The 61,259-nt window shown below is 42.5% G+C and overlaps 1 protein-coding gene across 14 annotated transcripts; it reads right to left on the reverse strand.

Annotated features, from left to right (window-relative positions):
• Positions 1-12,499: 12,499 nt before the first annotated feature.
• CTNND1 (catenin delta 1) lies at positions 12,500-60,431 on the reverse strand. 14 transcript variants are annotated; one of them, XM_046016370.1, is made up of 21 exons: positions 60,186-60,431; positions 36,074-36,191; positions 34,339-34,630; positions 32,328-32,399; positions 31,193-31,345; positions 29,651-30,186; positions 25,979-26,442; positions 24,683-24,866; positions 23,587-23,704; positions 22,961-23,114; positions 22,557-22,574; positions 22,021-22,089; positions 21,088-21,215; positions 20,834-20,984; positions 19,715-19,907; positions 19,246-19,360; positions 18,600-18,687; positions 16,321-16,383; positions 15,444-15,547; positions 14,955-15,041; positions 12,500-14,667 (listed from the first exon to the last, which is right to left on the reverse strand). In XM_046016370.1, exons 3-21 carry the CDS (start codon positions 34,531-34,533, stop codon positions 14,656-14,658), a joined length of 2,904 nt encoding a protein of 967 aa, XP_045872326.1. In that variant the 5' UTR covers positions 34,534-34,630; positions 36,074-36,191; positions 60,186-60,431; the 3' UTR covers positions 12,500-14,655. The 14 variants fall into 14 exon arrangements, with proteins under 14 accessions (XP_045872326.1, XP_045872330.1, XP_045872327.1 ...); XM_046016374.1 differs by having other exon boundaries at positions 12,500-14,664; positions 14,955-15,038; positions 34,339-34,633; XM_046016371.1 differs by having other exon boundaries at positions 14,955-15,038; positions 34,339-34,633.
• Between the last annotated feature and the right edge of the window lie 828 nt (positions 60,432-61,259).

Below are 61,259 nucleotides of genomic sequence, written 5' to 3' on the forward strand. Positions count from 1 at the left end.
TCACGGGATATTTTTACTTCCTGGACTAAATCTTCATTAGCTAAATTCCTCTAAACAAATTTTTCATTTATTTGTGACACCATAATAGTCTCGTAGCTAATATCCGTATCTCTGATTTTCTGCACTACAGCTCAAGTGACAGCCTTTAAAATATTCAATTGTTCCCCCAGTGGTTAGAGAAAACTCTAATGCTGCAGAATCTTGTTTTGAAATAATACCCAGAAGCCCAATTTAATAAAGCAGTTAGAAGCGAAGCTGTTAAAATGTGTAGGGGAACTGGCATGTCTTCTATTCAGCCACTCTCCCATCCTTGTGGCTGCTCAGGAGGCATCACCACAGAACCCTAGGTCTCCATGGTGGTTTGAACCCCTTTGCCCACGTAGGACAGGAAAAAAGCTTCATAATGCAAGCATCACTGCTGCCATCACCATCCACTTGGTAGTCCTATTTCTTGCTGTTATCTACATGGCCCTGTGTCTTGGCTACCTAGAACAATTAGCTCCCAAATTAGTGATCACCATTTAAAAACAAACAGGGATGCCAGGTGACTCAGTGGGTTAAAGCCTCTGCCTGTAGCTCAGGTCATGATCCCAGGGTCCTGGGATTGAGGTGTCCCCCCCCCCCCGCCCCCAATTGGGCTCTCTGCTCAGCAGGGAGCCTGCTTCCTCCTCTCTTTCTGCCTGTCGCTGCCTGCTTGTGATCTCCGTCTGTCAAATAAATAAAACTTTTTTTTTAAAGATGTTATTTATTTATTTGACAGACGGAGATCACAAGTAGGCAGAGAAGGTGGCGGGCAGGAGGGAGAAGGGAGCAGGTTCCCCGCCAAGCAGAGAGCCCGATGCAGGCTCAATCCCAGGACCCTGAGATCATGACCCAAGCCGAAGCAGAGGCTTTAACCCACTGAGCCACCCAGGTGTCCCTAAATAAATAAAATCTTTTTTTTTTTCAAAGACTTTATTTATTTATTTGACAGACAGAGATCACAAGTAGGCAGAGGGGCAGGCAGAGAGAGAGGAGGGGAAGCAGGCTCCCCGCTGAGCAGAGAGCCTGACGCGGGGCTCGATCCCAGGACCCCGGGATCAGGACCCCAGCCGAAGGCAGAGGCTTAACCCACCGAGCCACCCAGGTGCCCCAATGGGGAATTACAAATAAATGTAAAAATCAAATAGAATATTAATAAACCTCCATATACTCATAGCCCAGCTCCAGTGGTTATCACCTCACAGACAGTCTTCATTTATACGTCCCTCTACTCTTGCCTCATACTACTAGAAGCAAATTCCTCATAACATTTCCTCCATTAAAATTTCATCACATTGCTCAAAGTGACAAGAAATTAGGTATATGTAACCCACAGTACCACTGCCACATCTAAAAAATAGTAATAATCTCTTGGTAATATCAAGTGTCCAGTGTTTAAATTTCTTATTATGTCATAAAATATCATCCTTGTATCAGGATCCAAATTAAAACTCACGTATTGAGACAAAACAGTGACTTTCATCCGTAGGTATCGTTTCATCTTTTGTCCTCATTAAATCATTATATCACTTTATAATGATATCATTATAAAATGGGTCACCTATTCTGTCGTTCCCCCATTTTGCTAACTGCATCCCCATGGTATAGTTTAACATTTCCTCCATCCTCTATATTTCTTACAAAGTTGGGATTTGATCAGATTCAGGATTTTTTTTTTCCAGAACCACTCTGCAGATGGTGTCGGAGTGGCTCTCTTTGTGACGTTAGCAGCTGCTGATGCTCAGTGCCCAAGATCTAGTTATAAAGGATTGCAATGTGATGATATTGTACTTTGATCACTCTTGTCATTTATTAGATGAAATGTTTCCATAAAGAGGAATTTCCCCTCACCTAGGATATCCAGTGAACCATATTCCTTTTACACTTCTGTACTTTTGCACATTATTCCTGCTGACCTGCATGACTTCATACCTTCTCCAATTGGTGGAATCCTAGATATCCTTTGAAACCAACCTATATTACCACCACAGGGAAGCCTTGCCCTCCTTCCAAGCAGTTTACCCCTCTTACAATGCTAGCAAGTCATCTTTATAATAATGTTTATCTCCTTAACTCAAATTTAATGCCTCCATCCCTAGCACTGGAATTCCTCAAAGACAGGAACAGCTTTTGGTTATAAAATAGTTATTGAACAAATGTTAGCAGGATAAATGAAATACTAATGGAGTCAGGATTTCAGTTTAGAAAAGTACCATTTAAGTGACATTATATAGAATGAAAGTTACAAAGCAACTGACTGGCAATGAAGTACCCATCACTGGAATGAGAACTATCAGAATTCGAGACAACCTACAAGAAGTAAAGATGAACTCCGAACTGAGTGCCCAAGTGTCCACAGTCAGACATTATTAACCAGGCTGAAAGAGGAGAGCTAGAAGTCAGTCTTCTCAGAAGTATAGAGACATAATAAGAATCAAGTGGGCCCAAGGTCCTACGAATTCCACCAGTAGCAAGTCAGAAGCAGGCTGCAGCCTTCAAATGGCTAGCCAGGACTCAAAAAGACAACTACATCCCACTTCCTGTCTCGCACTCACATCATGCCTGGAGATGTCAGGAAGAGCAACTCCTGTCTTCAAATGAAATCAAAGTAAAAAAGTCAAACCCCTCCAGGTGTTCTGAGGGATGGAGAGGGTATGATGCTTAGCATCTCTGCCCAGGGGCACAGAGCAGTAGGAAGCTTATTTCCAAATCCTCTGGGGAGGTGGGGTGAGGTTGGTAGGTTGGACCACTGAGAGGGACCAATCTCCTGAAGGACTGGGCTTTTGAACTCCATGTTAGCCCAGAAGCACGAATGTGCCAGGGTCTAACATAACATTGTGGCAGACTTACAGAAGTAAACTGGCTAGGAAAGCAAGGGAGACCTAGATATAGTAGAAAGATGTCCATGACGTATTTTTATGGGAAAACAAAATTACAGAACAGTATTATAGCATGCGTACATTAATTCCATTAGAAAGAAGCATATATTGTATAACCACATACAGAAAGACATCTGGAAGAATATGTACCAATTGTCAGTAGTCATCCCTGAGGAGTGACATAAAAGGGAATGAAGAATTTTAGCTCAATAATCTTTTGTACTAAATTTTGGGAAGAAGAAAGCTATATAAGCTTTTATCACTTAAACCAAGGTTTAAAAGAAAAAAAAAATCAACATATGAGGCAGAATGGGAGGGGGTTTAAGGTACAGGGGTGAATGCACACGCCCTCTTGTAGAGGTGGAGATGCCTGGTGGTGACAGGCTCTGCCAGCAGAGGGCACCCATTCATTAGCTCGTCCATCACAGGCGGCTACCATGTACTCATACATCCAGTACCCGCTGTGCTCTGTGCTTGGTGTTTTATTTCTACTCATAGGGGGAGAACTGCTCTGGGAGGACGAGTCTCCAGCCTGCACTGGGCCCAACTGACCCTTGAAAGCATGGGGTGATGTGGCAGGAAGTCTGCTGTAATCAGTGGGAGCCACAGAGTAAGGGCCCTGGATGGAAAGAGTAAAGAGGATGGACATGCATTTCCAGGTCACGTCCTGCTGTTCCTTGAGGATCCCTATCTGGAGTGAGCTGGGAATCTCTGCTCTGCAAGGAAGACTTTGCTCCAGGGGGTACCTCCCATGAAGTGGCTTCCTTCTGTTAGCCACAGGATGGAAGATGGCCCTGCTCTACGGGCTACGCTGAGCAGGGCACCGGCAGAGAACTAGAGATTTGTGCTTCTTGACAGGCTACCAGGGAGTACAGGTCTGGAGTGGCAGCAACCAGAGATACAGTGGAAGAGAAATGAAGAGGAAAGCAAAGAAAGAGAGGGATCAAGGGGCAAGAGAGGAGTAGTGATAAGACAGGACAATTAGCTACATGGATGAAAGTAGGAAGAATCTGAGCTATTGCCCATTTTGTCCAACTGATAGTCGTCCTTCAGGATACTGAACCTTAAAGGGAGGAAGAGTTAAAAGACGGAATCCATGCCCTCTAGGGTTCCAAGACCCGAGACCCCAAACCTCAGACCAAGATCCAAACAAACACTAAAGGAAGATTAGAAGAAAAACAAACACAATATCCAAAGATGAAAGATCAAAGCAAACCCTACTGTTGGCTTGAGTTACTTCTCTTCACACCAGGAAGCCATACAGGTATTTTTTTTTTTAAGATTTATTTATTTATTTGAGAGAGAGAGTGCAGGGGGAGGGGCAGAGGGAGAATCCTCAAGCAGACTCCCCGCTGGGCACAGAGCCCAATGGGGCTCCATCTCACAACCCTGAGATCTTGACCTGAGCCCAAATCAAGAGTCAGATGCTCAACAGACTGAGCCGTGCAGGCACCCTGCAGGCTTCTTTTAAAAGTGAAGTGCTCCTAAACCAAACAGTTCTCTAGTTTTAAGCCCCTAGTGACATCAAACATTCTAGGAAACAGACTCTCCAGATCTTCTTTTAGCCCTTTTTTTCAGGATCTCCCTTCCCTTCCTAAACATTGATGTGACACCAGGGTTGGCATCTAAACCCTCTGCTGTTCTCACATGAACACTCCTTGATCCATAGCTTAGATGCTCCCATGGCTTAAAATCTGACCTATAGGTTAACCTATACATTGAAAATAATTCTCTATTGCATATTTGAAAGTTGCTAACATGGTGTTACAAGTCCTCATTACAAGAAAAAAAAATTTATAACTATGCATGGTGATGGGTATTAACTAGACTTATTGTGATGATCATTTCACGATATATACAAATATCAAATCATGATATTGTACATCTGAAACTAATGTTATGTGTCAACTATATCTCAATAAAAAAAGACAAAAAAAAAAAAACACCAAGGGATTTAGAATCCAACAAATCTGACTGAAGTCTGACTTTTGCCACTGAGTGTAACCAAAGGCAAGCTATTTAACTGCTCTATAGGGATAATGAGAGTTGTAGTAAATATTAAATAATAATGCATGTGAAGCCTTTAGCACAAAGGTTGGTCCCCAATATTTGCTATTACTATATATATTCATGTCATTTCCCTTATAAGGTTGATATGAAGACTGAATGTTAATATACTCAAGGAATTCAACATCTCAGAAATAATAAGCACTAAATATTAGCTATTATTACTATCACTGCTGAACAAACCTAAAATTGATAAACTTTTGTCTCTACACTATGGTCTAGTCTAAGTCAGCATCTCTTGCCTAGAAATCTTGTAGTTCCTTCTAACTGGTCATCTTGTCCTTTGCCTCCTATACTACTCTCTCTAGCTAGTGACCTGGTCACTTCACTGCTGAAACCTCTGCTCTCGGGTAGTTTACCACAAGTGTCTTGAGGACAAGGGTGTGTGGTCACTGCAACATCTCTATCACCAGCCTAGGGCCTAGCGTATAGCAACTACGTGTCGCTTTTTTCTGATTAAGCTTCATTATTCATTTTAATTTCATAAAATCTTTGCCTTGGAAAGTAACATTAAAAAAAACCAAAACACCTAGATAAAAGCACTGACATCCATCTAGTTACTGCACTAACTTTTCTGAATGCCTACGCTGCTTGAATCTTCTTTTTCTAATTCTAGTTAGTTAACATAGTGTCCTGTTAGTTGCAGGTGTACAACACACAGACTCCACACTTCCATACGGTACCCAGCACTCATCACGAGTCCACTCTCTGAGGCCCATCACCTATCTCACCCCTCCCTCCACACACATGTAGCTTTTTACTCATTCTTTCCTTTAAATCTCTTGGTATATCTCATGGGTTCTGTAAGAAAAGTATGTATCAAGGCTTCAGGCATAACGGAAAAACCTACATGTCACAAGCACTGCCAGCTTTAAAGGACATGCCCACCCGGACCTGTGGCAGAGCAGTCTCTCAGCAGTTACTGTAAATTCTGCAAGGCTCATTCCTAAATGTCCTCACATCTAGAATGGGGCTGGGACAGAAGAGTCCTAAGTACCCAGGGAGCGACCGACTACCACTAGCTCTTCCTCAGCCAGAGGCTAGACATGTACACCACTTGCTTCTTATCTGGGTTGCCCCTGAAATCATCCCTAAAGTAGCTGCACACAGACACTGAGCAGAGCACGAACACAGCTAAACATAGATTATACATACAAATATGTAGGAGAGGTACCTGGTGGCTGATAGACTGACAATACGGTTAACAGCCTGTGCCCACACTGTTCTAAGTGCGACTGCACCATCTCATTTAATCTTCATAGTTACCCTGTTGGTAAGTTATTATTATTCCCATGTTACCTATGATGAAAGGCACCAAAAGCTTAAGAAATTTGCCCAAAGTCTCACAGCCAAGTAGCAGAATAAGGACTTGAACTCAGGCAGTCTGGTTCCAGAGCCTGAGTTTAGTGCGGAGTTCTTTTATATGTATTATCATTCTGCAGTCAAATGCTCTGCCACTGAGCTATACCCCCAGTATTATCATTCTGAATCATCTCAAAAACCTATGAGTTAGATTTCAGAGGTATTAACTCCAACAAAGAGAAAATAAATAATGGAGTAAAGCGACAGGCACTTGAATAAGACATTAGACATACTGGTCCCATGGAAAATCTATGCGTTCAACTGCAGGTGCACATGCTTTAAAAGAGAAAGGAATGCATATTACAAATGTGTGTCACAGAGATCCATCAACAACCCAAAATTTGAAACGACATCCCTGAGTCCTAAGTCCCTCTTAGAGCCCAGGAAATGACTCAAGACCCAGAGCTGAGCTAAAAGAGCCCAGTGTGGAACGCCTGGATGGTTCAGTTGGTTAAGCATGCCTTTGGCTCAGGTCATGATCTAGGGTCCTGGGATCAAGCCCCATTGTCAGGCTCTCTGCTCAGTGGGGAGCCTACTTCTTCCCCTCCCTCTGACCCTCTCACCCTCTCACCCTCCTCATACTTTCTCAAAAAAAAAAAAAAAAAGAGAGTCCAGTGCTCCCCCTTGAACTCTTCTAATCTAGAACCAGTAGTTCTGGTTCATTTCCCAAAATGTACATCTCCCTCGTGTCAGAGAGACAGCTTCCAGCCTTAGCTCAGCCCTACTCTGAATCAAGCCCTATCAGGATATAGTGAGGCCACTCAGGCAGATAAGACTGTATCAAGGGATCAGCAACTATGTCAACAAAATAGGAAAATATTCTGTCTTGACCTTCTGTCTTTAGGTCAGGATGACCAACTCACATATCAGCCAACAAATAATCTTCATTTAAATTTTAACTTCACTTTAATGGAAATCGCTTGACTCTTCTCTTTCCCCGTTCTTACACTTCACTCACTGCTCTTTCCCTGCACACATCTACTTCGTTGACCACACACTTTGCCCCAGAGCTATGAAAGAGAGGTAGGCTCTTTACCTCCTAAGAATGGTTTGGAACTTGGGTGCCTGGGTGGCTCAGTTAAGTGTCTGCCTTCCTCTCAGGTCATGATCTCAGGGTCCTGGGATCAAGACCCGCATCGGGGCTCCCTGCTCAGCGGGGAGCCTGCTTCTCCCTCTCCCACTCCTCCTGCTTGTGTTCCCTGTCAAATAAATAAAATCTTTGGGGGGCGGGGGGGGGGGAGAATGGTTTGGAACTTATATGCTGTCTGTTCTTCAGCTATTTAGCTAATATGCATAGTTCCACACAAGTCTTGTTAGTATCTTTTACCCCAAATATAAGGAGATTAAATTAGCACTGTCATCACCCCAACTGACATGCTATTGTCCAGTATTTCATTCCAGTCCATATCCCCCCTCACAAACTGCATATTGCTCTACGTTAATGCTTTCTTTCTTTTACCAACATTTACCAGTCTTTGTTTAGTGTCCTTTCTTGAATCTCGTTTACCACTTGAGATCATTTTCCTTCTGCCTCAACATCCTGTAGATTTTACCTTTTCTGAAAGGCAAACCTTGCCTTGGTCCAAAAATATTGTTAGCCCCCTTTCTTTAAGTTCTGCTAATTGTCAATTTCCATGATAACAGTTCTTTTGTTCTCAACAGGATGAATGGTTAGAATTCCACGTTTCTGGCTTTCATTGTTAATGCTGAAAAGTTACCCATCTGGGCTGTTTTCCACAGGTAGTTTGTTTTTGCTCTAGCTGCTCAAGACTTTGTTTTCTGCATCTCACCCTGTCTGTAGAAGTAAGTTGCTTTTTTATCTTGTTTGGAATTCATTAGGATTCCTAAATCTGAGGTCTGGTGCCTTTCACCAAATCTGACAATTTATCTGCCATCCCTATCTTTGGGTATTGCCTCTTCCTATATTTCTTCCTGGAGCTTCAGATAACGTACATGAAATCTTATTCTCTTGCCCCAACCTCGACATCGTTGCTGTTTTCCATTCTTCCTTCTCTTTCTTCTTCTGGGGAATTCATTCTGGATAATTTGTTGAGAACTACCCTCCATTTCACTTGTAGCCCTTCAACTTCTCCAACCTGTTTCTTCTAAGTTTTTAATTCAACTTTGTCTTTCTCCTAATTGAAAATGGCTTTTTTCAAATCTGATTGCAATCCTCTCTTTCAAACTTGTTTTAGTTTATAATCAAAACGTTATCTCATTACAATCTGTGTGAAAATGCCAACATCTGAAGTATTTAAGGATTGGCCTCTGTGTCTTTCTGTCCATCTTCTTCACTTATGGGGCCTTATCTCTGTGCATCATCATTCTGGAGCAGGACTGCTCATCTGCCTTAGGAGTCTCTCTGTTGGAACTGAACCATTACCAGGACTGCATTTGCTTCTGGAAATCCCCTTGGGGCATAACCAACTAAGTACCACTTTAAATTCCCACTTACAATTTTTTGGACCACACAGACAGTGCACAAAAATTTGTACTGAAAACCCACAGAGGGCCATCTTGTGGTTATGAATTCTCAGGGAAGATACTGTACTTCTTCCTTCTGGCTAGCACCATGTGAGACAAGTGTTCCTTGCTACTCCCCTCTATAGAGTTCATTTCTTATTCACCTTGACACTGACGGTATTCCAGCTTTACCTGGAGTCACCTGCAAAACTCATTTCCTGTTTCCCACACCCTGTATAGTCACTAAAATAGATGCTTAAAGTCTGCTGAGTTTGGCAAAAACTCTGGGTAAAAGCTAGCTTTTAGCAATTGCTTACTTCTTAGGATTCCAGTTTTCACTTCATTTTGAAGATCTTTAGATTACTTATTTTTATGCTTGTTCGTCAATGTGTTCATAAGTATTATTTATAAATATATTTACCCAGCATCTTGCTTGTTTCTGCTGAAATGACATTTCAGATGATCTAATCTACCCAAAATGCCAACAGAAGCCTGAACTAGTCCCAGCTATAGGCACAATACTCTGCCCACCCTTGATTCTGAGAAGGGTAGGTTGTAAGAAGACCGAGAGCCCAAAGTTCACAAAAGACCAATGCTAACCTTGCCTTGCCTTAAAGGTGGAGGGAAAAAGGTGTCAAGACAAGAGCTGAGTAAGTGCCTCACACAATTTCACCACAAATAATCCGGATTTTCTTTTCCTCAGGGACAACCACCTTCGGGGCATTCAGACTGTGCCCATTAACACTAGAGTATCTGTGGAAAGACAGCAAGATTTATTCTCTTCTGCATCCTCACTGGAAGAACCTGTCCTTTTCAACAAAGAGATGTATATGGAGAGAAACGTAGCACTTTTTCCTCAGCTAAAAAATCAAACCCCACACTTACAATAATGTTTATAGCTCTTACGATGTATACTGGTAAGTGTAAAGCTCTTGACTCGTCCACTTGTGGATAGCTGGTCCTGGTCACTTCAGACCACATGAAGAGGGGAAATGACTAAGTCAGGATATAATGCAGACAGACAACACGATTATTTTCATGCTTTCCCTACCTCAATTCCTCCAGCTTTCTCTCATACACGTCTGCCTCTAACTTCCACATGGGTCAGCTTAAGACCTAATGCTTTAAGTGACTGTCAGACAACAGGAAAGTAAAAGAAATTCACTCCTACAATTTTTTTTTTTTGTTGTTCTTTTTTGAGGTACCCTGCCTTTCAGGAGTGGTTTAAGTTTCCAGACACACCTCCCTGGCTTTGGCCAATGGGGCCACATACTCTCCAGTCCAGTTACCCTTTGTGGCCAGAAGTGACACGCTCGTCAAAGTCAGCAACTCCAGAAGATTCCCTCTGTACTACCAGGCCCCATATCAAGGACTAGCTTCACCTCTCAGCAACCTAGATATTATCTGTACGACAGTTTGTAAGATAAGAAGTCTTTCCTGCCTACACACCAGCCTATCACTATTATCTCAAATTCAACTATAACCAATTCATTACTTTGAAATCAAGTTTTCTTTACGAATTCTCCCGTACTGTGATTATCATCATGCACACCATGTTACTAGCAATGGTGCCAGTGCCATTAGAGCCAGTTATCCCGGATTCCAGTTTGAGGCTAAAACCTTAAACTAAGTCATTAACTAGACCACGGTCTCAAGTTCCAATTAACTGACCACAGGCATCAGAATAACCTAGATGACTTATCAAGATTTCAGATTCCTGAGTCACTTTTTTTTTTCCAATCAGTTTTTGGAAATGGAACAAAGGCATCTGCATTTTTTAAGGTTCCCAGGTAATTCTTGTGTACTTGTTCAGATCCAGAAGGTGAGGTCTAGTTGGTCTATTAAGTCTATCCGTGAAAATACCAAGATGAATCTCTACTATCTTATACTTCAGATAGAAAGACAAAACTGAGAAATAATGACCTAGAAAGACTGGCTGGTCCTTAGTTCTTCCTGGGGGAGATATTTCCACTTTGTAACAAAGTACTTTTAAGTTCAGCAAGAAAGAACAAGTGGCCAAGTGAGGTCATAGCTTTGAGCAGTCAGAAAGTATGTCTCAGCAGGACCCATTACAGCTGGCTATTTCACAAACATGTGCGGGGGGGGTTTCACTGAGATAGAAGACTGGTGGAGCATCATCTATAACCACTTCCAGAAAACAACTCACGCTGGCTCTCAAGGTTCAAGAACATCATCAGCGTATCTTGACAAAATCCATGGGATTCCTAAAGTTGATGTTAGCAGGAGATAGCAAGGCTTCCAAGCATTCCTAAATCGGTGTCAAGACACTTGAGATATAGGGGGATTTACTGATCATTCTGTTTAACACCGTATTTTAGGTAGGAGCAGAGAAATGTTTTAAAAGGCCACAAATCAGGGTGCCTGGCTGACTCAGTCGGTGGAGCAAGTGGCTTTCACGTGATCTTGGGGTCCTGAGTTTAAGCCCCATGTTGGGTCCAGAGCTTAAATAGAAGACCACAAATCTTAATCACACAGGGTTCACATGGATTGTAAAGAGGACGTGTCCATCTGTTTCATTCTCTCACCCTAATATCCACAACACCTAGCACATAGAAGATGCTCAGTAAATATTTAATGAGATCAAACAAATGGACCAACCCAGGGAGGAGGGAGACCAGTAAGTTCTGTTTATAGCTCAATTATCAGTGGATAATAACTATAACAGAAATAAAGGCTATTCACCAGTCGCCTGTTTTTTCCATAAAGACAGAAAACCATCTCAAGTGAAGCTACCAAACCCCTTTGGAAAGCAAACTCTGATAGCTTTTTGGCTCTGTGATTCACCCTTCTAGTCTAAAACTACAACTGTGAGACACAAGCTTTAAAAGGGACCAGCTACAATGCTTAGATTTCCTGGTCTCACTAGCCCAAGAAAGCTTTTATACCCAAGACCTAGTTCAACAAAAATTGAGACATGACCATCATCAGAAGCTATAGATTTTTAATCTAAAGATTGGGCATACAGCAAGCATTTTACATAAATTCTTGAGTTTAATTATATAATAGGAAATAGGGGCCCCATAAAAATATGTCTCTTTCCATAGGTCTTAATCCGTGGCCTCTGCAGTAAAGACAATCCCTAGCAACCCAGCAAGTGTTTGCTACCCATCCACATATTATTTGGTAGGACACAAGAGCAGCTATAGGTCTGTCCCTTGTCTTCTTACTGAAGGATTACGGATAGCCTGAAAAGCAACGCTGTGGCCCAGTATTCACTTATATACATGAGCCTTTTAATTACACATTTTCTTACTGGGAGGGCAGTTGGAGTTGGTAGCGTCTAACCTTCTAGTCATAAATGTTAAAATGTTCAAAAGGACCATGTATTGCAATGGGCTTTGTTCAACATTCATTTTATCGAATTTGTAAAAGAATTCCGGTGACTAAGAAAGTCATTAATTCCTTATACTTCAGTTTCCCATCTAAGTTAGCAATAAGTTTCCTGTGCTCTACTTAACCACATTTAATTTTTAATAATCTTAAGAGGAAAAATGTCTCACATGTAATTAAAAAGAATGTTGCTTGGTAAGAGTTGGGACTGAACTCACAGTAATTCCATCCTAGTATAACCCCCTTCTGGCTGCTCTGGAGAGAAGAAGGACCCAGATACATATAAGGAAGTAACCAAGATGAAAAGGAGGGAAGAGATACAGCTTGAAGTGAAGAAATGACACAGACCCCCCACATACACACTTTAAAAACTTTATTTATATAAAAAACTCATTTGTTTTTAAAAGCATTAACAAGAGAGAAAGAAAAACAGGAAAGGTATGGAGCAGAAGACATGCCCCTTAGTAGTGTTCGGTGGGAGGTGGGATTTTTGGTTCTCTGGAATTGAATGTTTAGTGTTTTTATAAACAAAAAAAGAAAAAAAAATAGTTAAAGGTCCCCAAAAGCCCATGGCTGTTCTATTACCCACACCCCACCGAGAAAAAGAGCACCAGGAAAAGAGCAGAAGAGGAGAAGAGAAACCAAGAGTGGAGCCACGTCCAGATGGGGGCAATTTCCCCTGTGCAGTATGTTCTTAGGATCAAAGAGGGGAAAAGGCTCCTTTTTGCCAGAAAAGGAGTGGGAAGAAATGGGGGGTGGTGGTAAATAAGGGATTTTAATGTATAGGGGAAGGGAAGGGGGGTGGCGGGTTGTGCACTTTTCTCTAACCCCATAGCCTCAATTTATAAGGGGAGGGGGAGAGAGAAGGATAAAGATTTCCAGTTGCATTGAACAGAGCTTTTAGATTAATGGGAGGAGTAATAGGCAAAAAAGGAGAAGGGTTAAAAACAAAACAAAACAAATAAAAAACAACCAGCATAGCAGCTGATTCCTCTAGCCCAACCCACTAATGAACACTAAACTGAAAGGAGGTGGTACTGGGGTGGGGGGCAGGGGAGGCAGGGAGGGAGGCACAAAGGCGACCTCCCTCCAGCCACTTCAGAGATTACAGTAAATTTTGAGCAACTAAGGAGTAAGAGTCACACCACTCACTCCTCCCATATTTTGAGATTCATCAGAATAGGATTTTTGCAAAATCCCAACCATATACTATTGAGCAAAAGCTGAATGGCTGAAATCAGAGGCTCTATCAATTCCCAACAGAGAATCTGAGGTTCTCTAGGTCAACCTCTCCTTTCTGCTATTTAGGGCCAATAGTGGGTAAGAAAGCAACAAAATATAATTTGCAAAATCATGAAAATGAGACCGCAGAGGCTAAGAAAGGCACATGGAAGGGAAGGAGGAGATGCACCCCAGGCCAAAGGCACAAAGAAGAGGCAAATCCAGGGGCGATCTCCACCTTTTAAGGGTAAAGGGGGTGGGAATATGTACATCAAGTCCTTTTGTCAGCCAACCAATCCAGGGAAGAGGCAGGGAGGGAAGGGCTATCAGGGTAGGAAAAGGAGACATAAGGGCAGGGGGGAAGCCAACTTCAAAGCTTCCTGCCAGTTTCAGACTGATTCATGTACATTCCTACTAACTCCTCTTAGAGGTTCTTCTTCTCCCCAGAAGACATCTTTCTGCTCCTTCTCACCCAAAGAGTCTTCCTTGATACATTCTCCTCTTTCTACAGCCTCTTGCAAATGGCCAGGCCAAGTCAGCAGACATTATCACAGGATGGAAGAGGAAGATTAAGGACAGCCTCAGTAAGGGGCAACGGCAGCAACCCAAGGTTGTCATGAGGCTTGGAGAAGAGATGGAGTCTGTAGGTCCATGACGGTCCCTGCCCTGGAGATGAGGAGAGCAAGGTTTCTTAATCTCAGTTCTAGGAGACCTTCACTTACTCAAGGGCCCTTGCCAGGTGGAATGTGCCAATGTTGCTGGCCTTCTTTGAATCAAAAATAGTCATCGGGGTAAGGGAAGAGCTCACACTTCCCATTCTCCAAAAAGATGAAAGTCCCTTCCCCACCAGGGAAAAAAATCTTGATTAAGAATTATCAGTTTATCAGAGTGCTGGACACTGCATATACTGCATGTAACTTCCAATTCTTCCCATGGCTTCCACTGAGGACTCCCACTTGCTCCCTCCCTCCATACAAGGACAAGAGTCCCAGAGAGACCTGGTAAAAAGAGCTAATCTGCAGCAGTTTCTCGGGATATGCATATAACTGAGTCAGGCTTCTTGGGAGCAACTGGAGGGGATCTGCAGGGGGTAGGAGGGACAATTAAGCTTCACTGGAACAAGTTAGGAGTTGGTGGAAAGGCGGCAGCCACTTAGGGCTAGAAGGGCAGGAGGCAGCCTGGCAGTTGGCACAATAGTCCAGCGAAGAAAGGGAAAAATCATCAGTCCATTTCGCCACCAAAAAATAAAAGTACATATATTATAAGCTCAGATGTAGCGGAGATAGTGATGCTAAATCTTCTGCTGTAGGGAAAAAAAGAGAAAGAGATGTTAATAGGATTGGGAATGAGGAGAACCAAATGACAGTTGAGCAAATCGGGAGAGAGGAAAGTAGCACATAATGGAGAATCCGATCACCAGAGGCATGTCCCAGCCTCATAAGAGGCAACAATCACAGAAGCAGCACCCCCCAAGCTCCAAGTGGCTGAGACTAGGGTCTCTGGCCTGATCAGATCAGCATGATTGGCAAACTGCCGGCACACAGGGGCCTCCTTCCTCAAAATGATTTTGTGGGTGGCTGGAGGACATACCATGGAGGGGTTAGACATTTGGTCCCCCTCATCATCCAAAACCAACACATCCAACTCTTCCTCCAGAGATTCCTGCCCCTCGTCCTGCTGTGAACACATGCAATTTGTTAGTAAGTAAGGAAATAGAAACCTCGTGAGTGTGTGCCAGATCTAAGGAAAAATCCCCGAACTGGTCAACTCAAACAAACAAGAGAATAGTAAGAAGAGGGCAAGATATTCGAGAAAAGGCAGGGACAGGACAAGAGTAATGTATGAGAATACATCGATCAGCATTAGTCACATTTATTGTCTTCCTTTCCCTAACCTGACCGTCGCAGAATGACCCAAGAAATCCCAATGTGAGTCAAAACTCCTACTTTACCTGAAAACCCCTACCAGGAAAGGATACTGTCTTTCACCAGGTACTTTTTTTTTCCTATATCTCAAAACTTGGAGGTTTCAAAACAGAACTAGCCTTAGGAGGACAATAGTATATAAAAGAGAATTTACCATCAGGGGTGTTCCCTTCAACGGCTCCATTTCACCTAGATCCCCGGATCGATCCAGTGTTCTGTTGTGGTCCCCTCTCTCGTTCAGTGTGGAATAGTTGTTATCTAGCGAAAAAAGTACAACAGGATAGTCCCCTCTTGTGTACACTATATATTAAGCAGAGAAGTGTGAATTAGGCACCCCTGTTGGAAAGTAAACTTTGTCAAATGTTCCAGAAAGGCATTAAGGTCTTGTCCTTGACTTAAGGTCCCGTACTTAAACAGAACTTGTAGGACATAAGATAATAAAGCTAAACAGAAGCAAGCTGTCTATAAATGGCACTGGAATTAAGAGGAGAGACAGTAAGGTGTGCTGCCAACAGTCAGGAAGGACCTTAACAAAGGAGACAGGACTTAATTAAGGCTTTGGAGATGAAGAAAATTTAGCAAAACAAAGGGGAAGGGCATCCCAGTAAGAGGTTATTACCTGAACAAAATCAAAAGAGTATAAAGACAAAAAAGCAAATTAGACCGGGGCGGGGGGGGGGGGGTAGGGGCTGAAACAGAGTACATGGAAGGAAAATGGAGAGGGAGCCTGAGGCCAGCTGGTGAAAGGCTTTAACAATTTAAGGACCCACAATTGATATTGTAGTAAGTGGGGGTGGGGGTAGAGAATTATTATTTTTTTTAAACCTTTGCATATGTGGGAATGTAGAAGAAAGTAGATAGATGAAGTTTCACTAAATCTCTTCCTATCCTTACAGATGGAAATGTCCAGCCAATGAATGCTCTCCCAGGATGGTAAATGGTGAAGGTGCTAGAAAAAAATCGCAAGGCCAGACAGTTCTCATCCCCGTGAAATATTACTCCATGTCCTCAGGCAGGAATTAATCACCTACCTAATGACTTTGTGTTTGATCCCATACTGCTCATCTGAATTTCTTCCCGATCAGGTTTCTTATCTATACGGAGTCAGAAAGTTATCCAGGTCAAAAACCAACTCTTCAAATTCTATACTCGTAAAAATTGCTCTCTGGTTCATCCTCCCTCCCTCTCATCAAATTTTTACTGAGCACCCGCTATGTGCCAGAAAGTAGACAAAGCCCTCATGGGCCTCAGAGATCCCTTTCCAAAGGACTCCTAACGTAAAAAACCATTCACTCTAAGCCAGCAATTGTCAAATTATTTGGCCTCCAGACCCCTTTTAGTCTTAAAAATTATTAAGAACCAAAAAGGATTCATTGGTATAAGCCATATGCATTACTATTTTACTGAACTGAGAGATTTTAAATACATATTTCACTTAAAAGTAACAAAAAAAGTTATTCCATGTCAACATAAAACTTTTAATGTTTTAGAAAAGCAGGTTTTTGTTGCTGTTGTTGTTTTTAACATTTTTGCATATCTTTTTCAAGTTTGGCTTAATAGAAGACAGCTGGATTCTCATATCCACTTCAACATTTAATCTACTGTGACATAATTTTAGTTGAAGTATAGGAAGAAAATCCAGCCTCCCACAGATAAAATATTGGAAAAAGGAGAATTTTAACAATCTTTTCAGATAACTGTAGATATTCTTTGATAGTATACTAACACTCAACAAGTACGGTTCCTCTAAGGTTAGCAACATATGGAACCTGAATCCAAATGAATGATCTCCTCATACTTCGTAAAATTAAAATGCACTGGTCTGTCTTGCACTTTGGGTCAATTACCTATGTATGCTTCTGAAACATCATGCATTGGTCACTTGGAAAATACTGGTTCACAGAGTTAGGCAGATCTACACATTAACACATTTCATCATACAACATCAAAAAAACAAGTCACATTCATTACTATTATCACTGATTTCAATAAAAAGTCTTTTAAGTATTGGGGTGTTACCAGGTTCATAATGGCATCATTTTTGGGGCGCCTGGATGGCTCAGTGGTTTAAGCCTCTGCCTTCGGCTCAGGTGATCCCAGGGTCCTGGGATCGAACCCTGCATTGGGCTCTCTGCTCAGCAGTGAGCCTGCTTCCCCCTCTCTCGGCCTGCCTCTCTGCCTACTTGTGATCTCTCTCTCTGTCAAATAAATAAATAAAATCTTTAAAAAAAAAAAAGTTATCACTTTTACTTGAAAATTTGGACAATTATGGTCACTTATTTTTCCTCAAAGTGACAGGCTCACTGCATTCATTTTTGAGAAAAATATCTAGCAAATATCCAAGTCTGAATAGGTGTAGTTGGTCTTTCCTTTTTTCTTCCCCTCAAGGAAAAATGACAGTCCATAAAAAAAGTGGTTCGTACACTTGGAAACTCCAACTATATCAACCATCTTGCTCTGTATGCAGCACAGGATCTTTCAAGATGCATACTCAAAGTTAGAAAAAGTAAAATTAATTTTTACAACTCCATCAAGTATATTCTTAAGTGAAACAAGCTCTTCTTTTTTTTTTTTTTTTAAGTTGTGAGTCCACAGCAATAAAGACTGCGATGACTGATTTGGCCTGGCATCACTGCCAGTGTACACCACCAGGGCTTTGACACAACTGGCACAAAAGTCAACAGACATGGGGATGGATCCTCATACCACATTTCAAGGGCCCTGACTGAGGCAAAAGCCAAGTGTCATCAAGATAATAAGAGTTACAATATACAATTCCATGAAAAAGAAAACATTTCATAAAATAAAATACATAATTCATCTTTTAGGAAAAAATGTATTTGCTCACATGGCAAAAAATAAAACCACAAAGAGCAGCAGTTATCTCTGGGTAATAGAAGTTAAGTGGTTTTGTTGTTGTTATTTTTCTGGCTGTCTGTATTTTCTAAGTTTTCAACAGCCCATAATGTTATCTGGTATTACATGGGAATTTAAAAAGCAAGAAATAATCATTAGGCAATATATACATATATCAAATCATTGTGTTGTACACCTTGCATTTGTACAATGACAGATGTCTATTCTCTCCCAAAGAGAGAATATGGTGCAACTAGGGCTCACTGCCCTGTCACTGTAAGCCTGCAAGCAAGGACAGGATCCCACCCGGGCTCCTGCCTCGGACAATCCCCAGGTGAAGTATTATTACCTTCATTCAGTAATAAATATAAATTCTATTCCTTAGGCAGTCTGCTCACTAAAGAACGGCAGTGGTGGGATAAAAGCAGAGGGGTATGCCCCCTGGATACTGTACCTGTTTTCTGGTTCCGGTCAATGAGAGGGAGAGTGCTGTCATCATATGAATGACTGCTCTGGCTTCGAGAAGCATTGTTTAGATTCACCTGGAGGCAAACATAAAATGCAACAACGTCAGAGAACACTGAATTCACCCACGTCTTATTCCCCAGTGGGCACACACCATTAGTTCCCTATTCTCAAATACAACTCTTACCGAAAGAGGACTCATACAGGTTAAAGAAACACCTATACAGTGAAACAATCTAGGATGTTACAGCTTCTATTTATGTTCCTAATGGTATTCAGGAGACAACAGAGGGACCAAACACTCATACTATCAGAAGGTGACACAGTCTCTGGCAAATTCCTTCAAAGAGCTATGGCAGAATTGGGGAAAACTCAAAAAGGCCACCTTCCTTCGTCACGACCAGCACTGACAGCATGCTGTGATGTAGAGGAAAACCGCAGCTGTTTGGGCAGCAAATGAAGCATAGGCACCGCTCTTTTGGGAAGGAGGGGTAAGCCAAATGATTTCCTCACTAACAGAGACTTGGGATAAAGTAGGACTTTTCATGACAGTGAAGCAGAAGAAACCAAAGACAGAGTGGTACATGAGACCCAGGACAAAAAAGTACACGCCTAAGGCCCCAGAGCTGCTCTACCTGGAAGTCTGATTTCTTCCATCCTTCTTTTTCCAGTGGCTTCCGTAGTTCCTTATAGCCCCAGATTGTCTGTAATACAAGTGCTGCTGCTCGGACTTCTTTTTCTGAACGGTTCCTTTTGAGAAAAGTTAACACCAGATGGAATTTGGATGTTAAGACAAGGGAAGAAGCTGAGAACCTGTATTCTCTAATACAATGTCACATTAGAAATGCCAAAATGGGCAGGAGCAAGTATTCACCAAGCTCTGTATTCTGTCCCCAACACACACACAAAAAAAAACATTTCATGGAAAAGCAGGTTATCAATTGATAGCTCAACATCATGACAAAAAACAGAGCAATATCTCTTCATCCTTTACATTTAAAAAGGGGAAAATAACCTTAGAAAGCAAAAGGGGAGCGATCCTTCCTAGCAGCTCCCCCCTCACACTCAAACTCTTCCAGTTGTCATTTTACACATTAAACTCACCCTGATTTGTTGATCAACACCAGCTTCTCAATGCCTTGTGTCTCTCGAAGCTTTTTGGCAGCCTCCAAGTTCTCAGCAATAACCTCATTGATGGTGTTCAAGAGAGAGACCACGGTGTCCTCAGAGAAATTCTGGGAAGAGCTCTGCTGCCCTCCTGGCAGATTCTTGACCAAGTTGGGAATAGCATGTTTACCTATAGCATTAAGACGAAGCAAATGTATGCAGGGAGAACAAACCAAGTTCAGCTGTAAGGAGCCCAAGACTACACTTAACTACACTGATCATTGAAAATGTGGTACTGTCCCCAGGAATCAACTTCATTCTGGTTTAGTATTATCATACCAGAGGAGCAATGGACCTGGAATAGCCGTGAATCCATGGTCTTTCTTATTCATTTATTCTCTCCTCTAGTCACACCGAAACAACATGAATACTTTATATCAAATATGCTAGTTTTTTCAGGTAGTCTAATGAAAATAGCATACATATTTAAATTTTAATAGTTCAATAAAATAGTCTTTATGAATTTAACAAAAAACTGGGCTCTGCCACAGCCCACCTGTATTAACTCTGGACAAATTATGTTAAGTTCTTTCCTGGGCCTTTTTCCTTACTCTATAAAAAACTGGACCTCTGGGGCACCTGGGTGGCTAAGTGGGTTAAAGCCTCTGCTTTCAGCTCGGGTCATGATCCCAGGGTTCTGGGATCGAGCCCCACATCGGATTCTCTGCTCAGTGGGGAGCCTTTCTCCTCTCTCTCTCTCTCTCTCTCTCTGCCTGCCTCTCTGCCTACTTGTGATCTCTGTCAAGTAAATAAATCTTTAAAAAAATAAACTGGACCTCTGTAAAGAGGTCATGATCAATGAGAATGTGTGGAATTATTAACAATGCCTACCAACAAAGGACATGCTTATTAAATAAAGCGGTTTCTGTTCTGTTTTTGAAGAGTCATCACTTCTTATCATACTAAGAATAATTAAACTAGAACGCTTGGAGTTGCAAACTACAGAGGGCTACCAGGATCCCTCCTCTGTCTTTTCAGTAATAAACTAAACAGCATCAGCTAGATGAAAAGCTCTGTACTAGAAGCTAAACAAATGGTTCACATCCAACTCTTTACCAATGAGCTCTTTGTTGCGGGCATCCACAGCCAGATTTCTCAGTGCTCCAGACGCAGCTTTCACTACACGCTCATGTTCATTGGTCAGGAGGTCGGCGATGGCAGAAAGAGCCTTCTCTTGACGCAGAGCAGAGCGAATGTATCGACCATACTAGAAATTAACACATGGAAAGAGGTGGAACAGATTACAAATGGCGGCAAACTAGTTAGCTGAGTTCTTCCACCTCTAAATCCATTTTCTAAAAGGTACTCACCGTCCAGCGCCCAGCACATAAGTTCTGGATAGCTCCAGCTGAGGCTTCTAGGATGGCAGGAGTCTTGCTCTCCTTGAGGAGTGAGATATATATCCGAACCACCTCTGGTTGAAATAAAAGTTCATAGCCTGCACAATAAAGGACAGAAAAACAGAGAAAGCTAGTCAGTACCTACGTGCCAGGCTCTGGCTGGTTGAAGTCCAGCTTCAATACTCTGGATTGACGGATTTATGCTCCTGTACCATTAGGCTCCCTATACTCTCCCACCCACCCAACAGGCAACTCAGAGTCTTGAGTCCATGCCTTCTTAAGAATAATTCATCCATGGTAGTAGAAGAACAGACATCAACTCATCATATGCAACTCCTCTCTCTCCTCTCTCACAGTTTACTTTGGCATTGACATTCGGGGGATTCATTTGCCCATTGACAGCACTCAGGATTACATATTCCTCATCTCAAATGAACTGTTTCTAACTTAACTGAGTCATTCTGCCCCCTCCCTTTACTATGATTAAGTAAAAGGGCCTATCCTAGATTTAACAACATGTAAAGTTTTTATATCTGTGAAGAGCTATGAATTTTAAGCCCACTACACTGATAAATATAAACACCCAAACTGTGAGAAAGAGGCTTCTTAAAACAGGTAATGACTAAGAACTATAGTGGATACCTAGGGCACCTACATTTCTGGCCTGGACTGCCATCAGGACCTTACCCACGCCCCAATAAACTGAAAAGTTGCCAAAACAAGTCCTTCATAAGTTACTGCTACAATACCAGTTTCCCAATGCTTCACCATCACTCCATATCCAGAGCTGGAGGAAAGAGAACAGTGATAATACTGCACAGTCTACAGTTAGGCTACCCAATACTCATCTGTGGACTATGTGTATGAGACTCCTGGAGACTAAAAATAAAAAGATTAACTCACCTCGAGCTGGACTAGTTCTTTTAGGGAAATCCACTGTATCGTTTGCTGGATCCTCTGTGGGTTTTTTCCCTTTGGAAATTAAAAAAGGACAGAGGGGTAAAGTTTGAGAAAGGAAAGAGTACACTTAGTGCACTTTTTACTCTTCAGTCAAAATCTTTTTGGATCAGAGATGCACTGGCGCGGGGTTGGGGGTGGGGAGAGGAAGACACCAAAAAGAAGAAAACAGAAAACCAAGCTCCCCTCCCCCATCCCAGCAAGGGGCTGCGCAGAAACAAGGACAGAAAACAGGCAGCAGACAAGTAAGATGAGGATAAGCACCGTTGTCGCTGTGGTCCTGAGTTCTGGTAACTGGGACTGCTGCCCAGGAATAGCATGCCATGAGCCATTGGCTCTAAAGAGCTGAACTTGTTTCAGAGGTCTTCCTCAAACGAATTTTCCTACATGCATCCATAGGGAAGGGTTAGGAAATACTAGAGAAGCTAAAACCAAAGCATGCAAATTAGAAGTAGGGAAGCGCCTTAAAAGATTCCACTCACCTCTGGAGAACCACTCATCTTCCAATGCGTCACCCAAGGTGGAAAGCAGAAAGAAAGGAAGGAAGAAAAATGCAGGAGAGTGATGTCAACAGGATCATGGGCAAATAAGCAGGGAGAAAAAGAAAAACACAGAAAACACAGAGGAGGAATGGGGGAGAAGGCCCCAGATTAGTTGAGTTCTTGTCCTTTGCTGCCCCCAAACTGTTATCAGTACCACCACCACCACCATCATCACCACCATGAATGAAGCACATGACACAGGGAAGCAGCTGCAGAGCAAGGAGACATCCTTGACTAGGCAGACTCACATACCACTCAGCAAGTATTTTGTACCTAAAGCTAAAAGTGTTCCTTCCCCTTCCTGTCCTACATTAAAGAGTAAGGAACAACAAACCAAGACTCACCTTTGCCCTTCTTGGCCCCAAAGCAACTGGCAGCATGTGGCCCAGTATTGTTGGCAACATTGGGAGGTGCCTCTTGGTAACGCTCTGCCTGTGGGATCTCCCGGTGAACTTGATACGACAAATTCCGAAGAAGGCAAACGCAGTTTTCCACAAGCTTGGGAACACAAGATAGAGGGCTTAGTGAACCAGGAGAAGTCTATCGTGATTTCCCAGCAAGAAAAGGTTTCCATGATTCAAGTATTAAAATACTGATCCCCAAAAAGCACAGCCCCATCCATTATCATTCACAAAGACTCTTATGTGCACCAAGCTTCTCAAAATCCTTGCAGCCTCAGGCTAATGAAGGTTTCTGCCACCATTTGGTGTGTGACACAAAACTGAGGATCACCCTGACTTTTTCCTACTTAGGAAAATATATAACCTTGGAAATACAGCTACAAAGCCTTAAAATATGATATAAGTAGAAGAAATTCTAAAGAAAACTGTTTTCTTCTAAGGTGAACATCTACTTTAGGGAGCAGGATGGTACAGATACCTAATGTCCCAAAAAGCCTGAGATGATGAGGTCTGCATGACAGGTACCTTCATGGCTGCTGTGCCTGGAATTCACTCAGCCATTAACTTACCTTGCTATCTGAGTCCTTCTGCCCAATCTCAGCCTGAACAATGAAAATGAGGGCATCCACTAAACCATCACATTCACGAAGTTTCCGGCGAGCTTCACTCCTCTCTGAGCTGACGTTCCTGAGGGGGAAGGGAGAGGCTTCAAGAAGACTCCGATCTACAAACCCTCCCTTAGTATCTTCAACATCTACAAGCCTCCTCCGTACTTTTTCTTTTTACTGTAACAGTTAGCGAGTACTCGTTACTGCAGTTGAGAGAAAGCTGAGTAAGACAACTCTTCTTCCAGGACATTTATAACAAGGCCAGGGAGTGGGCAGGGGGGGAATGAAACACAACTAGGGAGGGTCTAAATAAGGTAAACCAGCAACAATACTTTAAGATCAGACAGATACTTCTTGCACAGGAAGTACAAATGAAGAAAGGGGCAGAGCACGCATAGGTATACTCCAAAGAGAGAAAGACTATATTGCAGCATTTATAGGATTTAAGAAGAAATCAGAAAAACTTGCATGAAATATAGCCACTTTTGAGTTTAGCCTCAAAAGATAAATAAGGAGGGGCGCCTGCGTGGCTCATGTGGTAGAGCATGCAACTCCAGATCTCAAGGTCTTAAGTTTGGGTGTAGAGATTACTTAAAATCCTTTAAAAAAAAAAAAAAAAAAAGGTAAAGAGACAAGGGCACTGTAGTCTGAAGGAAGAATACCTCTCCCCTACACCACCACCCTTCTAGTACTGTGTTCCTCCTACTGCATTTGTCACAGCTTTACTTGAAATACAAGTCACTGAGGACACACTCAGGCTCAAGACTAGACAACTGCCTTACGTGTGGTAGATACTGAACAAATGCTCACTGAATTAAATGAACAAAGTCAAAGAGGCACAAAAGTGAGGATGCGCAGGGGAACAAGTAAACCAACATAGCAAATGTATGGGCACACAAGCGAGTAGTGACAAAGGTAAGATAGGCTAGAGACACAGTATACAATATGGATGGGAATGGAAGCTGAATGACAGGCCAAAGAATTAAAAAAGAATTTCTTTTTTAAACTTAAGTCAGTCAAAAATTCAATCTTCATATTCTTGAAGCCCTTGTGTTACCTAAGACAGCCAGCTGTGTTGGTGAGTACCGACTCCCACTCAATATGGCGCGGCTTACAATCTTCATTAGGTTCCCGCTCCCAACCAGAATGTGGGATGATCACTTCATCTGTCAATGCATGCAGTGCGTGGTCCACAATCTCCATTTTGATTGAGTCATGGGATGAGAGATTCCACAGGGTTCCTGGCAGAGACAACCCATCAGATACCTCTCCAACACCCAAGACAGTATGTTTGAAGAATGCCAAAGAGAATCCCTTATTCCATCATTTCTCAGTCTTCCCCAATGACCAAATACCTTGTAATGGTACTCAAGCTTTTGTTTGTGACCCATGATAAGAAATATACATTATGGCTCAACATATATATACATATGTGTACATCATGAAACAAAAGTTTCATAAAACAATACTTACTATTTATAAGCAATGTTCTCTGGGTTATCTACACCAGAGTTTCTCAACCTCATTAACACTGACCTCTTGGGCCAAATATTTCTTTGCTGTGGCAAGCTTGACCTATCCATTATTAGATTTTGAGCAGTATCTATGCCATTTACTCCTTAAATGCTGGTAGCACTCCCTCCTGCCCAAGCCAAGTTATGACAACTGAAACTGTTCCCAGACATTGCAAATGTCCCCTAGAGGGCAAGACCAGTCCTGAGAACTAATAATCTATCCCACTTCTTGTTCTTTCTTCCTCTTGAAATACTGACTGAGATCCACAAAACTGTGTTCAATACACACTAATGGATCACAACCCACAATATGAAAAACCACTCTTCAAAGCAAGGATCACAAGCTCAAATATCTACAGATGTCAGGCAGGTGAGTCAAGACAAGCAGATATTTAAAAGAAATTACAAGAGAGTGGAAAAACAGCAAAAGACACTCAGCTTCAGTGCTGGGGAGACAACTTGCTATATGGCAGTAGTTGGCAAACAGGTTCAGGATTACTACAAATGGGAGAACATGCCTCCCCATCAGCTCAGACTAACTACTGTCAGGTAGCAAAACAGATCCATTGTTGCCAGTTCCCACACATTTTTAATAGAAGCCAAACAAGCTGCAATTTTAAATGAAATCTTCTGAGTTTTAAATATCAGCAACCAATTCTTTGAAATTCTGAACACTTTTCATGATCCAAATAAATCAGAGAGATAGATCTGCTCCCAAAGACCACCAGTTCACAACCTTAAGTCAAAAGTAAAAGGGCTGAAAGTCCTTCTAGCTCTCAACACCTCTACGGGTCACAGTAACCCCAACCCCAGCAGCTGCCCTTGTGCCCGTAACTCACCGGTGATGACTTCAGTGAGATCCATATCCCGAGCCTTTCGGAGCAATCGCACAAGAGCAGGAACACCATCACAGTTTTTTATGGCGATCTTGTTATCCTGGTCGCGCCCAAAAGAGATATTCTTGAGAGCTCCACAGGCTCCAAGGTGCACTTCCTTTTTGGGGTGGTCTAACAATCCCACCAGTACTGGGATCCCCTTGAGCTTCCGAACGTCGGTCTTCACCTTGTCATTGCGATAGCACAAGTGCTGCAGGTATGCAGCTGCATTAGACTTGACAGCATCCAAGCGGAACCCTAACATGGCGATCACCTCCGGCAGCTCCGGCTGTCTCCAGTTGTGAGGCGGGGGCCCCCCCTTACGCAGGCTATCCAAGCTTGCTAAACTTCCCCGTTCATGCTGGGCCAGAGGAGCCCAATAGTACTGGTCCGATGGCACCTCCTCACCAATCATGTCTTCATAGCTCCTGCAGTGTTGGAAGAACCAAAAGCAAAACAATACATCAAGCTGTCGAGTCTGGTTTCGTGGAGAGCTCCCATGACCCCTCACCTCCAAGGCAGGAGGCAGAAGTAACTTCAGCTCTAGCATACTAGATCTTACCTCTCCTTTGCGTAAATGATATACTGATCAATTTTTCGTAAGGAGATAAGGGAATAATTTTAAAGGCATCTGCAGTTAGATTAAAACTACCTTTTTTCCTGTCAAGTTTACTAGCTCGGAGGAGAGTAACAAGCATTAAGAGACATTAATCACAAAAACAGAGCCAAATCCTGACTGCTTAGCACTAAAATGATACCTGACAGCTAAGCTCTCTGGATAGTGACTCAAATAAACCTTCAGAAGACAGAGTTAAACCAAAGAAGTTAGCAAACAATGTCTGAGAACAACTCTTACAAGCCTTTGGCTAAACAGGAAATGAGGCATTTACACACAGGAAACAGCTGCTGGGATTAGACCCTTAAACACATTTCTTATTTAAGCCTCTCCTTATCTTATTTTGGAAATTACAAAAGAGGAGGTTATAAGAGTAAAAAGAGTACAGGCCTTCGTGCTACACCAAAGGGGGACTCAGCTTTAGTAGAAGCCTGAACATTAATTTTCACAGTTCATCCCAACGTCATCTCTGCTATTCAACAAACGTGTTCCAGATAATGATTGCCAGCCTCCAATTTCTAAAGATGGCAATACCTTGGATTCTGTCAAAACAGAGGCTACTGAACACCACAGCATTTGGGATAACCAATGACTAAGAAAAAGAACAAAATGAGCAAGGGAAGGCTTAGAGAAAAATCTCACTGGAGAGAATTCTTCCTATTTCAGTACTACCAGCAACCACTAGAGGGTGAATCTGTCACACTATTATTTATTCATAACCACCAGGAAGGAAGAGACCCATTATCTGCGAGCTCATCTCACCCTCTGGCTCCCGTAGGAGAGGAGAATCTATTGTGTGGAACTCTCCAAATATGCCTGTTGTTTGTTCCACAAAACCCCTCCCACTGTCACCAAACCCAGAAAGTTAGCTGTAGCAGAGGCCCTGCCTCAGAGCTGTCAACATCAACCACTCAACAGCAACTCAGATGGACAAAGCATTAGTAAAAATCCCTATTTTCAAATATCATTGCAACAAAGCGAACAGGTTATATAGCTAAGCTTTAAAAGGAGGCTACTGAACAGTAATGTTAAGGAAGATTCCATTTTAGTAGGGGAAAAATAAGGTCAGAGTATGTCGAGTATGTCCACCTGCACAGGAAAATGAGAAATCAAAGCAAATGCACCAAAATGTTAACCACAGTTCTTTCTCTATGACCGGAGTGCCTTTCTACATTTTTCTAGTTTTGTAGTGAGCACATCTTACTTTCATTATTGTTTTAGTATAAGCAATTACAAAAACAATCGCCATAACCAAGATTTTGGTCACTCAGTTGTATTTCCTTCTTTTATAAGCAGGGGATCATGACATTCTTTCCTTTGTTTTACAAATAACAAAGCTGTGCCCAGAAAGATTAAATGACTTGCTTGAGGCTATGTAGCTAGTGGCAAAGGCACAACTAGAACCAGAAGTCTTCTGGTTCAGTGCTTTATCCACTAATTATTCTGCCTTACTGTTTCCGTTTGACCTTGTATTACTCTCCAAGGCCTGGAACAGGAAGCAGCTAATGTTCCTGCTAGTCAAGCAGGTTTCCAAGTCCAGTGCCACCCTGGAATGGACCCAAGAACCAGGCCCAAAAATGCTCTCTTTTTATGTCAATTGCCGCAGTAGAGAATGACCTGGCCACCCACACCCACCTAGGTCCAATCACTCTACTAATGAGGAAGTCAGAAAAGCAGACTTGTTTCAAGCAGACAGGCCAACGCCCTGGGCAGACTCCTTTGGTGATAGCTGTTATCTACCACTGCTTCAAGTTGCACCAGCTGAAGTCTGGTGCCCACCCCACTGCCCCCTACCCCAATAAAAGGTGAGTCACATGGGAGTTGGACTAGCTGTCCAAATGATACAATACCTAAAAGGTGAATGACTCAGGCTGAGATAATAGAGCCTCTAACCTGGCCCAGCCCAGTTCACGACTAACCAAGCTACCTAATATGAGGAAAACCAGCACCAAGGCATTTGCTTTTAGAAGGTTATGACTCCATACAGAAATTCAACAACAGCTGCTAGGTTATCCTTACTACCAAGACATCCATAAATCTTCTCCTTTATTTCTTATTATTTTTCCTTGCCTGGAAAACACTATGTCTCTGATTTATCATAAAGCAGGGTTGGCAGCCCATGGGCCAAACCTGTTCTTGTACAGTCCCAGAGCTAAAAAGGGGTTTTTGTATTTTTAAAAGGTTGTAAAAGGAGAACAACAACATTAAAATATATATAGATATATATACATATATATCTATATATATCTCCTACAAAACCTATTAAAATAGTTCTACCTGGTCCTTTACAGAAAAGGTTTGCCAACCCCCATTCCAAAGCATTCTTTCAAGGCAAACCTTCTACCAGCCCAAACATCAATCACTCCCTTTTTCATATCACCAAAGAATCCCCAGGGATGAGTAGCGAAGTCAGAATAGGCAGCTGCTAAGTAACCTTTCAGAATGTCACTTATATACCACCCTCAAAGGATGCCACCCCCATTTCACTTTATAATCAAAGGTAAAAACCGAAACACAAAGTGTCAGGGCTTTGGTGAGATCAAGGTTTGTTTTTAACTTGAGACTAAAATCACCACAGGGAGGGTTCTCACATACACCCTTAACTGTCTACTCTGGCCCTGAAAGCCAAAAACCCTCAATTCTCTCTTATTACCAAACCAAATGCTAAAGAAATTCATAGGAGCAAGGCAGTATCCCACAGCCCCAAAGCACCAAGTTCCCTTGTGCAGCTGCCTATCACCAAAAAGCCAGATCTTGAGCAGAAATAGCGGCAACTCTTGGCATGGAACCAAAAGCCACTCTTCAGGATGTAGACCAATAACCACAAGTCATTATCTATAAATAATTAGAATATAGGATTTTTCATCATGAAAAACACAAAAAAGCAAGTCAGTATCCGGTAAAGTCACAAAAGGTAAGACAGTGTCTCGGATTCAAAAAAGCACTTAGAAGGAGAAGGAATAGCTACCCCTTATCTCTGTCTTGGTTTAAGACCCTTGCCTTCCCCTTTTCTTCCCTACCTGAGTCGTCGGCGAGGGTCAGAGGGCGTCCCAGTCCGACGGGCAGTGCCATAATCGGACATCATGCCGTAATCCAGATCATCATAGCCCATGCTACGCTGGTCATCTTCTAGCCCGTAAGGCTCTGGGTGAAAACGATGCAGATCCACACTGCTCCCACCTACCCGAACCTGGGGCTGGGGCCCATACACATCCTGTCTACTAGGTGCCCGATAACCTTCCATGCTGGGCCTGTACCGCTCCTCAATGCGGGTCACCCGGGACAGACTGCCATAGTTGTCACTGCTACTTGGATAACCATCTTCATAGTGGCGGCTATATCCATCGGGAGGGTAGTGGAAGTTCCTGGGAAGGGTAGCAGTGCCTGCTTGCCCAACGTAAGGACCAGGTCCTCCATTGCCATTCTTGCGGAAGTCACGCCCCAGAGTCTGGATATAGTTGTTAGAAACTGATGAGGCATCCATAGGCAGCCCATCTGGTCCCACAGGGACTGGCTGTACTGTCCGTGTTGTCACAGTCTTCACAACTTTCTTGACCTTCACATAAGGAAAGAGAAAAGCGTGAATAATATAAGCCTCAATTCTAGACCTCTCTTTTATTTGACAGAGGGAGACACAGTGAGAGCGATAATACAAGCAAGGGGAGTGGGAGAGGGAGAAGCAGGCTTCCTGCTGAGCAGGGAGCCAGATATGGGGCTCAATCCCAGGACACTGAGATTATGACCTGAGCTGAAGGCAGAGGCTTAACCCACTGAGCCACCCAGGCACCCCCCCCTTTTTTTAAAGATTTTATTTATTTATTTCACAGAGATCACAAGCAGGCAGAGAGGCAGGCAGAGGGGGGTGGGGAAGCAGGCTCCCTGCTGAGCAAAGAGCCTAATGCGGGGCTCCATCCCAGGACCCTGGGATCATGACCTGAGCCAAAGGCAGAGGCTTCAACCCACTGAGCCACCCAAACACCCCAATTCTAGACCTCTCTAAGAAATTAAACAAACCCCTACCGCTACCAAGAAATGCCTTACATTTTACCATCTACCTCTCACTCTCTACCTTACAGGAAGTGCCCAAGCAGGAAATCTGTGCTGGCAGTTAACTATGCCTGTAAGACCTATTGTAGACCTTGCAGACTTCTCTCTTCCCCATTCCATTCAATTTTCCCCTATCTTCTATCTTCCCTGTCTAGCCAGAGATCTCGTTCTTTTATAATGTGTTTTTTTTGTTTGTTTGTTTGTTTTATTTGACAGAAAGAAATCACAACTAGGCAGAGGCAGGCAGAGAGAGAGGAGGAAGCAGGCTCCCCGTGAAGCAGAGAGCCCAATGCGGGGTTCAATCCCAGGACCCTGAGATCATGACCTGAGCCAAAGGCAGAGGCTTTAACCCACTGAGCCACCCAGGCGCCACAGAGAGAGATCACGTTCTTTATGCATTCACTACAGACTGATACTTTCCATCTACCCTAAGTGCTTAATCTTCCCCCACCCCCAAGAAAAACCAAAGGAAGACCTCCTCTATCATCCCAGACCTTATACAAGTCTTAGCTTACCGTGGTCTCCGTGCGCCTAGTAGTTCCATCATCAGAGGTCTCCACAGAGACAACAGACATGGCTCCTTCAGGGTCCTCCTCCGTGTAGGTCCCCACAATCTGCCCTGGCTCCTGCATTCTGGGAATGGTGCTATACACAAGGTGACTGTGATCCTGTATGGAAAGGTGGAAACGGAAGGAATGACTATTAAGCCAATAACTATTAAGGAATGACTATTAAGACTATTAAGCCATATATATCAATAGTCCAACCCAATGAGAAGTAGTCTCCCTAAAGAGACTCCTCATGCATCTTCCATGGGCCCCAGGATTTTTAGTGGAGTAGGTGTCCCCCCTTTTTTTTTTAATTTTTTTTTTTTTTAGATTTTATTTATTTATTTGACAGAGAGAGATCACAAGTAGGCAGAGAGGCAGGCAGAGAGAGAGAGAGGAGGAAGCAGGCTCCCCGCTGAGCAGAGAGCCCGATGTGGGGCTCGATCCCAGGACCCTGAGATCATGACCTGAGCCGAAGGCAGCGGCTTAACCCACTGAGCCACCCAGGTGCCCCCCACCTTTTGAACTTATACAAAAGAGCAGAAGATATAAGTCCCCAGTTCTAGTCATTTAACAAATATAAACTGAGTTAACTATAGCCACATCAACACCCAAGTGAAAGAGACAGCAGATTTAACTTCCCAGTTCTGGTCATCGAAGTGTCTATGAACTGTGTTAACTGTGGCTACATCTGCATCTGGGTGATCCTTCAAGAAAGAAGTTCACCAGTAAAGAATTTTTAAGATGAACCAGAAAATCCCCCCAAAAAACCCTCTTCTGACTAACTCTGTTAGTCTTTAGAAACTGCCTAAGGCTCAAGACCAGTGAGATTCAGGTAAGAACAGAAGCATGCCCATTCCAGAAAAGGGATGCAGTAACTGAAGGATCCAATACAGGAGCAGTGGCCATTAAAACTCATTCCAAAATACAACTACACATAGACACTTATGCTCCACTACTTTATTTTCCTAAATGAAAGAAGTAAATTAATGGGTGGGTTCTTACAATGTATCAGGCACTTTGCAAGACACCGATAGGCTCTTACAGGCTGGGGAAGTAAGAGAAAAATGAAGCAACCCAGACCTTGAGCCAAAGACATTACCTGGGGTCCGTTGAGTTTCAGATCTGAAAATTTCTGTCGCTCAAGGTCAGCATCGCCCACAAACCGGCCGTTCTGAAACATAGCCCACAAGAAGACAATTCATTTTGTGGCCTTCCTTTGCTCTATCAAATACAAATGATCTTTTTTCCAAACAGGGAAAGGGCTTTCAAATAGGTATTTGTGGCCTGCAGTCCCACTGTCAAGTACTTATAGAAGAACCACATCACTCCTTAGTTTTAGCACTTTCCTCAAAAGTGAAACTGGGCCTGGAACTGGCAGACTGGGTCTCTGGAACATAAGAAGGTAAGCTCCATGAGGGCAGACATTTTTTTCTATTTTTATTTTTGGTCAGTTTTGTTCAATGATAGATTTCCAGTACCTTGAACAATGCTTGACACATAATAGGCACTCAAAAACTATTTGCTAAGTAAATAGCAGAGACTCAGGTAAGTCCTTAAAAATATAAGGAAAGTTAAAAAAGCTAGGTTGGGGAGTTTCCAAAAGCCCTCTTTATTGCTCCATCCATCTTCATGCTCTATTACCACTGGAAACTCCCACATCAGCCAGCTTTTAAAGAGAGACACAAGAGATAGTCTCCCTTTCCAAGCAGGAAGGGAATGAGGATCCCAATTCCCCTCTGCAAAAATAGTTGTCTCAACATCATCATCATCACCAATTTTTAGAGCCACAGAACATAAGCTGCTCTGTTTTGAGCAGCAGGAAACAATCTAACAACATTACACTACGTAAAAATACAGTTGACTGCTCCTCTTCCAATAGGAAACAGTGAGATCCAGCCACCCTGGGAGAGACTTCCCCCACCCTACTCCTGTTACACAGGGAGTGTAATGCCGCAGGGAGAGGAAGTTAAACATTACTTTCAGGAAGAAGGAAAGGTGTGGCTTCTTTAGCGAACAGAAGTTAAAAATAAGAGAGAGAAAGAAAGAAACCTAGACCTAAATTCTGGAATTCCCCACCACCTCCAAGCCTGCGCCGTCCTGCTCTTCCCCCTTTCAATATATACCATTCATTGCTAACCCTCTATTCTGATTCCTATAAAAATCCTAGGAACACTGCAAACATACTGCTTCCAACTCTCCTAAATGGACTTTTGTCCTCTCATGCAATATGCTCCTCAACATGATGGATCTGCTCTGTCTTAAAAAATAAGTAATCAATGTAAAGGACTACTGGAGCATAAGCACTGTTGTTAGTTCCCAACCGGAGATCCCTTAAGATGGTGGCATCTACCAGGCAAGGTCTATCCTACACATACACAACCTCAGACAGATTACATCACAGCAAAGTCAGACCAGAGAAACCATAGGAAACACAAGATACTTCTCCTTTCTAACACCAACTCCCCCAAGTCACTCACAGAGGCAGCCAACCCAGAGACCACTGGCTCCTGTGGTTATCTGGGTTAAATAACAGCACGATGCTCCTTCTCCAGCTCTAACCAACAGAATTAACAGTGATACCCTCCCCCCGAGACATGATCTGCAAAGCTAACAAAACAAGCATTCAAGGACAATATGGAGCAGGAATACACAATTTATGGATACTGCCACACCTTCTGAGCAGACCATTCCCTGAGCAAGACTGAACTGGAGATGAGAGTATAAGATACCCAACCTCACCAACCACTAAGTAGGCATTTACCTTTCTGAATGTTTGATACCAAGCTGGGGGGGAAAAAAAATCAGAGAAAACAGAAGGACCTTAGGTACAGCTCCAAACTATATGATTTACCATGACTAGAATTACATCCCAAACCAGAAACCCCACTCCAGCAAAACAGGAAGTCAGATAGATGCTTCTTGAGATACATTTATTCAACTCAGCAGAGCAGCAATATTCCCTATCTCTTACATCAGTACTGGAAAGGTTCACCATGATACACGGGCACCGGATAGCCCATCACAAGGAAAGTAGTTTCCCAAGTAGGATCATAGCCTCTCTATGACCATGACAAAGTCCTACCTGCACGTCTGATGGAGAGAGGGGTTACCTGATGCCGGCGGGTGAGGGTGCCGTTGGCCATGAGTGGGTTGGCATCTTGTGGTGAGACCCGGACGCGTTCCAGTTGCGCCGAGACGTGGCGCCGTTCCTCCTCCAGCGCCCGGGTCAGCTTCTCAAACTGGGCCTCTTGTTCCTTCACAGAGGCCAAGATGCTGGCGGTCGACTCCACCTCTGAGTCGTCCATGAAGGTAAGGGGCGGAGCCGCCGCAGGGCAGGGTAAAAAGGAAGGTGTGGATCACAGAGGGAGGAGCAAAGAGGGAGAAGGCCCCCCTCACTTCACACTACTGAGAGAAGGTAAGGGAGAGGAGAGAAAAGGTCACAGGTCAGAGAAGACAGATGAATCATTAATCCCAGAGCCAAAGATGCCCTCTTGTGGTTTTACTGCAAGGCAGAAAGCTAGCCACCACCAAGCCTAGGAACCCATCACCACTGTCCGCTCAAGCAGGACCCTTTGCCCACTACCCTTTAACACCTCACCAGGAATAACCACCACAGGGAAAAGTGCAACTAGATCCAAGTCTACACTGTTGGCAGGAGAGGGAGAATATGGCTAAGTGCTATAGTCATGACAGGAGATTAATATTGGATTATTTTTCCCTGGAAAAATTCGCTGGCATTAACTCAGTGAAAGTTGTAACTCCGCAGCACAGACCAGCACTCACTGGCCTGCAGACATTAAGCCATTTCTAGAATTAAGGGAACAGTACAGACCTACAGATCTTACCTCCCCAAATCTGAACATTGAAATTGCCTCAGGGGTGGCAAAATTTACTAAATGAATATGCAGGTTAAAATGCCAATCAATCAAGAGATAGAAAGAGTAAAAAAAACTTCTACTGTCAGGGGCGACTGGGTGGCTCAGTGGATTGAGCCGCTGCCTTCGGCTCAGGTCATGATCTCAGGGTCCTGGGATCGAGCCCCACATCGGGCTCTCTGCTCAGCAGAGAGCCTGCTTACTCTTCTCTCTCTGCCTGCCTCTCTGCCTACTTGTGAGCTCTGTCAAATAAATAAAATCTTTAAAAAAAAAAAAAAAACTTCTACTGTCAAATGCAGGCAACAAAATGAAGGCCCTCATTTTGAATACATTTATGAAGGAGTCTTTCTACTTTTCAAAACCATACTATAATGCTGAAGGCAAACCGTGGGCCTTGGCTCAAGGAGACAAGAGAGCAGTAAAGCCACAAAAAAAAACTGTATGTAAAAAGGCTCCACTTGCAGCGACCTTCACCTCTTTGGGGAGTAGGAAAATGAACACTGAACTCAAACTCTGAAATTGCCCCTCGAAGTAGTTCACATTCTAACCTTCAGTCAGTGGCTGGGAACTTCCTATATCCCTGTTATCCTACAGAAAGCTCTAAATAAACCAAATGCATTTTTACGTCTTTACCTATTCCAACTCAGGTTAAACACCCAAGCAGCTAAAGGATTTGTGTTCTATTTATACAATAAATGATTGTTGTATAAAAAAGTAGAGTTCCCCACACGCTACTGCATTAACTGCAAGTCAGTCAGTAAATGGAGGGCCCTTTAGTCACACCATTGGACTCAATAGGGTTTCTCACTTACAAACCAGCTACAGGAGACTTTATGGCCAGTCCAACATATACCATGTCAAAAGGTTTTAAAATAAACTTTCTTCCCCTTTTCCCCACCCTCTTCTCAACCCCTTAAAGAAAAAAAGGTACTTAAAAATTTATTCTTAATAAACGTATTTCCATACACACCTGTTAAGACAAGGTCGTAACTGATTGGTTTTAACACAGTACAGCCCAGTCTAGATTCAAAAAATCATGGGAGAAGCATCCCAGCCACCACAGCAAGGAGGAAGCAGGAAGGAGAGAGCTGCAGAAATATTTGAGGAAAAATGAGATTGAGAGGAAAATAAAATATACCCAAAACATTAAAAAATAAGAGGGAGGGGCAGGTATTGGGAGAAAGACAATCTGGGAATGGAAGGGAGTCACATAAAATAGGACTTGCAATTGCTTAATGTGACAAATGCCCTTGGGACTTTGTTCTGTCTTCAGATACCAGAACCTTGATGTAGTTTTTATTTAAACCTGGATTCTACTGTCATGGAGTACTTCTGTACAGAGTAGGTTATAATACAGATAAAAATTCACTTATCCCCTATACCCAGCAATCAAAGTGGGGAAGGGGAATTTCTGATGTTGGAATGCCCTTCCCCCTCCTTCCCACCTCTAAGGCAGAAACCTCAAAGCCCAGTCCCAGCATGCCCACAAAGACATTGAGAAACCAACGCAATAGTGGGGAAGACATGTGGGGACTAGCCTAGACTGAGCCTTTTGCTTGAGTTCCTTTCCCACGCTCCCCAGGGCCCTACCAAACACAAGCGCTTGGGCCTGTTTGCTCTAGAGTATAGGCAGCACTCTGCAAGCAAGAGTACCCAGAGGAACAGATAGACAGGTGTCCAATAAACTCCCTAATTAATCCTCTACCACTAAGACATCTTCCAGTGGATCCAGCACCGACATCCAAGAATGTGGCAGCCTCCCTCTAAATTTCTCTGTCTTTGGCTCTGGGTTCCCACAATCACTTATCAACTACCATTCTTCCTTCCGGTCTGTTGCTGAGTTTTCCTATTCCCACCCTACACCCCAACAGGCCACTCAAACGTCTTTAATAAGTATCCTCATTAAAAAAAAAATTTTTTTTTAAATGCTGCTCCCTCATCTCTATTGCTTCATTTTAAGCATTGGACATACCCGCTATATACGATGACCTACGAACCTTCCATACCAGGGGGACTCGAAAGCTCGAGATCTTCCAGTTCTAGATTTCAACAGGGCCTGAACTGCAGTTACCACTCTGGCAGCCTCCACCCTGTAATCTTCTTTGCTAATAAATACCACTATCATGGGGCATACAGTAACAACACTCCCTGCTGCAGAGAAATTGTCATCGTGTGGTAAACAGCTACTTTTTACCCCTTCAACTTTCAATAAAGGGAGTTAAGAAAGTATAGTCGGAAAACTACTCAGGGCTCTAAATCAGGATGGAGGATCTTTTCGCATCCTTCACGGCTTTAAGGACTGAGCACCAGGCTCTAATCTGCAGAAGATGACAACACAGCTAAGCAGGAAGAAAGGATCAGATTCCTAGACCTAACAGCAAGGTGAGATTTTCTGCCTGAAAGGGGGCAGAGGCAGAGGCTATGTAGGATAGGACGCAGAAGACCGGTCCCAGTCCTGGCCCTGCCACTAGCCACCAATGACAGGAAGTCAATGCCATGTTCTCATCCAAGAGATGCCAGCATCACCAGCCCAGTTTAACTGAGAGTTGCTAAGAGGATCAGGTGAGATAATGTATGTCATACAAATGTGAGGTATTAAGTTGTTTCAAGAGTTAGTTTCTATCTCCCAATTATATTACTTAATGGTAATGCCTCAGCCCAAAACTATTTTGTGAACTAGTAGATGAGACTAACCGGATCAAAAGCATAACTGGGTTCTAAGGAGTGGATGAGCTGGTTCCCCTGCTCCAACTCTATTTACTAGGAGGTCCCACCTAGACCAGTGCTTCCAGGACACAGAGTGCAGGATTACACACCCGCTATAGTAAGTTCTTGACCCCTTATTTGAGGCCTTAGCAGTTTGTGACCACAGAGAAAGGGAAGGTGAAAAGAACTAACAATTACTGAGTGTTTTACATTTATTATGGTGGTAATATGATGCTAAAGAAGGAAGTTATACTGCAAATGAGAAAATGGGCTCTAGGTGAAGAAATTACCCAACATCTTGGTTAATAGCAAATTCTGAATTTAAACTCAGATATATTCCATTCCAAAGCCTGTGTTCTCTTTCTACTACATGCTGTCAAGTCTATAAAGTACAAGCCCAGTATAAGATGTACAGTCCAGCCCTTCTCTCCCACAGTCCTTGCACTTTCTGCCAAAGCATCACAAGAAATAAGTGGGGGGGGAGGGGGATTTCCATTTTTCCTTACGTTAAAGGGTTATTCATAATGTCTACATAGAGGGTATAAGTGGGAGGAGGGAAACAAATGGGAGGAAAAAGAGAGCGGAAGTGGGGGAAGAGAACGAAGCCGAGGGCGAGCTACAGTACAATAGCCCACAGCCCACCTCACAACTCAGACTTCAAGAGTCTTCATCAGTGCCATACACAAAGAAAGTGTGCTCTAAGACCAGAATCTGCAAACCACTAATGGACTTTGGCAATTAGAGTCAAGAAAGTCACGGAGTCCAGGCCAACACCTTTCTTAATATTTTCAAATGCATTACACTGGCTCTCACTACAAAAAGATGGTCAAGGAATTCTTCAAATGAGGAGAGAAAGACCACACATAAAGTGTGCCCTGCCATTCCCCTAAGAGTAGCCTTTCCCCTAAGACTATGACTGGTTTTACTTGTAACAAGCCATAGGTGCTATAGATCTGTGAGTCTACAGCAAGGCTCCAGCATTCAGGTGATGACAGTGGTAAAAATTCAGTCTCTTCCGTAAGAAACCCAAACCAAAAGTTAAATTGGATCAAACCAGAAGGACCAAAGAGGTGATGCCAACCAGTAGCTGGGTAAAAAGTATGAGCAATAACAGTCCCTGGAATGGCCTATTCTACTGTCATCTGGCTATAGGAATGTAACTTGAAAATAAGATTCTCGGAGTTAAGAATACAGGCTTTGGAATCTGCCGGGGTTCAAATCCCAGCTCCACTGCTTCTTAGCTGTAGAACTTCGGGCAAAATACCACTTAAGCTCTAAACCTCAGGTACCTTTTCTGTAAAATGGGGGAAGTAAAATACACGTAAGAGTAACTGCAAGAAGTATGTGAGACAATCCACATGAAGTGCTTAGAAAATGTTTTGACGTACAGCAAGCTATTAATATGGTTACTGATACAAACACTACCACAAATAGCTAACACAAAGGGCCAGAGTTTGGTGGTGTTAATAGGACTTTTGAATTAAGCCACACATGTCTCCACATGCCCCCCTCTCCGCTTTTATAAGAAGCCCAGTAAACTACAGAAATTCTCCACATTCTCAAAGGGAAAAACAAAATAAAATTCCAGACTACGGGTCAAAAGACCCGGCATTCAAGTCCTGGCTCTGCCTAAAAGTAGCTGTGAGAACTAACTCGAAGGGTAAGTTATAACCCCTGTAATCTTCACTTTCATTACTTGTCAGGGTTTGGCTTTAATGGGCTAATATATGTAAAAGTACAGGTTGGGTGACTGATACTCTCTCCTGCATCCTTGCTATTCTAATAAGTATATCTGAAGACATGGGTGCCTGGGTGGTTCAGTTGGTTGAGTGACTGCCTTCAGTTCAGGTCATGATCCTGGAGTCCTGGGATCAAGTCCCGCATCGGGCTCCCTGCTCAGCAGGGGTCTGCTTCTCCCTCTGACATTTCTCCTTTCAGGCTCGCTAGCTCTCATTCTCTCTCTCTCTCAAATAAATAAATAAAATCTTTAAAAAAAAAAAAAAGTATATCCAAAGACATGACCAGAATTAGGCAAGCTACCCCTTGTATCTCAGATGGAGAACTCTAAACCCCACAAAATAGTCTTTGAGTTTCTTAGGAAAGAAATTTTATCTTCTGCAGCCAATCCCAAAGCCAGTCATCCTCCTTCCTTCCTTTTTATTATGAAATCAAAACCAATGTCACAAAGTGATACCTTCCCTCCAAAAGCAAGGATAAGCAAAACTCTTCTATGTCATCCTAGAGATTTCAAATAACTGTTTTAAAAAGCACACAGAGCCTCACACTGAAGAATACCAATCAATAAAATAAAGCACCTGTAACATCACAGAGCTATACTATGTAAGGCTCAAGCCAACAAAGGTAGGTCTTCTAGACCTCTAAAAAGTATCTGTTTGCCTAAAACTGCATGTGCTCCAAAATTCAAGGCAGTTATTCCTGTTCAACCATATGCACAGAAAACTGCCATTTGATTTTTAAATTAAAGGAATATATTTAGTAGTAGTTTTTTCTCTGGCTTCTTATCACCAAGAGTGCATGTACATCACCAAGAGTGCATGTGCAGGTCCAAGGTCTAAGTGCCCCACCTACTACCTGATGTTCCACCATCTCAAGCTCAGTGAGAACAATTCCAGTGTTCCCTGCCTTTGTTGGGAAGACTGCCACACTAAGCCCAAGTCCCTGGACGTGATCTGTAGGAAGACCTAAAGAGTACTCTGCCCACTCCATGATCTCAACTGACCACTTCTTGGAGTTACAAAACTGATATGCCGGAAATGGCCCTTTCTTAGGTGTTAGCAGTATCTGAGCTTCCCTGTGAATGGGCCTGATGCAAGGTCCAGCTTTGCCACCTAAGAGCACCCAAAAGGCAGACTGGGGACTTTCATTTTCACAGGGAAAAACTAGATCTCAATGTGTCCACCGTGAACCTCTCCGACAAATTAAGAAGTATGACAAATCACTGTCCTCTTTGGGAAGAGTGCTACTTCTGATTGGAGTTCCAGAGCAAAGAAGGAAAATAAATATCTAAAAGTTTTGGTTTTTTTAAAAATATTGTTAAAAGGAGGGTGAGTTGGCCATCTCCATAGATCAAAGGACACCTTAAACTCACCTCAATCTTATCATCCTGACCCAAATCTACGTATCAGAATTTAGTTTTTACTGTGACTGTGACTTTAAAAGAAAAAAAAAAAATCAACTCCATCATCTTGACCCTAAATTCGGAAACCAGATGGAACATTATCCTTATTCTCTTTTCCCCTACCTTGAATTCTGGGAACCCCTAAACCATAACATACTAAATGGCTGAATGCTGGACTGGCTTTGAAGCAAAGGAAGGGTGTGGCTCTCAGCTACTGAGGGGCCCAGGGCTGAAAGGGTATGGAAAGAAACAAAACCTGCTTCTCTCTGGGGCACGTATGACACACACACACAGGACTGGTCTAACAAGTCCTTCTGATCTCTCAGGCCAGGCCGCCTCCTTCTCCACCCCCATTACCCACATGCCTCTCCAAGGCCCTCCACTGGAACAAACAACGCTGAATTTTCTCTCAATCCTGAAAGTCTGAGGCACATCAGTTACTTACCTGGATCCCTGATGCAACCCTGCCAAAGAAGCCTCACCTAACCTTATAAGGAGAAAGCAGAGCTTTAGGGAAAGGCCGATAAGGAAACAAAGATAAGAGGGAGGGGCAAAAAGAAGGAGGTGTCAGACTGGAGGAAGGGGAGAGGCCAATGCCTTTCTCCTCCCTACAGGAGAAGGGAGAAAAAGAAAGGAAGGTCAAGTACACAATCAGAAGTGAGAAAAAGTCTAATCAAACTGCGAAGGTATTGTGCAATTCCTGTGTCATAAAACAGAAATCCTAAAATTAACTAGGATACCTTATACCCTTCCCTACCCTAGGCTAGAAAAAAAATTTTCATGGAAAAAAAGCTTAACCTTAGGGTTTTCTAGAGGTCACCAAACTGAGCTCACATTCCTTTTTTAAAGAGGTAGCTTCTCACCAAACCCCCTTACTTTCTATGGCATTATCAACATTTCCTTCCCCATCCTCTGTTTTTTAAGATTTTTTTTTTTTAGATTTTATTTATTTTGACAGAGAGAGATCACAAGTAGATAGAGAGGCAGGCAGAGAGAGAGAGAGGGAAGCAGGCCCCTGCTGAGCAGAGAGCCCGATGCGGGACTCGATCCCAGGACCCCGAGATCATGACCTGAGCCGAAGGCAGCGGCTTAACCCACTGAGCCACCCAGGCGCCCTGTTTTTTAAGATTATTTACTTGTTTATTTGTCATAGAAAGAGAGAGAGGGAGCACAAGCAGGGAGAAGAGGCAGAGAGGGAGGGAGAACCAGACTCGCTGCTGAGCAAAGACACCATGAAGGACTCAATCCCAGGAGTTGGGATCACGACCTGAACCAAAGGCAGCCACTTAACTGACTGAGCCACCCAGGCGTTCCCCTTGCCCCTCCTTTGACAGTGACTTGGGATAGCTGCAACCAGCTGAGTCACATTTATAGTCCTGCTTCCTCAAAGCACTGAAAAAAAAAAAGCCACCCCTCCATCACGTTGAGAATATACACACTTTTTGAGAGAAGCAACAAAGAGTCTATGAGGAAATAAGAGAAAGTGTGAAGGTCCTGTTTCTGCTATAGGACAGACTGCTGAAGAAATGTTTTTCCTTATCTAAAAGAAAGAAGAAAATCTGACTTTACAGGGAAGAAAAGTTGTGATCTATTAATTAACTGATCTCCCCTTATAAGTTACTACACATAATCTTCTCAGCAACCTCTGGGATGACACTAGCCCCTTTTTATAAATGAGTAAACTATACATCGGAAGAACTCAGTATCCTGCCCAAGGTCATAGAGCCAGTGAGTAGTGGAAATGCACCTGTTCTACTCCAAGTTCATGTTCCTTCTTTCTGACAGAGTAAAAAGGGTATGCACTTTCTACACATCTTGTGGGTAAAAGTCATTCTAATTCCAATAGAGAAGCTGACCAAAAGTAAACTTCTTTTTATGAATTTTGCTTATTTATTTGACAGACAGAGATCACAAGTAGGCAGAGAGGCCGGTGGGGGAGTGGGAAGCAGGCTCCCCCCTGAGCGAGAGCCTGACACAGGGCTCGATCCGAGGACCCCAAGATCATGACCTGAGCTGAAGGCAGAGGCTCAACCCACTGAGCCTTCCAGGCCCCCCAAAAGTAAACTTTTCAGAAGGAGGATGGTGTGAAAGCAGATAGACTTTTGGGTCTTACCTTCACTTTATTTTTTAATTTTTTAGAAAATATTTATTATGGGGGGGTGGGTGTGCATGAGAGAGCTTGGGGAGGGGCAGAGGGAAAGGAAGAAAATCTCAAACCAACTCCATGTGCTGAGGTGTGCTGAGCTCTGAGCCTGACACAGTTCAATCTGAGTGACCCTAAGATCATGACCTGAGCTGAAATCAAGAGTGGGATGCTTAACTGACTATGCCACCTAGGCGTCCCTGGGTCTTACCTTCATTTTAATGAGCAAGAACTGGGGCCCCTGGGTGGCTCAGTAATTAAGTGTCTGCCTTCAGCTCAGGTCATGATCCCAGGGTCCTGGGATGGAGCCCTGCATCTGAACCCCGTTATCTGCACTCCTTGAGCAGGCTCCTCCCTCTCCTACTGCCCCTGCTTGTGTTCCCTCTGTCAAATAAATAAATAAAATTGTAAAAAAAAAAAAAAAGAGCAAGAATTTATTTGATTCTGAGGAAGAAGAGCTTGCAATCTACCTCAGATTTCCCATTTTATAAAAGAATAAGAATTCAGGAGGGAAGGTGCTAGGGGCAAAAGTAATACAACTTTTTACATAGTCACCTATCCACTGGAGGGCCTGCTCTAGAAATCTGGCCACATGCCACATTCTCAAATCATCCCTACCTCAAGAAAGAAAACCTAATCACAAATATCCCTACTCTCCTTTTTGATGTGGCATCTCACTAAACCAAAAGCAGAGATTAGAGTTGGGGTAGGAAACAGAAGGAATTAGAAGCAGGGAACTTTGTGCTGGCCAGGATCAGAACAGAGGGGAGGGATTGTTCTAGCGGTATGTTAGCAATCTGCCTCTGGGGCAGCTGTCCTCCTGGGCAATCAAAGGCGGGTTTGTGTGTATGCTCAGGGCCTAGCCAGCTTGGCAAGAAGTTGAGGACTCAGCCACCCAATCCACAAAGTTAGAAGAGATGCCTGTTTCACAGCTGGAATGGAGGGCAGGGAAAACATAAAATAAGAGGGAAAAGGAAGGAGGGGCACAGAGAATGCTACAGGTGCTATTTCGGGGTAGGGGGGCTGGAGAATCCCAGGAAACTACCAACCATTCCCTAGTTATGTGCAAACAATGAACTACCAGTACCTCCCAATAATGAAATCAAAGAATGGGTAGGTTTCTCTAGCTCTGTGTGTAGTGGGGTGCCAAGTGGTAGGGTGAAATGTAAAATGCTGGGCCCAGCATCTCCTGGTTCTCTCTGTCCCTTTCAGACCCAACAAAGTATCTGCAATATAGAGAGTGAATAAACATTATATAAACAAATATCTATTTCTTTCTAGAATTCCTTTCTTAATTAAATCCTAGAGATCTATAAATTAACAGTAACACACATATAACTTAGTGAAATTCCCCAATGCTAGGAGATGGAAGTCATTTATATAACTCAAGTACTGAGATGCAAAAGGCCACAGTCAGAATTCACACTCCCTAATCCCTCAGAGTAGCTAGATGCTCCGAGACCCATTAGACACACAAAGGCTGCTCTCTTCTCAGTAGAGCCCTGGAGCAGAGCTGCTCTCCAGGGACAAAGAGATTTCACAGGAGAACCACAAAGACATGGCCCCTCTCCATTCCCCCACTCCCAGCTTTCTCACTTCCTGTCACAGTAGCACCAGACCACAGTCTCCCAGAAACAAACAAATACAAAGTGCTGGATTCTGGGCTGCAGGCCAACCGCATTCCAGGGCATCCTGTCTACCAATCACCAGTCAGAGCTCCCACTTTGCCCTGCTCAGTTCCTTATCATGTTCAGGAAAACAACCCTCCTCCCTGCCCCAAGCCAACACTACATAGGACAAAGCTAAGGCCTTTGAGAATTCGCAGAAAGATACTGTGTGGATCTAAGGGTTGAGAGGGGGTGAGGGGATTTTTTAAGATTCCTACTTGGCAAGTGTCTTTACTTTGGAGGCACACATTGGGGATTTTAAAGCTGCTCCTCATATTCCGTTCCGATACAGGGGATACCACCCAAAGAACACTTCAGAATAGCAATCTGCCACTCCAGAATCAGTCAAGGAAACATTCCCAGCTGGAGAACGACTTTAAAACACATCCTCTGTCGCCCCTTTCCACCATGTTCAAACCCCTTTCCCCCACAAGCAAAAAATTAATTCTTAGAGGCCCCACAGAGGACAAACAAAGGCAGCAGGTTCCACCCTAAGAAGAGGCAGGATAAGGACCAGCAGGTGCTGGGAGCAAAGTTCTCTACCTCCCTAGGGAATGAGGGGAGGCCTAGAATTGCTCGGTAGTATTTGCAGCAAAGAGGCCAAGACAGCAACTTCAGCTTTTCCAGCTCACTACTGCCCGTGGAGTGGGTCAAGGGCCGTAGATTTGGAACCTCTTCTGTGGGGGGGAGGGAAGCCTTCCTTTCTAATAAAGGTCCTCAACTAATTTCAAGAATGGGATAAATGATGCATTCTTCTGTTATCTTGTACGAGCCCGTTGGACGTTAGCCCTAAACCCCAGAAGCAAAGACTGAGATAGAAGTCAATCTAATCTATTGGCGGGAGATTCTTGAAATCCAAAGAAGGAACACCCTTTGCCCACAGGGCTCAATTCCCTTTGCATAAAGCATAGCACAGGCTCAGCAGAGTTCTCCAACCAGGGGGGACTAGTAATATGCTATAATTTCTCATCGTTTATTCCCTTTCTTTCTCCTAAAAACTCCTTCCCCCTTCTTGGATCTGCTACAAGTAGTCTGGGCTGAACCCTCATTCAGATAGTATACGATGCAAAAGGAGCCTAAGTCTGAAACAGCGTAACTTAGAAGGAAGTAACTCATATTTGGATCTGACATAACCAGGTGGAAGCTGGTAAGGCAGGAATATACACAGCAGTCAGCCATCTAGGGCTGGGTAGTAAAATGGGTATTTAGCAACGCTAGGCTTTAGAACAGAACTTCAATAGCAGAGCTTAACCACACTGCAAACTATCACAGAGGCACACAAACAGAAGTTTCAGATCTCTTAGCACTGAATCAGACTAACTCCTTTTTTCTCTCAAAAATAACAGAGCCTGGGTGGCTCAGTCGGTTAAAGCCTTAACTTTTTTTTTTTTTTTAAGATTTTATTTATTTATTTGACAGAGAGAAAGATCACAAGTAGGCAGAGAGGCAGGCAGAGAGAGAGGTTGAGAAGCAGGCTCCCCGCAGAGCAGAGAGCCCGATGCGGGGCTCGATCCCAGGACCCTGAGATCATGACCTGAGCTGAAGGCAGAGGCTTAACCCACTGAGCCACCCAGGAACCCCAAGCCTTAACTTTTGATTTCAGCTCAGGTCATGATCTCAGGATCAAGACGCTTGCAGGCTCTGCTCAGCACGAGTTGGCTTGAGATCCTCTCCCTCCGCCCCTCCCCTTGCTCTCTGTCTCTGTCTCTCTCTCTCACTGATAAATAAAATAAATCTTTTAAAAAAAAATACCTGAAAAAGTAGTACCAGTTGTTATTATCCTTTTTTTTTTTTAAGATTTTATTTATTTGAGAGAGTGCATGAGTGGGAGAGGCAGAGGGAGAGAATCTCAGGCAGACTCCACCCTGAGTGCAGAGCCCAACACTGGGCTCCATCTCATGACCCTGAGATCATGACCTGAGCAGAAACCAAGAGAGGAACGCTTAACCAACCAAGCCACCTAGGTGACCCGAAGTGTTACCATTCTTATCCCATTCTCCCTCATCACAGCCAGGCCAAAACCCAGCCAATTAAGTAGTATCATGTGAGGTAGTCATATAAAAGGAAACCAAAAAATCTAGGAGTGTTTTCAGACATACTTAAAAAAAAAAAAAAAGACTGTGAAAGACTCGCCCCAGAGGACTGGCCACACCCATATCAATGCTGCTGCTCCAAAAGGATGCTTGGCAGGTTCTCTGCCTCAAACTAAGCAGGTGAGACAGAAAAGCAGTGCTGACTCAGAAATACAGTCACCCCAGGGTGTGAGGGAAGGAAGAACAGTATAGCCAACCGATGACAATTCAACATGACTTCACCAAAGGTCCTGGTTCTAATTGTATCTCTGGCTGTCTCCAGACATATTTAGAAAACCCAACCAAAGGAGTAATGAATGGGTAAGGAGAAAGTCAATGGAGGGGCCCAAGACTTAGGCTGAATACTCAGTGGTTGGAAAACCATGAGTCTGTTTTGCTATCTAACTTCCCACATACCCCTCTTTCCAAATCAAGCCCAAAGCTCAAAGAATTGGGGTGGAGGGGGGCAGAGAAAAGAATGTGACTGAAGAAGGTTTAGCTACATTCCAACTAGCCAGCATCCCACATGGTATTAAGAGTGCCTGAGAATCCAATCCCACTACATGGGAGTTGCTGGGGCTCTGCTAACATACATGCAATTCCTCCAATCCTCCACCCCCAAACACTCTGAGAAGAAGCGTAATTGAGATAGCTTGATGAAGGCACCAGCTGTTTCCACCACTCTCCCTCCCCCCAACCCCAGAGACCACAGTTCAAACTCACATCAAACACTTAATACAATTGACTGGCCAGTAGGAAGGAGAAGCCTGGACTAAAATAGCAGGAAGAGTGCCAACTGGCCGCACTTAGAAGGAATGTTTTCTTGGCTCAATTTAAAAATAAGAAACCTTTGTCACCCACTCCCTTCTGCCCAATTATGTTCTCTTTTCTGCAACCTACCCCTCAGCATCAAATGGATTTCAGTTTCTTCCCTACAGCTCCTTGATCTATTTTCAATGTCAAGGAATACAGGGGAGATATAAGGTTGAATATAAAGTAACGTCTGGGAGACTGGGAGGCTTCCTGGACTGGAACAGCCAAACCCACCACAGGGCTCTCACATAAGAGCAAAGAGACAAGAGCCCACACAACACCTGTCTCCACATTTCAAATGAGGAAAGAAGGGAGTGAATATGATGTTCCCAGACTTGAACAATGATGGTAATCTGATTTCCCAAGGCACAGGTAGTCAGTGAAAAGTATTAACATGATCAGTCCCTCCCCCACCCATATTACAAGTTGGCCAGAGCTAGCCAAGGAGGAAGGGAAGGAAGCCAACACTTCCTTTTCAGACAGGAAGTAACATTGGCCCTTCCTGTTGAGTTTTAAACAAATTGTCCAGCTGAGTTTCAATGAGAACATCCTCTCCTGAATCTGTTCCACAATTTCAAAATGGAGAGGGGAAATGGAGATATGGTCTAAAAGTCTCCCTCCCTCACAACAGGCGAGTCCTCCGTACCATGCTAAGTACTGGCATAACCCCCATATCAGGCAGTGACATCTGTAATTCCTATACAATACAGCATACAGAGGTAGAAAACTTCAAATTAGTCAACTTCTCATGTCCACTACCATGAACTATTCCTTGCTACTTCTCATACTAATTTAATAACCACCCAACTGAGAAATCATATAGATATGCAGCTTAACTCAAATATTCAGGTTTTATGGTCCTCGAACCTAAATTATCAGAATCACCTGGGAAGCTTTATTAAGAAAATACAATCTCTGGTCACCTGGCTTGGCTCCATCGGAGGACCATGTGACTCTTGATCTCAGGGTCATGAATTCAAGTTCTACATTCAGTGCAAGAATCACTTAAATAAATAAACTTTAAAAGAATAAAAAAATTAAAAATACCATCTCCCAAATCTACCTCCTCATCCCCCATACCTGAATTTCTAGAGGGAATGCCTGGGAATTCGTGTTTTTAAAAAGCTCTCAAAATGACGGATAGTCCACTGTTGGGAACCATTGTACTAGCCTATTCCTGACAACCCTCCCACCACCACACTCCTCTAGCAAGAAGGGCACTGGTTATTAAATACTGTACCGGGCCTATTATCATCCACCAGAGAGCTCAGGTCATTATTCCAGCTGGATTAGAGGCGAATGGAAAGCATGGACTTAAATATAAGGATAGCAAGAAAGACACAATCTTAAATCCTATACTCTAGACTCAGAACCTAGAAAAGAATTATCTCATTTTTTAGAATCCTGAGCTGTACAACAGAGAGTATCCCTATTTACAATGCAGGCTGGACAACCCTGATTATTATTATTTTTAAAGATTTTATTTATTTGACAGAGATCACAAGTAAGCAGAGAGGCAAGCAGAGAAAGACAGGGGGAAGCAGGTTCCCCACTGAGCAGAGAGCCTGATGCCGGGCTCGATCCCAGCGCCCTGGGATCATGACCTGAGCCGAAGGCAGAGGCTTAACCCACTGAGCCAGCCAGGCGCCCCCAACCCTGACTATTTTTAAAACAACTTAGTTCAACTGTCCTCCCAGAAACAAAGAGCTGCCAACATTTTCAAAGACTGGTTCCATATCCCATCCTAAAATATGTCCAAAGTCCCAAATCTAGAATTCACAATCCTAGATAATTCTAGTCCAATTAAAAATACTGATTCAAGGGGCGCCTGGGTCACTAAAGATTTAGGAAAGAAGAATGCCACTGAAAAACACTTTCAAGACAACTACAAGCACGGGACACCTGGGTGGCTCTGTTAACTGAGCATCCAACTCCTGGTTTCGGCTTAGGTCATGATTTCAGGGTCCTCGGATGGAGCCCTACGGGGGCTCTGCACTCAGTAGGAAGTCTGCTTTTGAGTCTGGCTCTCCCTCTCCCTCTGCCCCTCCCCATTCATGTGTGCGTGTGCTCTTGCCCTCTCTAAAATAAATAAATACTTTTTGAAAAGGCAACTACAAATATCTATGAATATTGAAGTAATATGCACCAAGCAGTTATTTAAAGCAACTTCAAAATTAGGGGAATCTTTGATTGCCTTGAGTTTTTCCTATGCAAGATGACACAGTTACTTGACCAAAGAAGGGGATGGTAAGGAAGTAAATGTTTCCTGACTGAGGTCATCTCCCAAGGATGATATTAAGTAACAGGATGACAACTAGATAGGTATAATTAAAGAGAAGGACAGAGGGTAATCAGGTCAAGTTGTAGGGCTAAACTCCAAACTTAGAGAGAGAAAGGGAGACAGAGAGATTCTTTCACTGAAGGACAAGACTAGCTAAACCAGATTATCTTGAGAGGGAAAGTAAGAATGGGTGAGTCAAAACACAAGTACTCTGGAAATCAAATATCCTTTTACTTTCGCATACATGGCTGCCATAGAATATCAATCACTAAATAGTGGGTACTTATCCCTCAATCCCACCAAAGTCAACCAGGCCAAGTGGCTCAGTATATCCTTAATAACCCTTAATGCTTAAACATTTATCTGGAAAAGGAAAACAGTGCAAAACAGAAATATGAATATGGTGACCTATACCGTGGTCTCTGAAGCCATTAAATACCAACAATTAGGACTTTGGGAAAGCAGGAGCCTTTTGGTCAAATGAACAAAGGAAAACCAACAGATAAGTGGTGCAGGCATATTTGGTCATAAAACAAAGCAACAAATGTACTCAAAAGGAAACCGTACCACATCTAGGCTATCAGTTCTGTTAAAATTGACTATGTAGATTAAAAAGCAGAGAAATATACTTCTCTAGGGAAGAAATTTTTTTATCTTACTTCCCAAACACATGTAAGCTTATTGTAAGTAGTTCCCTACTATTATATTCTCCAAGACAAGGGTCATCAACCTATGCAAAATCTGTTACCCTGCAAATTATGTGCTGACTATACTCACACAGAACTTCTGCAATGGGATAAAGATAGAGGCTGGGTCATGTGTTGCCTCAACTCTTCACAGAGAACACACAAAAAACTGTTAACAGCTGCTGTCACTGGGGTCTGAACTGAGGAGGAGACACTTTTTCTCATTGTACAGTGCATGACAAGGTCCTAAATTATCCCCTCTTCCCCCAAACACATATCCATTGAACCTCAGTAAATCTACTTTTCCCCTCATCTCTCTTGCTCACTGGTAACAATGGGCCCCAGGACCTTTGCATTTTCTACTCGCATCTACCTGACTTTACCCTAGTATCTTTTAGGTGTCTCTCAAACATATTTTAGGGGTGCCTGGGTGGCTCAGTGGGTTAAAGCCTCTGCCTTCGGTTCAGGTCATGATCTCAGGGTCCTGGGATCGAGCCCCGAATGAGGCTCTCTGCTCAGCATGGAGCCTGCTTCCTCCTCTCTCTCTCTCTCTCTCTCTGCCTGCCTCTCTGCCTACTTGTGATCTGTCTGTCAAATAAATAAATAAAAATCTTCAAACATATTTTAAGTGAGACCTTTCCCAAACACTCTCTATATTCAAAAACTTCCCTCCTACCCTTGCACTTCTTATTCACCACTCTACACATTCTGCTTTATTTTTTTTCCAGTGGTATCACCACACTCTGACATTTATTTATTTATTATCTCTCTCTCTCAACTAGAATATAAACTCTGTGAGGTCTATTCTGGTGTACTGGAATATTCTAGTGCATAGCATACCACAGGCTCTCAAATTTATTTTTTCTAAATATTTATTTATTTGTCAGAGAGAGAAAGAGAGAGAGTACAAGGAGGGGGAATGGCAGACAGGAGAAGCAGGCTCCTGGCTGTGCAAGGAGCCCGATGTGGGACTTGATCCTAGGACCCTGGGATCATGATCTGAGCCAAAAGGCAGCCACTTTATCAACTGAGTCACCCAGGTGTCCCTCAAATTTCTTTTAAATGAATGAAGATGTTTCACTTTGCCAATGAAAACAAAACATTAAATTTTAGAAAAATATCTTTGTTCATTTTTCTTCCTATACCACAAAGGTTTATTCACTACATCTCGTCAGGAGATTTAAAAGATAACTCTTGTATTGTTACAACTAAATATTTGGAGTAAAGAAATCCTGCCCCTCTCCCGCCACAAGGTTTCTAGCAATAAAGGTCTATACCAAGAGAGTGACATTTATATGTGCAAAACAATTCAATTTTCTTTTTTAAAGATTTTATTTATTTATTTGACAGAGAAAGTGAGTGAGAGAGGCACCACAAGCAAGAGAAGCAGGAGAGAGAGAAGCTGGCTTCCCACTGAGCAAGGGAGCCCAATGCTGCGCTGGATCCCACAACTCTGGGATCATGATCCGAGCTGAAGGCAGATGAATGACTGAACCACCCAGGCACCCCTTTAATTTTAAGATTTTCTAGTTTTAAGTAATCTCCACACGCAACATGGGACTCAAAGCTACAACCCCAAGAAGAGTCACATGCTCCACCAACTGAGCCAGGCAGGTGCCCCAGCAATTCCCTCTTTCAATTAATATGTTAGGCTATATACTGTCTTCTGAGTCTTATGAATGGTTGCAAAACAGTTATTTTCACATGTATATAAGAGCTCATGTACAGTAGTAAGATAACAGGATGGGACAAAGAAAGAATGCTGTCATGTTTTCTTAAAATAGCCTAAGAAGGCAATTTTTAAAAATAAAAATAGGAAAGAGTGAAAAGATTCTTGTTTACTGTTGGGAGCTCTTTCTGAAAGATCCGTGATGATACTTAATTTTAGAAATGCACATAAAAACATCTTTGATTTCCATTTAATGTTAATTTTCTATACTTTTTTTCTAATTGTTATCTTGGGCCCATCAGCTGGGGTCTCTTGTGGCCTGACCTTCAGGAGGGTACACATTCAAATGACCAACTCTGTCCTGGTTTACAAAGTAGTCAATGGAGAACAGAACAGCAGAGAAGTTACAGAACTTCCCCCTTCCAACACAGAAAGAGTGAAAACAAATCAGATTGGCACTAATTTCTCCTTTAAAACAGGCTACTCTATTTTAAAAGTGTGCTGAATATACACCAGCTACTTTGTTTCAAGGAAATTCACTTCATTTGCAAAGAAATGGAAACTGTAGGTGCTTTGATAAAAGTATTGAAAAGTTGACCCAGTTTCCATAACAATGTCTTATGTCCTCAACCATCAGACTATATCTTGGTTCCTTAAAATATAAGCTCCCTAAAACAAAAATCTTTTCATGCCACAAAGCAACCTCTCAATGTGCTACTGCATTCCAACAGAGAACAACACAGGAAGCACACACACAAAACTGGTAATTTACTCTTGGAAAACTACAATTCTTTTGCTCCACCGACAAGTGACCCAAAATGAGTAGTTAATTAGTAAATGTGGATGAGATATGAGAATCAAAAAGATAACTAATCTGAATTAGTTAGATTAGTTACTAGATCTTCTTGAATCACAATTTATCTTAAATCTAGATCTAACTGAAATAAACCAGAAGCAGCATCCTAATACTTGTACCTTTAGCACAAAAGTACAATTTATTCTACCATAAGAATCAGAAACTTCTTCCATATTAAGTGTTAGCAAGGCAAAGCAAAGCCCATGAAGGTTACCAACCTCAGGAGAAAAGATAGGGGACTCCAGAAATCAGGAAAACAAACAAAAAGGAGAAAATGAAGAATCAATAGACGAAAATGTGGGTTAAAAAAATGTAAAGAGCTGGGTGGAGAGTTATGATAGGAAGCTATTGAGTGTTAACAGAAATTAGTTTAAATACTTTTCAGAACACTGGCTTCGTGGGTTAGTTAATATGACTAGAAGGAAGACCTTGACCTCGAAGAAACCTAGAAGTTTCCAGGCAAGGCTGCATCTAACACATACACATTTCCCACAGGCCACAGTTTGCCTTTTCCACATACAAGGGCAGAACTCTTTCTTAGAAGCACACTTCTCACAGGAAGCACTGATGAACTCAAAATTTCTACATGCCCCAGTTTTATAAATGTCCATAAATAAGGACTGAAAATAGAGAATGATGTTTCCTGAACATAAAAGAGGGAAGTTTATTTCAAGAAAGGGGATAGTAAAAGCCTGTCTTCATTTTTATGTAGTTTCCTGTACAACCATTCATAGCTGGATATTATTCTACAAAATCCTGATTGGAAAACACTTCAAGGTAAAGAATCTGGTCTAATGTCAAAAATAATAAGCCCAGACAAACTTTTTCCAGTCCATTCTCTGCAAAATTAAAGAAAGTTTACCCTTGGATGCTAGACTTCTATCTCCTGTAGATGGAAAAGATGGGAGAGGGGCACCTGGGTTGGTCAGTGGTAAGTGTCTGCCTTTGGCTCAGGTCATGATCTCAGGGTCCTGGGATGGAGCCCCACCTCAGGCTCCTTGTTCAGTGGGGAGCCTGCTTCTCCCTCTGCCTCTGCTCCTCCTCCCCACAACCTGTGCACATGCACTCGAAAATAAATAAATAAAATCTTCAAAAAAAAAAAAAAAAGGGTAGAAACTTGTATGGCTGCTTGTCCCTAAAGTCTCCAAGTCTCTGAAGAAATTACCATTAAGATATTCAAGCTCTGCGGGGCGCCTGTGTGGCTCAGTAGGTTAAAGCCTCTGCCTTAGGCTCAGGTCATAATCTCAGTGTCCTGGGATCAAGCCCCACATCCTGCTCTCTGCTCAGCAGGGAACCTGTTTTCTCCTCTCTCTCTGCCTACGTGTGATCTCTGTCTGTCAAGTAAATAAATAAAATCTTTAAAAAACAAAAAAAGATATTCAAGCTCTGCAATATGTTTCTCTTCTCCCAGTAATGCTCACTTTACTTTATTAAAAGTTATCCATCTCTATATTTTGGACAACCCTGCCCAAATAACTCCCCAGACTTGCCTATTATTAGACACTTTTTCTCCTGTTTAAAAAAAAAGTCAGCTTGGGGTGCCTGGCTGGCTCGGTTTGTAGAGCATGCAAGATATCCTGGGGCTGTTAAGTTCAAGACCCACGGCAGGCATAAAGATAACTTAAAAATAAAATCTTAGAGGCGCCTGGGTGGTGCAGTCAGTTAAGCAACATTCCACTCAGGTTGTGATCTCAGGAATCTGAAATGGAGCCCTGCATCGGGCTCCCCACTCAATGTGGAGTCTGCTTAAGACATCCTCTCCCACTGCCCCTCCCCGCTGTGTGCATGCTCCCTCTCTCAAGTACATAAATGAATCCTTAAAAATAAATAAATAAAATCTTAAAAAAAAGTTACTCATGGGAATAAATAAATAAAATAAATAAATGGGAAGCCCATTTATTCCCTAATACAAACATCTATACCAGAGAACATCAGGTTTTAAGAGACCTTGAAGGGTCTTTAGTCCAACAGACAAAAGATACTTGAATTCATTTAAAGCACCCATTCTAACAGGAAAAACTTACAAGGCATTAACCATGAGCACCATTTTTACATATATTAAATCACTTAAGCATCATGACAATACTATGAGATGGATAATATTGTCCTCATTTTACCAGCAGAGATCAAGGCTTAGAGCAGTTAAACAATCTGCCCAAGGCTACGCACTAGTAGGTGGCTGAGCAAGAGTGGATCCTAGTAGACTCGCTCAGGGATCCATGCTGGTAACCACTATGCTACAGTGCCTTGCCTCTCCAGGTCTGTGGAACTCTCAGAATGGAAATTCTGTTCAGTCAGCATACTGATAAAAAAATACAGAATAATAAAGCATTTGAGGCAAAAGGTCAACCATGGGTGTCTAAGTGACTAAAGGATACATAGCAGTTCTTGTGCTATTCCTGGAACTTTCCTCTAAGTTTGAAATTTTTTAAAAAATCAACAGTTTGAAGTTGCTTTTATCATACAACAGGGTATCTTTTCTAAAAGTGATGACCAAATTACCTCTTGGCCAGAAAAGAAGCCTTTAAGAAAACGATCCTTATAATGTCCCCACTAAATGCCTGATCTAAATTGCCCACACCACTCCAGTTGGACTGAAGGACTCGCTGGAGAGGAAATGGCCCTAAAAATGGGGAACACTGGCCCTGAACCACAACAGTAAATGTGGGCTCTATTCTCAATGCTTAATATTTAATAACCAATGACATGTAATCCCAAATATGGGGCGGGAGAGCACATTTACTCCCCAAAATACATTATACAATATAACCAAATACCAATCTATCTATACACTTATTTCCCCCTTGCTAGTTCTAGCCAGAATATCAGTTCTTCCCTCCTTACTATGTTGCTGCCAAGCTGTATCAATGCTCTCTATTGGAAACCTTGCAGGCTGCTGCATTTAGGGAGAGCGATCCCCATTTCAGCTTTATGATCCTAGCATTTGAATCCTTGTGCAATGGAAGAGAACATGAAATCATATACTGATAACCTACGCATCATTATTTTAGGCAAGTTCCTTGTTACTATCACTCTAAATTACCCAAGAAAATTAATTTGGGTTCTCAAATTCACAACTTCCCAATACATTTTGTGAACAAAATCTCCTGAAGTTTCATGGCAGAAGCACTAATTAAAAAAATATAATGATATCCGAACATACTTTCTTTAGAACACTGATAGTCAAAACTATCATCCCAAGCTTTTTATGGTTTTATTAACTAGTATAAAAACCACTCACTTCCAACATGTCTGAAAGCAATACTTTCCTGTTGCTGCCCCAGTAAGTTCCAGGTAAGCAGTGCTTCTTCCCTAGAAAATAGTTGTATTTAAGATTTCAGGGGTTGAAGTTTACAGCTGCCTAAAATCATGAAATGTTAGGACCCCCCTTTTTTTTAAGATTTTATTTACTTGACAGAGAGAGATCCCAAGTAGGCAGAGAAGCAAGCAGAGAGAGAGAGGAGGAAGCAAGCTCCCCGCCGAGCAGAGAGCCTGATGTGGGACTCAATCCCAGGACCCTGAGATCATGACCTGAGCTGAAGCAGAGGCTTAACCCACTGAGCCACCCAGGGGCCCCAGGACCCTTACTTTTTATACTATTCTTTGGACATCCTGCCCACAAAAGAAACAGAATCTTGTTTTTAATTAAAATTTTAAAACTTCGATTATCTCCAGAAACCTTACTTAAAAACGAGAGGTAATGTGTTAAAGGTCGAAACTACAAACTACAGAAGAAGTTTCTAAATCACAATGTGATTTCATTAAATCTAGGCTGTATTGCTTCCTATCTCAACTTCCTTTCAGCCTTCCCCACAAAAGTCCCTCAGTGATTCCTATCAAATGCTTTATTTAACTAAGGCTTACTGACACCTTGGTATATACCAGACACTGAGATAGGTGCTAAGAGGACACAGAAGTAACACAGCATCTACACTCAAGAAGCTCACAGTCTAGAGGTAAAGACAAAAATAAGTAGACAATTTTAACACAGTGTGATAAACATTATTTGAGCTACTGTTACAAGCCTCTCCCTGCAAGTTGGCAAGATCATTCCAAAATTGTCTGGAAAAAGAAATTTCACTGATAATCAAAGTTAGAGGCATTTCCGGTAAGTTTAAGAAGTCAGGACAACAATAATGAGCATACGGGAAGATCCTGTTTTAGAGAGAGATAATCCCCATTCTAACATATTCAGCTCCCTATGGGATTTATGGAAAATGGATTTTTTACATATATTATCCCAACATGCAGGGGGTTGGAAATCTAAGTGGGGACTGGCCCTCTGCAAAATTAAACACTTCTGCCTCTAACAAGGGCTCATTTTAGTTCTGGTTCTTGTTTCTCTTTGGAGAATGGTAGTACATTAGTGGCTAAGTCCATGGACTTTGTAGTCAGACCAAGATTTAATCCTGGCCTTGGCCATTTACACACAGTGAGATTTTCAGCAAACCTCAGCTTCTCTGAGGCTCACATTCCTTAAAAAACTGTTGTGGGAAATTAAGTAAATAGTTTATGCAAAAATGCTTACCATGCAGTAAAAAAACAAGGGGGTGGGGAGAAAGGGCTGGTAGTAACAGGGGACCATCAGATACTAAAATAGAAAGCAATAAATCATACAGAGCTAATCATTTTGTTATTCCAATTGTATAGTGATCTATGCTTAATTTATTTGCATCCATCCTGTCTCACCCATCCCTAGAGAGCAACCATAAACCTAAGGCTGAATTGCAATTACTCAGAGCTCTTTTTGTGTTTTTTAAATCTCAAATAGTCCCAATTTTTACACTCAGAGAACACAGCCTTGCCCCTGTGACTCTCCATAATTTGGAACCCTAAGAAAGGTGCTAGAACTCTAACCACCCAAAGAGACACCCACCTGGAATACACAGACCGTACCTTAGTCGTGTAACAAAGAAACCAACAGTATATAGGAGCCGAACAAAAAAAAAAAAGGAAAATCTGCACAACTCATACTTACTTGTCATTTTTTACCCAAAAACCAAAATGAGGAGCAAAACAGAAAATAAAAGATTTACTTATTAGGACCCCTTGTATTTCCTGAAAGAACTAGTAGAGGTGAGGTAAAAGACAAATCTTCCATCTTATCAACCAAAATGCTCTATAGTACACACCAATCAAAACAAAGCCTCAGTCGTGGAAATAGTCCTGGACGCTAGTTACTAGGATGCTCACTGTAGCTACACAAAGCCCAGTATTTAAAGCTGGAACCAAAATCACCACCACTCAGTCATCCAGAACCTATTTTCAAACTGCCTTTGTACTCCTTCTTCAGATTCCCTCATCCCTCCCCCTAAAGGTTGAGTGGGAAACCGACACTCTGGCAGCAACATGACCAACCCTCCAAAGATCCACCAAGAAACCTCCCCTCGGCTGGAGTCAAACCAGAGAAATGTTTGAAAGAAAATTCAGAAAATATTAAATGAGAACTACAGCCCAACAGACTGTACACATTCTTTTTCCTTTCTTTTTAACTGCACTTGCTATAATTATGAGATCCAGACATCAAGATTTTACTGTAGCCCTCACATAGATTATATTAAAAGAAGGAACAAAGTTGTTTCCTCTGAAGCCACAACCTCACAAGGATGAAATCATCTTTCAAGAAATACTCTCATTCTGGTAAAGAAATTCAAGGAAGAGTTGTGGTCTAAAAAGAATGGGGGGAGGGCACAAAACCAGAGGATTTTTAAAGATACATACCAATTTAAAGCTAAAGAACTGCTTATCTATTAAGGCCCATCTTGTTACAATCAGGGCAGTATCTACTCCAGCTATAATTTTCAGACCGATTCACATTTTCAAAGACAGAAAGAAGGGAACACTCAGTTTTCAGCTACTGATGAGTTGGCTATATAATTATCTACAAACAGTATTTTTCCAAGAATGTATTTGCAAAAACAAAATCAAAACAAATCTTAAGATTAAATATATGAAAGCAGTCATGGGCCTTCAGCTATTACAGATTTCTGATTTCACGGCATATATATCAAACAAAAAAACTCAGCTCCAAAAAACAACTTTCAGTTGGCTTAAAAACAGGAATTTCTGTTGTGCTTTCTTAAATGCATTCTAAACACTAAAGTTTGCATTGAGTGTTTTCTCTTAGCCTCATCTTATTAAATCCACGGCCCTTTCAAGGGGCACAAAACTAAAAATATTTCCAGGTGTGTTGCCACTTTATTCAGGTGAACTGAAAAAGCATGATTAGAATTTCCTTATCCCTCGAAGCATTTAACCAAACGTTATGGTACTTGCAAACTGAACCTACACCTCCACAAATCTCTGCCGTCAAAGGTAGTCTTAGGAAGAAAGGAATGGCAGTTTGTTTAACATGGACCCATTTGTTTTCTTTTATAAAGCAAAGCAGGGAGGCTAGGTCTAGCAGGAGAATGAGGCTCCCACCCACCGCACCTGGAAAAGTAAAAGAAGGATCCACCCAGGAACAGCAGAGCTGAAACTGATCTGGGCGGTTCAAACTCTCTGGAGGAAAAAAACACCATCATTTAAAGCTGCAAAGCTCCCTACAACTTCCACTTCCACAAATTTAATGATAACGGGGGAAAAAAAGTTTTGAAACATATGAAGAACCATCTATATAACTAGCTTCCGACCCGGACAAATTCCTTTCCCAATTCACACGCAACATGCCAAAATACCGAACTTTCGGTTTGGGCTCTAAAAACAGAAATCTGTTAGCTTAAAACCAGAAAAAATATAAAATCAGAGAACACACCAAAATGTAAATTTACATGTAAATGTAAATTTGCTCTCACCCCTCTGAATCTATTCATCTCTATATTAGAGAGACCTAGAAGTTTGTTTCTGGGTCTTGAATATTTTACTTTCTAATATAATACCCAAATTTCCCAAAGTAAGTAGAAAGAAATAATAATAATTGCTTAAAAGTCACCCGTCAGCAGAGCAGTTTCTCTCGTTTTTAACTTCCCTCTGGTTACCGTAAGACAAAAATTCGACTTGGCTTCTCCTCCTTTACCCGTCTGTACACACATTTTTTAAAAAGGCACACACCTCAAATGTGGACTTCTAAAAACCAGTCCTTTAAGAAAGAAACCCAAGGCTTCGTCAGTGTGCTGAGAAAGACAAATCCAGCAAGGTACTTGATTTTTCACCACCTCTTCCTCCTTTCAGGATCTTTCCTGCTCTTCTTTCTCTCTCTCTCCCTCTCTCTCAGTTTCTCTCTCTCTCTTTTTTTTCTCTCAGATCCAACACCTAAAATGGAAGTTGCACCCAGCCAAAGGCTAGGGAGCCTGGGTGGTGACAAACTGATCTGGCAGCCCTACCCCCTCGCTTTCCTAAGTGATGTCAGCCCCTGAGAACTTCCAATAGGAACCAGGCATAAATCAGGGAGCTGATTTTATCCAATAGGAAACTTTATTATAGGAAATTAAAAAAATAAAAAGGAGAGCGAGAGGAGGAGAGAAAGAGACAGGGGGAAGTTTTATATATATATTTATATTTAAAGTGGAGACTACACAATCTCTGAGGAATTGCTGCAGAGCTCCGGGGTGGGGGGAGGGACAAGGGCTTTTCAGGATGGCACGCCTAAGCTTCAGTTCTCTTCTGTGGTGGGGTTCTTGCTCTCTTTCCCTTCGTTTCCGGGTAGGGAAATAGAAGAGCTGATTTTATTTGCCTGCTGCTATTTGGTTTGTTGCTTTCAACCCCAAGGCATTTTCCCAAAAGAAGACAGGAAGGGAAGGAGAGAAAAATCCTAGAAATAGAACTATTATGTATTGATTAGGATGGTAGGGAATATTTGAGGTAAACTCTCAATTTCATTGTTTTCATTTAACTGCATAAGAGCTAATGAGAAAAAATAAATGCCTGGACTTGCTAACAGTTTTTAGAGTCTATACGTATATTTCAACTAGAAGGAAGCTGAATCCACTAGGCTGTTGAGGAAAATCACTGCCTTCCCACTTGTCCCCAAATCAAAATAATGTGGTTTTGAGGGGGGAGAATAAATGGAATTCAATAAGCAAGCAATATATTTAGAGGCATTCACAGTATGTGTAAGAAAAAACAAGTCTCCTGTTAAGAAAATAGTTTCTTTGTATACTTCGAGCTTAAGATGCTCTAGTTCCT

This window comes from Meles meles, chromosome 8 (genome assembly GCF_922984935.1).
Source record: "Meles meles chromosome 8, mMelMel3.1 paternal haplotype, whole genome shotgun sequence".
Lineage (NCBI taxonomy): Eukaryota > Metazoa > Chordata > Mammalia > Carnivora > Mustelidae > Meles > Meles meles.

Excerpts from the sequence above, each read along its gene's own strand:
- CTNND1 (XM_046016369.1), bottom strand. The coding sequence starts at position 34,533 with ATGGACGACTCAGAGGTGGAGTCGACCGCCAGCATCTTGGCCTCTGTG. Across the intron at positions 30,187-31,192 it reads CTAGGCGCACGGAGACCACG|GTCAAGAAAGTTGTGAAGAC; the intron begins GTAAGCTAAGAC and ends CCTTATGTGAAG. Across the intron at positions 19,908-20,833 it reads CCGCAACAAAGAGCTCATTG|GTAAACATGCTATTCCCAAC; the intron begins GTAAAGAGTTGG and ends TTAATGCTATAG.